At 35.0% G+C, this 72089-nt stretch overlaps 3 protein-coding genes across 3 annotated transcripts; 1 reads left to right on the plus strand and 2 right to left on the minus strand.

Moving 5' to 3' along the window:
* Positions 1 to 4836: 4836 nt before the first annotated feature.
* LOC120354573 lies at positions 4837 to 8639 on the minus strand. The gene is made up of 2 exons (XM_039441921.1): positions 8518 to 8639; positions 4837 to 5299 (listed from the first exon to the last, which is right to left on the minus strand). The coding sequence occupies exons 1-2, from the start codon at positions 8637 to 8639 to the stop codon at positions 4837 to 4839; spliced, it is 585 nt and encodes a 194-aa protein (XP_039297855.1).
* Positions 8640 to 23595: 14956 nt separating this feature from the next.
* Positions 23596 to 27368, minus strand: LOC120354574. Its single transcript, XM_039441922.1, has 2 exons — positions 25193 to 27368; positions 23596 to 23976 (listed from the first exon to the last, which is right to left on the minus strand). Exons 1-2 carry the CDS (start codon positions 25553 to 25555, stop codon positions 23596 to 23598), a joined length of 744 nt encoding a protein of 247 aa, XP_039297856.1. The 5' UTR covers positions 25556 to 27368.
* Positions 27369 to 54087: 26719 nt separating this feature from the next.
* On the plus strand, positions 54088 to 60597 carry LOC120354575. The gene is made up of 3 exons (XM_039441923.1): positions 54088 to 54724; positions 58999 to 59149; positions 60528 to 60597. The coding sequence occupies exons 1-3, from the start codon at positions 54445 to 54447 to the stop codon at positions 60595 to 60597; spliced, it is 501 nt and encodes a 166-aa protein (XP_039297857.1). The 5' UTR covers positions 54088 to 54444.
* The last annotated feature ends 11492 nt before the right edge of the window (positions 60598 to 72089 follow it).

A 72089-nucleotide genomic window follows, 5' to 3' on the forward strand; every position in this document is an offset into this window, starting at 1 on the left:
ACAGTCTCACTCTTTCTTATTATATAAGATATATATTGCTAAAATGAGAGGACTACACCGACAACTGAATAAATTTTAATATATCAATCCACAGTCATATATTATTGATATTAAGTACATTATAATAACATGAGTGTAGATTAGTTTGTGGTGACTTCAATTACTTAGGCTAGGCTAAATAAAAAGTTTTGTTACACATTTAAATTCATATGTACCAGCATATAACCCTGGAATGTGTCTGCCTAGAATAATAATCATCTTATTTCCAGCAATGATGAATTCAAGAGGCTTTCTTATTATTATTATTGAGTTATGCCTTAAATAATACAGTATTAAGCAAAGACCTTAAAGAGATATCTTTAATGTTCTTTCCTTGCATCTTTAAGGTCTTTGGTATTAAGTGTTGTGTAGTTATGAGGTTATGTTATGCGTGGCCTATAATAGTCTTTCGAAAAGATTATCATTTAAACATATAAGTATTCAGACCTATAATAAATTTATTCTTTCATTTTATGGTACATCAATAAGAAAAAATCACTCGACTTACCTATATTTCCTGGATAAAATCACAAAAATTACAAACTACAAAACTCACTACAAAGTACAAAAACCGTTGTTTCATTGCAAAATGCAATATGCATTGACCAAACACCAACACCACCGTGCATCGCATCATCGATAAACCCAAAATGTTGATATAATATTATCAATACATCGATAAATAATAATTATCGACTATTAATAATTACATATTCTCAAATGCTATCTACATCTTTGTTTGGAAATGCGTTATTCAAATTACATAGTTTAAATAAGTAAAACTAGAACACAATCCTGATTTCTACATTCTTGAATGCAATAAAATCAGTTTTCCCCGGGAAAAAAGTTAGAATTAGTTTGATATATCGATTGTTAAAACTTTGATATTTCCATTTCACAGTATCAATATTATTGATAATATATCAATATTTTCATTCGATACCATAGTAATGGTGGCAATTTCAAAATTATTGACAATGTTACTGTTATTAAAATATCTGATATTAATTTCAGGTGGAGATTATTGATTTTTTATGGGGGGACATTTGTGCTTGACACTGAAATAATGTTGGAAATGATAGAATAGTAGGTTGTTATTATTTGAATTGAAACCCCAAAACATCATTTGAAAGTCTGTGTGAGTAATTCCAGATACTGCATGATTTTCCTCATAAACTGTGATCTAATTTGAAAAAGTGTTATAACTTTTCCAATTTTGAATGGAATCATTTCAAATTCTAGGACAAGGTTGATAATATGAACAGAATTTTTACAGAATTTTCCATGATGAACCAATTTTTTTTTTTTTAATTTTAAACGTCAGTAGCACATTAACGGCACGTCTGACAGGATTTTCACATAGAACAAAAAGTGCTGGAAATTCACTTCTACACCAGAATCAGTCATCAAAAATACATTATTCCAGGAAAATTGAAAATCTGCAAAAAATATTCAAAGTTTTTAACTGCATTTAAAATTACCGCAAAAGGTCTATATATTGTTAACGGTGCCCTGTAGACGATTTTTGCAAGAGACAAATAGTGCTGGAAATTCATTTCTACACCCGAATCAGTCATCAAAATACATTGTTCCGGGAAAATTGAAAATCTGCCAAAATTATTCAGTTTTTAACTGCATTTAAAATTACTGCAAAAGGTCTATAAATCGTTAACGGTGCCCTGTAGACGATTTTTTCAAGAGACAAAAAGTGCTGGAAATTCATTTCTACACCCGAATCAGTCATCAAAAATACATTGCTTCGAGAAAATTGAAAATCTGCCAATATTATTCAGTTTTAAACTGCATTTAAAATTACCGCAATCCATGGACTCCTATTGATATCACTAAACTTGTAGTGATATCAATAGAAGTTCATTGACTGTATTTACCGTGATTTCTATTGGTATCCATGGATTTCTATTGATATCCATGAGCTTCTATTGATATCACTAAACTTGCATTGATATCAATATAAGTTCATTGACTGTATTTACTGTGATTTCTATTGGTATCCATGAACTTCTATTGATATCACTGAACTTGTAGTGATATCAATATAAGGTTATTGACTGTATTTACCGTGATTTCTATTGGTATCCATGGGTTTCTATTGATATCCATGAGCACGTATTGATATCCATGAGCATATATTAATATCAATAGAGTTTTTCTATCGATTTCTATGGATCTCTTCCACTAGGGTATGTACCTCACTTTTCGCGTTTCACCCATTTGTGGGTCTATTTGTCTACACAAAAATTGTATGTCTGCCATGTAATTCTGTATTGTTTCTGAACGAGACATTTTTCTGTTGCAAGTTGGATTTCGAGTTTTTCAATGTGTGCTACTGGTTCAAAATATTTTGTCATTTCCTATTGTACGTTTTCGTAATTCAAAGTATTTTGTGTTTGTAATCTGTCACTTATAGTGTCAAAGTAGTGAGCGGCACTACCTTCTAGATAGAATGGTAAGTAGAGTAAGGAATCTTCTGAATTTCATGAATTTGAGGTCCTTTGAGGTCCTATTGAAGCTACCGAAAAAGTCATGTATGTTTTCTTGTGGTGAGGCAGAATAGGTTGGTGGTGTGATAAAAGGCCTCTTTCTGACAGCCATGTCGGTTTCTGTATCTGAATTTTTTTCAAGTGTTTCGGTTGGTTTGCAAGAATTCGTATAGGCATTAATTGTTTCGGTTTGAGTGTAAGAATCTGTGATGAAACTTTCTGTTTGAGTACATGAATTTGTTTTAATTGGTTCAGGGGGAAAAAATACGTTAGTTTTGCTGGCAGAAGGTGTTAATAGTTTATTTGGTGTATTTTCAAGGCTTTGTTCTCCTGCGCTTGCTAGTCTGAAATTTCTTCAAGGTTTTCAAGGACATATAAATCGGGATAGCTATCTTTTAACGTATCTGAAAGTGGGACTCGATCTATAATGTATTGAATCGCTCTATCACGCTCTTTCTGATATTTTGGAATATCATTGAAACTTTCTTTAATAAAACGAAGATTTGAGCGGACAAACTCAAGATGCTGATCTAGCGGGAATGTAAAGGTTATATTCCTGCTATAATTTTTTTGCTGTTTCCAGATTAAGTTTGGAAGTTTGAACAGTACGCAAGTCAGTTAGAGTAGTTGAGGACATATTTCCCAGCACAATTCATAAAAACGAGATACATTTTATATATATATATATATATATATTATATATATATATATATATATATATATATATATATATATATGTATAACATGCAGTATAGCTGGATGATTGATCTAGGTCAGGCACGAAACAATAGAAAGCAATAAAATACAATAAGCAATAACTGTAGGATGACTCTTCTCACGCTCATTTGCGTTGACTGCTATTCAATGACAATATATATATATAATAAAAATTCAAATAAAAATTTATATAGCATTTGCACTCAATATTTCATCAATTAGTGGGCTCAGATTGTTGATAACCTTGGCATTGAAATAAAACATTCATTGAAAACACAACTTACTTCGAAATAACAATAGTTACACTTTCTTCCTGTGATAAAAATTCATTCAAAACGGTTTGCTATTTCATATTGGAGTTAATTCACTGATCAAACGCAAGTTTTTAGTTCTATTCAATTTAATTTGATTCGAAGAACTTTTGATTTGAGTTTTATGTATTCTATAATTTGAGGGACGGGGAAAGTCCAACAATTAGCGTTAGATTAATCTGCTCTAATGTTTTTGTTATTTTCTAATTAATTTATTTGTGTAATGCTGAAATAAGCTCGGCGTAACCTCCACCATTTGTAACATTTAATGATTGAACAGTGGTATCCATCATTTGTAATAAATGATTGGTGACCTGTTTGGTGAAAGTAATAAAAAGGGGCGATCCACCAGTTTCCCAGACGGGAACACTGTTAAATTGTTGTTGCGTAGCATTTGATGGTAGAGCAAAAGCAGTTGGTTTTTTTTATATTATCAACTAGATGTTTTTTTGGAATTTGAAAGAAAAACATTTTTTTTGGAGTCAGATTTATTTTATTCAAAAGAAGAAATTTCCTTGAGATTCAAATGTGAATTTTAACATTTTTTGGTTTTATAAAATTAGTAAAATATCCTACATCTATTTTAATACAAAACAATTAGGGAAGGTTATGGAATTTTGAGCATTTAATCAGTTTTAAAAATTAAAATAAAATTGTTGCCAATGTCTATGAAAGTTATATGGAAGTTTTAAAAACATGATTCAAGGCTTAATTAATTTGGAATTTCTAAAAATTAAAAACAATATGGAAAAATAAATTGAGATTGGAACGATTCCGTTATACAGTTGACGTCCATCCTAAGTTGCCATGGTCTGAATGGAAAACCAGGGGATGTCCATCCACGGGTCAGCTCGGTCTGTCTCTGGAGATAGGTGATGAAAAAGTGTGTAAAATTATTCAGAAGAAAAGTGGAAAGCTTTTTCCACTAGCTGGCTGGAGGGGAGACTAGAATGCTAGCCCCACTTCTACCTCTCCTCATCGTCTTTAATCTGTCAGCCAAAACTGTCTGATCAGCTTTTAGTTTTTAAAGTTGAAAAAATTATTTCTCTTCTTAAGGAAGAAACTGATGTTTGTCAAACCTTCTGGTTCATGACACCTACCTATTTCGTTTAGCCAAAGATCCACAATTTTTTTGTACACTACCAAAGATGCTGCATCAAATTCTCTGAGTTTGTTGGGAATATTCCTGAAAAGCATATGAACTATGTAATAAATGTTTGTGGATGAATATGTTTTGTTGATTCTAGGTGTTATTATTATTCCTGAAATTATAGCTGTTCGGGTGTTCGGTTGAGGTTTTCGTCGAACATTACGCCCAAGTACTTGTAGCACTTCACACGTTCCATCAACGGACAACCACAAGAGGAGATTTGCAAATCATTGCAAGAGTGTAACATTAAACTTTGAGTTGTGTCTTCAACAGTGTTTCTCAATGAAACTTCCATATATTTAGTTTTTTTCTCATTCAGAGTTAATGTATTATGATAAAGCCATTTTTTCAACTTTGCAAGGTCACTCACAGCAGTTTCATACATCTCTTTTCTTGTATCACCAGACACCAGCAGGGCTGTATCATCGGCAAACAGGTACAGGCTTCCGGTTACATTCAGTTTAGGTAGATTGTTGATGTAAATTAGGAACAAAAGCGGCCACAGAGTGCTTCCTTGTACCACACCATATTGGATGCTCTTCAAGTCGCTCTCTACTCCATTTATTTGCACCATCTGCTGTCTATTGGTCAAATATGATTCCAACCATTTATACGCTTTATCTTGTATTCCTATAAGATTAAGTTTTTTCAAAAGCCTGGGCCTATCCACCGTATCAAAGGCCTTTACTAGGTCAAGAAACACAAGTAGATTTTTTTTATTTTGATTTAGTGACACTTTCAGTTCCTGGTTCAACTGGAATAATGCCTCAGATATAGATCTGTTGGTCCTGAATCTAAACTGTCGCTCAGAGAGAATGTCATGCTGTTCCACATAGAAGGTAAGTTGATGCTTGATTATTTTCTTTTGGAGAAAACACTCAACATTGAAATAGGACGGAAGCTATTATGGTCCGACTTGATACCACCCTTGTAGAGTGGAAATACCTTTGCCACTTTGAAAACGTCTGGGAAAATACCAGTGCTTATACTTAAATTATAAATATGCTTTAAAGGAGACAGGTCGATATTTTCTATTAAAAAAAGATCAGATATGCCATCATAGCTCGGGGCTGACATACCTCGAAGTTGTTGAATATTTAACAGGATAACCTCATCTGGAATAGTTTGAAAATTCAAAAGTTCTCTATCAATTCTATAGTCCCTATCATCTGCTATTGGAGGTCCACTGATCTTGATTTGGTTGGCTAGTCTCTGGCCAATTGAAGAAAAATAGTTGTTAAAATCATTAGCAACCGTTTTATGAACATCAGTATCAACTTCAATATTAACAAACTGCTCTGTTGGGAATTGTTCTTTTTTTTATTCTCACCTGTTATTTCATTAACAGTACACCCAAATTGTTTTGGATCACCTTTGGAATTATTTATTTTTACTCTAAAATAGTTATTTTTTGTAATTTTGATCAGATTATTCAAATAATTCCTATACGATTTAGATTGATTTTGCAGTATTGGAATTAAGGGTTGTTTCTTGACAATCTTATGCCATCTCTCTCTCTCTCTCTCTCTCTTTCTCTCTATCTCTCTCTCTCTCTCTGATGGAACAAACTAAGCCCTTGGTTACCCATGGCTTAAGCTTTCTCAGTTTAGCATTTGTCTTAGCAAGAGGTTTTCTAGCTGAATTGTAACAATCCTTAATTATTTTTAAAAAATTGGTTGCAGCTTGATTGGTATCTGACTGACAAAGCACAGCGCCCCAGCCCCGGCGAGCTAACAGGTCCCGCAAACGATCACTCTCAATATGGAATTTAATATTATTATCTTCTCAAGTGAGTTGTTGTGACTGTAGTCAGTAATCTCCAATGCTACACCATAGTGATCGGTTACTGAAACCTGCAGCACACCAGCGTGAACCTCGCGGAAATTCCCCTGTCAAATAAAAATAATGTGGTCAAGGCAGGTTGAAGTACCAGTACGGCTGTCTACACGAGTAGGCTTATCAATGCAAGGAATAAATCCCGCCTCATACATAGCATTCAAATACATCTTAGTTCTCGGATTGCTACTTAATATATCTATATTGATATATCCGACTAAAATATACGTTTTATTAGAAGAAAGATTTTCATAGTGTAATTTAAGATTATCAATGAAGGTATAAACATTACTATCATGAGTTCTGTAGGCAGCCAGAATATTGTATTGCTTATTTTTATAATTAAAGTTCAGTTCCAATGCTGTTACTCCTCCCAACACCCAACTATCTCCTTTCCGATAGCTGATAACGATTCATTAGCAAAAATAATAACTCCGTCGTTACGATTCTGTTTTAAAGTTGTTTTGCTTGTATCTAACCATCGAGTGAATATTCGTCGTCCTCATTCATCCATGTCTCAGTGAGGATGATAATATCAAATCTACAATTCAATTCATTCAAACCCGATAGCAAACTATCAAAATTTAAGTTAAAACTACGTATGTCCAAGTGGAAAATTCTCACGCTCTCGACCTCACTTTTAAAGAAAGAATTGAAATTATAAAAACTATCATATTCAAAACAGTCTATCTCATTAAGAATATCTATCTCTCTCTCATGCCTGTTCATATTGTTTCAAAAAATGTTACTAATCTGCTCCCCGCCCATCTTACTCCCGGTGCGAGAAAACAGGCTATAATCATTTATGAGTACATACTAAATAATAAAGATCAAGTTGAAAAACAAAACAAAAAAATAGATATAGATGTATATAGATAAATACTTTATCAAGTTTACAAATATTATTGGAAGCCAAGGAACTAAACCTTTATGATTGATAAAACACATTCGAATAATAAATTTATTTTATATCATGCAATTATTGATGAGGTAATATTGTTTCTTTTAATGGTAATTTCTTATCTTTTCAAGTAACAAAAATAATTCAGTTCATTATCAACTTCCTAATTGAAATTTAACTGAATAAATAAATTATAATTATCAAGTTCATCTGCATTTGAACTAGAGTAATAATACTCCATTCTCCTAATAAAATACTCGATTAAAAACTTAAATGAGTACAACAGCTCAAATAAACTCCATTATCTCTTATAATAGAGTTTATTGATATATTATCATGGCTTGAGATATGTTTCTTTTTGACTGTAATTGTTTGATAAACTTGACTGAATTTCAATTCAATAATTTATCTAGCATTGAAATGAGCAAATGAACTACAGTATAAGGAAAAAGAGATGGCCAATTCAATACATTGTGAACTGAGAAAAAATGATAATAATGATTTGTGATCTTTGGGAAAATCATAAGTTCAATATTAATAATAAGTCATCTTCAGCTATTAATATTATTTTGAATTGAAATACTACTGTAATTATAGGTACATCACTTGAGTAATTTTTTATTTTTGGCACAAAATGAATGTTCAATATCTTCAATAAAGGAACTAGAAAAAAAAACTTAAACTGTGAAAGAACTTATTATTTTTTTAATAACTTATTCTATAGGACTTCTCATAGACCCATAGAGCATAAACAAAAAAAACAAAAACAAAGTAATTATTATTTTAAAATAACTTATTATATACTTCTCATAGAGCATAAACAAGAATAACTAGATATCATGATTCGTTCTACACATTGTGGACACACATTATCTGGAGTTCGATTTAAAAGAATTAATCACTCCTACATTGTTATGTGTTGTGTGAATTTATTGTTCTATAGAACTTGAATTACTGCTTACGGTCGTCTCCTACTCTTGCCTTGTGTGTAATAATATGATCAATGTCTTCAATAAACCAGACTCTTGCGGGTGGACTCTGCTCGCTAGTTTTGACCCAAACCTTGCCGTTGCGTGCGTTGGCTCTGTGCAGTTGCGTTCCTTCACCATCCTCTTGCCGTATGAGAGCACGAACTTATAGTGAGGCGTCAGGTGCTCGTTTATGTAGACGTTCACAGGAAGCATCGTCGGATGGAGGTCTTTCGCTAATAGTTGATGCTGTTTCCCTCTGTTACCAGCTGACAGCCAGCCATTCCGCTCGAATTGTTTTTGAAATAAAGCTAACTATTATGAGTGGATATTCCAATTTGCTAGACTTGGTAAGAGGTACTCGGTAGGCAACAGATATGTCCGCTCTCGAGTAACGTTGGTCAATACATGCGGCGACAGTTTTAAGAATTTCATTAACTTCCCCTTCAGTTTGAGGTATTCCTATGAACTCCAAATTGTTGCTACGCGTATACTGTTGTCTCTCAGTTCTAGCTTCACTCTCCATAGATCGCTAGATAGGTCAGAATTTTGCTTCTTTAAATAAGCACACTCGGTTTGCAGTTTGTTCACGTCGGATTTCAAATTTTCAAGCGATTTTTGAATACTTTCAAGGAAATATTTGTTTTTTATCACCAATGCTTCAATACTAGTGATTTTTGACTACTGCGTGGCCTGTGAATCCAATTTGGAGTTGAAATCTCCTTTGAGCAAACTAATTGCATCGAGGATTGAATTTTGCTCGTCCTCTGGAGTTCCTGGATTGGTGTTACATGTATCGCACTGCCAAGATTCTTTCCGAGCACCGAGATTGGACAATTTGGCAACTGTTCTTATGCGAGTACACGTAGCATGATAATATTGTTCGCACTTAATCACGTCCTGATTATTAACCGAAAATTTCAAATTACACTTAGCACAAAGCGACATGATTATCCGAAACAAACGTAAACTCGTAAAATATTACACCGGGTTGGCGAGAAGGCAGCAGATAATCGTTATCGCAACGTTTATCTCATCGACTTTTCTCAACGGCAGTCGCTGCCAGACTGATGTCTGGTCATGTCTGCCAAACTTTAAATTAAATATCACTATTCGGAATTATTGAATAATTATGCTCAGTTAATGTATTTAAATATCAGTATTATTGGCATAATAAGAACTATGGAAGCTCAAAGTTCACAAGATAAATTATTTATCCAACTTCCACTGACGGCCGAACCTATACCTTGAGATTTTATATTTAAATTATCAAATATTATTGGAATATTGAAGTATAAAATTCTAATTTGATAAGCAGAAGCAAGTCAAATAATTGAGCTATAGAAATCTGTAAAATGTATGCTGATACAAAAATCATGAAAGTTATTAATTGATGCTATTAAGCAGAACAAGAGTTATTGAGCAATCTGTGATATCTTTCTTGTGTATTTTCTCATATTGTATTTGCTTTTATTGTTTCATATATTATTTCTTGCTTGTTGATTTTATTGGAATTATATATTTATTGATTCAATGGTGTTCTTTTCATTTTTAATCCTGTCTTCATGCATGACCAATCTTGTACTAGTATTTTCATTTATCATTATTGACGCATTAATAGAAGTATCAACCAACTGTATTCTTCATCGAATGAGTTGGATAAATCAGCGAAATACAGTGTCGATCAATAAGTCTTCAGAAATAATACGTTCTCAAGATTTATTTAAATGGTTCAATCCATTCACTGAAATCAAACAGACTGAAATGCAGGGTCTTAGTATTGAGTCAAAGCAGTATTACAGTATCTTCAACATCTATAATATTGCGGAACCAGTCAATCCAGCGGTAAAGATTGCCGATTGATAAAGCAGCAGCAGCAGTTTGCAGCGATTGATAGCAGAATTTGGTATAAGTTCATCGAAGAGCAGCTGGTAAGAATTGTATGGTATTTTTATCTAAGCAGGTGTCAAGATATCAAAAAATATTCAAATATCTCATGATCTACCGACAGACTGCCAGCTGGGCATATGTAACCCCAAAAAGGACGTTACACAACATGCCACAACCAACGTGGGGCTTATATATTATATGTAGGTAAAATACGGCTTTACAATATATAAGTGAGTTTTGGACACTTATATATATGTTTATAGTTCTCAAGATCTCTAGAGCACGGTCTCATGTCAGTGCTAAGTTAGCGTCTACGTTGTCATTTCACCCACTTTCATGCAGTTTTCATTGAAATGGAAACAAGAGAGGAAAATTTGTAGAAATCGCACAACAAGCTAGCACAACTTGTTGTGTTGCTGTGATATTGCAAATTGTCATAATGGAACTACGCTTTCTTAAGTATAATAATGGAACCAGAGAGTATAGATTGTAATCCTATACTCTCTGCATACATCAGAAGTTTTCACGTTATCTGAGACGGCTTGTTGCGTGATTAACTCAGTGAGTATAGAATGTAATGTTACAGTCAGGAATAGAATGTAGTATTACATTCTATACTCTCTGGATGAACAACGAAGTTGGTTCAGTTCAAATCAATTAAAAGTCACTCGAATTCATTCAAATCCTACTACCATTAGAATCATATTACTTCCTCAGTAGAAAGGGTGGATTTCCTCCTCACTGGAGTATATTCATCGCTTTCTTAAAACCTTTCTTCGTAACTTTATGAAGATAGTAGGTATCTTTCAAGTCTCTAGACCAATATGAAAAATGTATTATCACCCTTTAATTTCTTAACTTTTCTTTTCAATATTCACAAAAATCAATTTCAATGTAATTGAAAAAAGAGGGCTGAATTTCAACAAATAATTAATGGCTTCAAACTCAAATGATTCAAATTCGTTTCAATTTCAAACTCCCAAACGGCCAAAGCTGACAATTTTCTAAAAGCAATGGATATTTGCTTCATCAAACTTGAGATAATGGTTGAACATCTTGAATATTGGTTGAAATAAAACTGGTAAAGTTTCCAAGTGCTAAGGAGCTGCTGGTCAGGCTACTTCACTGCCCACTCATATTGTTTAGCCCAGTTTGCAATGGTATTGATAGCAACTAACCATCCATAAGTCCATATGAATAAGAATATAGAATTAATCCATCATAAGAATATAGAATCCGAAATTAGAAACATAGAAGCCCGTCCATATTTCAAGACAACAAGATTCTTTCAGGTATCTTACAAGATTTGAGACAAGTTTCTCGGTTACACCGTGCTCTTGTTTTCATGTGCAGTGCTCGTATAGCCGACAAATTATTTACATCTTTTCCGATAGGGAGTGGCCTTTTCATAGGCCGAGTTTCCATTCTGGTAATTTGCAATATCACAACAACACGACGAGCTGTGCTAGCTTGTTTAGCGATTCTTACAACTTTAAGTCCATTGTTTCCATTTCGGCGCAAATTGCATGAAAGTGGGTGCAGATAATTTTCAATTTCAAACTTTATTTAATCGAGATAAATTCATGTTTTTAAAACATTATCCATGATTAAATAACAGATAATCAATTACATATAATATATTTTGTAAGACAGAACTTATTTTTTTCAACAATCTGAGTCTCTAAATATTTGATCTAATCTAATTATTCAGGGGTATTGAACGACTTCAAAACCAGTTGACCTTCTGAATCTTGTACTTCATAAAAAGTTCTACAGAAACCTCAAGATTTTTATAACTACTGTATTTTGGTTGACTCAAATTCAAATCAAATCCAATCTTCAAATAAAAAATTCCCTTTTCAAGTTAACTTCGGAAATAATGAATACTATTCAGATACGAGGGTCATTCAATAAGTAACAAGACAAATTACTTATTTTCAAAGACGGCTAAATTCATCCATATGAAACTTTCAGGACATGAAGTTGGCAAACTTGCAATGATATCTCATTAGTTGTCCCACCGTATTTCGTAAAAATAGTCGCAAATTGACTCACTTAACAATGGTGAGTTCGCTTGAGAATTGCTCTGTGGAAGAATAACGTCCTGTGATCAGATTTTCAATTGCAGAAAATGAGAAAGGTAGTGAAATCCACAAAAGAATGTAAAAAGTGTATGGAGACCATTGTTTAGATTGTTCAAACGTTTACAAATTGGTAGAACAGTTTCAAAGTGGCCATACAAAAGTTTGTGACAATCAACGCAGTGGACGACCAGTCAAAGTTGGGACTTCATCTCTCGAATCTCGAATTTATTCGTCAATTCAGGACAATAGGCGTATCACTGTTGAATTTATAAGTGAAAAAGTAAACGAGAGTGTTGGAACTGTCCATAACATTGTTCACAACAAGCTGCAGTACAATAAAACTTGTTCAAGATGGGTGCCTAGACAACTCATGGACACTCATAAAGAAACCCGGCTTCAAATCAGTCGACAGTTGAAAAATGAGTATGTGTCTGAAGGAGAATGTATTTTCAAAAGAATGTGTGATGAAACATGGATCCACGACTACAAGCCAGAGTCAAAATGGCAGACAGTCAAATCTGATCGCAGCAAGTTGTTATTCCACGTTGCAATTCTCAAGCAAACTCGCCATTGTTAACTGAGTCAATTTGTGATTATGTTTACGAAATACGGTGAGACAACTGAGCAGATGTCATCGCAAGGTTGCCAACTTTATGTCCTGAAAGTTCCATATGTATCAATTCAGCGTTTTTGAAAATTAGTAATTTGTCTCATTACTTATTGAATGACCCTCATAGAAATACAAATCCCAGTACCCTTTTCGAATTATTTTATATCATGTTTCGGACATTCAAGCCATTGTCATTCCATATGACATAATTCAAAAAGCGTACTGAGATTTGTATTTCTATTTATATTACAAGTAGCCCTAAACAGAAAAGAGACAATGCTATTCAACTCTCTGTTTAAGAGTACCAGATTTTTATTTTCCTAAAACATGAGAACCATGGCCCCCTTTCTGTCTTGTCTTCCATTCTGTCTTGTATGTTGAAACAGAAGACTATTCAATATATTTATGTGTGTTCAAGAATTAACAAATAACAGAAAAACCTATCCATTGAATATTTGCAAAGATAGGATATGAAACTGGTTCCTTTATAGCAATATTATTGCTATAATCTGGTTAGTAATTGGCTTGGTTCTTTAAGTTGAGGTCCTGAACCTTTGACTTGTATCATAGTGTCCAATAAACTTCAATATTTCCATTTTCAGATAAAATTCAATTACAATTCCTGTCAAATCCAATCGACATATGGATATTATTCCTGCTGATTTGGAGCCAACTTTGAAGAGAATGAGGTCCAATCCATCTCTTCAGAAATGTTCTATGAGAACAATGCACTGGTATGCTTTCAAGGTTCAATTGAAGAGTATAGTCCAGTCGATATAGACATAAAAAAGGGTGTGTGCTTGCAATAATTTATATTGTAATTCAGATTTTGACAAAATTTGACTTATGATGCATGATTTTGGACCGCCTTGAAAAGCCGAGAAGAATTAAGTGTAGTACGATGAAATCTGAGCATTGTGTCAAAAGTTATAAGTGTTTAAAATTTTGATCCTTGAGGTGTCCTTAAGCGCGCCTCTCCTCTAGGGAATACTGAAATGAAGTGAATCTAACGGTATATCCGTATATAACAGATAACAATGTGAGGACAATGTAGTTGATGATGATGGTTGAAGCTAAGAACATACCAAAAGTCCTCATCCCTAACTCATGTGCTAAGGGGATGAGGGTGATTTAAGAGTTGCATTTTTCAACGTTTTGCTCCCACGCTCATATCTTGGGAACAATGCATTCAACCGACATAATTAACTATTGAAAAATGAATCTTGAAAAATTCTGTACACTTTTTGTTCTGTGAAATTTTGTGATATTCCCAACAGTTTCCGATATATTCGCTCTTGAAAGTGCTTGATTGTTGGAATTACAGGTTTTTATCCAATGTTTTTCTCTTTCAGGGCTTATAACTCTCCAACAATGCATCGTAAAATCTGATGCTTATCGTAGGTTTGTAGAGCATTGAATTCTCTTTGAAATTATGTATTATTTCACTATTCCAAGTTTCCATCTCATTGTTATAGCAACTTCAATGTAGGGGGTGACATTTTCATTGCTGCAACAATAATTGATGGTTTGACAATGATATTTGAAGGGGGTGTCTGTGACACCATTTTTGACTTTGCAGTTTAATTTAGACTAGTTAGTAGGTGAAAAAAGCAAAAGTGCGCATCTTTATCCCCTCTGTTGCAAAAGGTGTGGGACTGCTGAGTTGACACTTGTTGCAAAGTTGAAAATTTCACCCCCTACATTGAAGCTGCTACAACAATGATAGTAAAACTTGGAATAGTGGAATAATACATCATTTCAAAGAGAATTCAATGTTCTACAAACCTACAATGAGCATCAATTTCTAAAATGCATTGTTGGAGAGTTATAAGCCCTGAAAGAGAAAAACATTGATTATGTCAGTTGAACGCATTGTTTCCAAGATATGAGCGTGGGAGCCAAATGCTGGAAAATGCAATTTTTAAATCAGCCTTATCCCCTTAGCACATGAGTTAGGAATGGGGACTTTTGATATGTTCTCCTCCTAACTAGTATCACCAAAGATGCATCCAAAGTCAAAAATTGTGTTTGAAACATTCCCTCCAAATTCCTTTGTCTATTGGTCTATTGTTACAAAACTGGAGATTTCACACTCAATACTAAAGCTGATGCTGCAACAGGTGCAGGGAAGTTCGTAAAAGTATCAAATCATACATAAAATTGAAGAGAATTTAATGCTCTATTAGCTTATAATCAGCATGGATTTTTCCCATCAATTTTCAACAAGTTATAAGAAGAAACATTGAAAAAAATTGTAGGCAAACGTGTTTTATTCAAAAATGTCATACGATCAAGAGCGGATATCTCGTAAACTAGAGGAGATAATTATAAAAAAGGTTTACAGATAAATATTGTAGGAAATTATGTGAGCTTTGATTTTGTATATTACAGTTTTGTCCGTAAGATAAATAGTTTTCGAGGTTGCGAGAAACCGAAAAATGGTACCTTTGAACCACCCTCACCCCCTTAGCACAGGGTGTAAGGGTGGGGACTTTTTATATGTTCACCTCCTTACTACCCTGAATAGAGCTGCGGGGTCAAAAATTGTCTTCCAAACATTCCCCTCTATACACTTTTTTGAGCATTCATTGCCTGGACTACTTTTATAAGTTACATCTTACAAATTTTGAAATTTCAATTTTTATAAATAGAGGCTCCTCGTAAATTTCTCCTCCCAAACTCGTTGATGACTATAAATGGACTATGTCAGTTGTTTGCTCATTCCAGTTGTGTTATGTGGAAGTATCTCTCAACCCCATATATTTTTCTTGGGCCACTCCCGTGTTTCGGATGAACACGTTAAGAGGTCGGTCCCGGCTACCTAAAGAGCAGTCGTTAGGTCATGTCAGAGGCCCTGAAGCTGATCAGTTGCAACCTGAATCTCCGACACCAGACCTGAGCCAGCCAGGTCACTCAATATTATTACTAGTATATTTGTCAACCACAGAACGAAACTTCGCTGAATTATCGATGAAGCTCTAAAGAATTAAACATTATAATTGGCTTTATCAAGGAAGAGTCACAGAAAGCACAAGGCTCAATAAATGTCTTACCTCCTTACATCTTTTATATGCAATCTCACAAGATCAGCACCCATTCTTTATTTTGGCTTCCTTCTTTATTTCAAAGGCGTTATTTGTACTCCTAGTTTTTTTTATTGACCACAGATTACGGCTTGACACAAGAACAATATTTCCAACACCATAATTGCTAAAATTTTTATTACTATGCTGCAATCAGAGAGTATATAATGTATACTAGGTAGAGTACATGGTGATTCATGTGCTGAAGAGATAAACTAGTTATTAATAATCAGTAATTCAGGGATCACTATGACTCGAAAAAGCTTAGCTTTTATTGTAATTATGAAGAAATAATAATATGATGTGATTTTTCATATTTTTTCTCTGTGCTGCTCTGTGTTATCTTTCGATTCTCAATCTGGCGTGTATTTATTGGCAAAATTGTTTACAGTTAAAACGAGTTCAATTTTCATTTTATTAATATGCCGGCGGTCTGTGGCATTTGTAATTAAAAAATTCTAGAAAAAGTTTCATCAGTGAAATGTAGAGGTGTATGTGATCGAAATTTTCATGTTAAGTGTATCAGCAGTGATCTCGATGCAAGATGTACAAGATCGGGAAAGGACTGGAAATGCAAAGAGTGTCAAAGTCAATCTTCCGACCTCGCGAACTTGAATTCCGATGCATCCAATAGTGAGTATATATCAAAAGACTTTATGGTGAAAATGTTTGACAAATTTAAGGAAGAGGTATTCAGTGAATTAAAATCATTCAAAGAGGAGCTATCTGAACTTAAAAAGTCTAATGAGTTCAGTAGTGTCAGTTTGTACTTACTGGGAAGCTTTTTTATGACTTTTCCCCCCCCCTCCCCCCTCCCCACGCACCCATCCTACCTCCCCCGCACCTCTCCCGCTCCTCTCCCGCCCCCGCCCCCTTAGAAGAACATCTCTCTCTCTCTCTCTCTCTCTCTCCTCTCTCTCTCTCTCTCTCTCTCTCTCTCTCTCTCTCTCTCTCTCTCTCTCTCTCTCTCTCTAGAAGAAGAGGAAGAAGAAGGAGAAGAAGAAGAGGAAGAAGAAGGAGAAGAAGAAGGAGAAGAAGAAGGAGAAGAAGAAGAAGGAGAAGAAGGAGAAGAAGAAGGAGAGGAAGATGATACTCTCTCTCTCTTGTCATGCTCTAGTTAGAAGGAGAGGAAGATGATACTCTCTCTCTCTCTCTTGTCATGCTCTAGTTAATATAGTCATGGCTAATTACATTCAGTCATGCTCAATTACATTTAGTCATGGTCTATTTGATGATTAATAGTAGAGAGAGAGATATGTGTGAGAGAGAGAGGCAATCTACTGACAGATTCAAGTGAAACGAACTTCTGTCAAATTTAACTGAAACATGTTCTTGACAATGGGTTGTACACACAACGAACGTTATATTTTTAATGTTTCCTCAATCATAACTAATGCATAGAATGAAGTTGTATATCCAAATACACATGTATCTTTAAACTCTCTAGAGAGCGAACTATGATCTTTTACATTTTTTATTGGCAATGTCATATAAGCATTCCCAGAGATCATTAGAATTATTAACAATAGCTAATGATTCATCATTATTTGAACAACCATAATGGAAATGACCGGTTTCTAATGCATCCAATAATTCAAAAATTTCAGATAGAATTGGAAAGTGAAGATTTTCTGTTTTTGTTAATGCAAGATCACTCACCTCATCACCCGTTGAAAATTTAATATTCTTTGCAATTAGATCAAATTCATTGAATGAAATTGTCATCAAGAGACGAGATAGTTTCTTGAACTTTGAAAAGCTATAACAATCAACCATATTTTTCAGTTGAGTGTATGTACAGGTGAAACGTGATAAGAAACTACTTGTATCTGCACACTTATAGCATTGAGCTTCAACGCATGTGAGATCTTTTCAGCTCAACTAACAAAGCAATACTGAAGGATTAAACTTAGACATTGTAGGTACAATGAAAACAATTGAGTATACACTAGAAATTTATTTACACAATTCACTACAATTGTTCATCACTTCCTCTTCAATTTTCATTAGTTTACTAACAGACAGTTTATTAGGTCTGTAATAGCATAGATAATCATTTATATCGTTCAAATTCACTGTGTTTAAGAAAATGTCTTTTAGTTGTTTCACCAAATGATGATTTTCATGAGTTGAATGTTCAATTGCAATTTCACAGGCATCATACCAATCAATACACTGTTCTAACCTCATTTCCAATTCACTATCAGCTTGCATCCACTTGCACGGGTCCATGATGAGCAAATGAAGAAACTATACATATGTCGGTACTAATATAGAGAAATTAAACGGTTCCTGTGCCTTCCCTCCAATGCAACATACACGAGCAGTATGATATTTCAATGCTTGCTTACAATAAACACATTGAATTTCTTCTCCATTATAGAAAAAGCCATATCTTGCAAAGTTTTTCTTTTCTGTATTTGAATAGAATTGACATTTTTCCATGCTAAGCATTCTATTGTTTTCACACATGAAATTTGGAGATGAGTCCATATTTTTCATTATCAAAGTATTGTAATGAACCGCTGCGAATAACGCACATCGACTGTGTGGATTGCGATGATGAATTTCACAGGCATTATAACACCAAGAACTTGTAAAGTAGTTAAAATTTGGTTTCTCAATTTCATCCGGTAAACAACATACGTTTTTGTGTAACCTTCTAAGAAACTTAGCTTTCTCTGTACCTTTTGTGTAGATTTTATCATATCCTTCAAGATAAGATATCAATAATTCGTCTGTATAAATAAAATTACCATCTTCCCAGCGTATTTTGTGATAATTGTTCTCAGCCCATGTTACTTGCTTACGCAATTTAGCATTCAATTCCGACTTTGCAAATGGCGACTTGAAATGTAACACAACAAAGCTATTTAGCTGATCTACGATTCCGATTTCTTTCACGATAATTTGATTAGAAGTTCCCTTGAACCAATGCATGTCGACTGTTGCAAATTTTTTACAGGAGGATTCCTCCTCTTGTGCTGTTTTGTCCTCCTCCTTTGTCCTCCTTTCTCCTCCTCCTTCTCCTCCTCCTCCTCCTCTCCTCCTCCTCCTCCTCCTCCTCCATTCTCCTCCTGTGGTTTAGGTGTACTACATCTTGAGTGATAGTAGAAGAAGTCTTGTTCGGTGTCAAGATCACACTGCGTGTCAAGATCACACTGCGTGTCAATAGATTGTGTTTTCTTCTCAGAATTATAACACATTATAGGCGTACTACATCTTGAGTCATAGTAGATGCTGTCTTCTTTATCAAGATCGCACTGTATCCCGATAGAGCGTGTTTTCTTCTCAGAATTAGAAGACATTCTAGATGTTAACCGATCAAAGCTAAAACCTCAAATGAGTAAAATTTGAAAAATGCAATACTTATATAGCTTGTGCTCTATCGAGAAATTACTGAACTTCCTTCACCATGGAAGTAAGGGGAGTGTACTCCATGATACGATCACTGATTAAAATGCAATAAGCGGAAGTATTTGGAGGTACAGCTTCCTTAAATTCCATATCTATTCTAATATCTGTGGAGGATTTCAAATGAGAAGATTGATGTGAACAGTCAATTACAATCAGGGGTGTTTTAGTACAAAATGTGTCAAAATCAATCTCTGTTCCAAGCTCAGTATTGATACTATGGTTATAGTACGCCGAGGGAAAATCCAAAAACATACGGTACATCAATTCTTGTTTACCAAGGAGGTTTTCATAAGGAAAATAGTCAGAGTTCAAGTAGACCTTTGCATTTTGAAGATTACAACTATCAAATTCCGAGATTGATTTATTAATTTTATTCTTACGATCTGTTTGAAACGCTAAAACAACATACTTTGGTGTGTCGAGATGGGATGCGGTTTTTACTGCCCAAGAATGAACAGTGCTATTTTGTAAATTTGGTAATTCTGAAATCTCCCAATGACGAAAGCTCAGCTTCAGCGGTGTATCAGCATCGAGCAATCTCAAAAATTTCAACCTCACATGATCTTCTAAAGTAATATAGGGAATTCTCCATTGAAGCTTCGTTATTTTTATATTAACGTTTGTTGCTTCTGTAGACTCGATGCAATTGAGATCTGTTGGCGATCTTAATAATACAAGTTCTTGTTTCAAGTTTAAAATTATTCTTTGAAAGTCTTCAAAAAATGGTAAAACTAATTTAAGAGGTACACAGAATGTAAACTTATTATCTTTCAGTGTATATCCTGCTCTGTCAAACCCGGCCAAGTGATATGTGTTCTTATCAAACATATTTTTCACTAGTATAGCTTTAATTGTTGATGTTAATCCAATTAGTCTTGATTTAGAAATTTGTTGTCCAGCCAATTCATATCGAATTTCATCAAAGAGATTTCCAATGAGGTTACTGGATAATATACTTAGCTTCTATCGGAGCATCCCCAGCCTTCGCAGCTGGTTTTGTACACTTCACCTCCCCCTCAATAAATATAAATGATTTGCATGGAAGGCTGTACTGATCCATAGAAGCCACATGGATGCGAGCTTCATCTGAGGGTTTAATTTCTTGTCCCGAATATACTGTATGAGTATGGAACTGAAATTTAGTAATATCATTATAGAACTCGAGTTGAGATTCAACATCGAGAATTTCACTAATTGCTGCGCCGTACATGACGCCAATCTACTATAAATCCCAACTTTTCCAATATTCTCGCGCTTTTCGCCGATATAGCACGTAGCTTTTTAGGTGTTGACTCTATCACGTTCGAGTCTCTAATGAGCTTCTGTGAGCAAATGCTAGTGCGAGGTTTGAAAACGAGGAATCCCATTTCAAGTTCTTTGTTTTTCACGAATGTGAAGTCTAATTGTAATTATATCTCCTCGGAAATCAATAAACGATCCTTCTTGATCGGTTACCTTTACATTAATGCTTTGAATTCTATGTGTGTTTAAAGGCATATAGATTATCGGATTAGGCGTTTCATTTATCAAATACCCGCTAGGTACTCTAGGTGAGAACTCGTATATAATATGTTTCTGTTTGCCATCGGAGTAACTCCCACAGGCTATATTGCACTCAACTACAATAGAGTTAATATTTGTTATGCTAACTAAATGCTGAGAATAATACCATTTATTCGGTTGTAATATAACATTATCAAAACCAAGCATTTTTCCTATTGAAGTAGATGATGTAAAGTCAATAGGCTTATCAGAACGAATTTCGAGCTTCATAGTATTCGTGTTAGCTCTTATATTAAGTTTCTTTTCGTCACTATTCAATTTACTCTTTAAAGCTAATATAATGTCATCAACTTCATATGCACCCGTATCAAGATCAATTAATTTATCACCATATTTGAAGCTAGAATTTTTACCTTTTATAACATTTGCAATGCTATTGTAAGTACAGAAATTAATCAATCCAATTTCCCATTCTTTATTTTTATCCAAATCGAGAATTTCTTGTAAATGTTCATAGAGATCACTTGATCTAGATCGTAATGTAATAACAACCATCTTATATGTTTTCGGTACAAATACTGGATTACAACTGGTTCGCAAAAAACAAGAGCATAAGGTGTCCACATATATTTGTATGTAATGGTTGCATGTGCTCAACATTGTAAAAAATATTTACACCTGTTTCTTTTTTCCAATATTTATTCAATTCATAAGGTGGTTGTAAATTACCAATTGGATCAAAATAGTAAACATTTGATCCTCGTTTCTTATAACCAACCCAGTGTGTACCATGTCCGGATTGAGTGTCTAAATTAACAATACAATTCTCATTTTTTAGAATTTTATTAGGTAATGTATCTATCATGTATACACCTCGTAGGGGAATTTGTAATAATTTACACCATTTTATTAGATCGTGATTGGACAATTCACCATCGATATTCATTTTTTCACCTTCTTTGTCGTTCTACGTTTTTTAACTCTTTTTTTCTTTGGGAATAAACTTACACCATATGGTGAGGAGGAGGATGTGGGGTTGGGCCCAATCAAAATACGACCACCACTCGAGATTGGAGGGTACGGTTTCAAATAGTAACCTCTACCTGCAATATGCTGTTTCAACTGAGCAATAGCTTTTTTCCTTATCGAGCTGCTATGAGTTTTCCCAACACTTGTGCTCTTCTTCTTCTTCTTCTTTCTCAATCCACCGCCAAACGCTGCTTTAGCTTTCATCACGTTTGTTACAAGATAACTAAGTGCTCTTTCACTTAGAGATGATTTTGGATTCTTGAATATTTCCCATGCTGTGTTTGCAAGAGCTCTGTCTGCAATCGCTCGCGACTTATTATCACTATTTTGAGTGTATGCTATATCATGTACCTTACAGGCCCTATCTAATGAATTTATACCTTCATCCCCCTCTTTAACCTTTCATTAACCTTGGTGCCAGGGCCACACCACTGGTAGCCCCCCGGAGGTGAATTTCAGGTGATGCGTTTATTAATTTATTTATAATAGTTGATGTAATGTCCCCCGCAGTACCCGCTATACCTTTGACAATTTTGCTAGCCGAACTCAAGATTCCTTTACCTCGTTTCCTAGAAGATAACTTTCTTCTACATACCATTTTTCATTACCTTTCAACTCAATAGTTGAACATCGACTGAGGTTAATTAATCAAACACTTAACCTCAATCGAGAGACAAAGAAATTGTCTCACTATGTGCTTTATATATTACTACAAAGTTGGTATGTTTTAATCAATAGGGAATACAATTTTCTATCATCATGATGTGTCTTATTAACACACTTGTTAAGTATGTTGTAAGTTTTGTAGAAATTGCAAAGAATTGAACGTTCATCAATCATAAATCTATACCAATGTCTTAGACTAACATCGAGAGAAGCATCTGATGAATTGACACATGATTTGATATAAGATAATGTATGATTTCTTACTAGCAGTAATTCCTGCATCAATTGAGGTGTTTCCAAATCCCTAATCTTATTTCGTACATTTTGTATAGATTCCAATATTCTCTTACCATCATTTTGCATTGAATCATATTTTTTCAAAGCAATATGGAAAAGTAATAGCATATTCACACAACATATTATAAAGAGAAGAACAAATAAAACTCTCCATACGATTATCTCCATTGCACAACTTCTCCATTCAAGTGTTGTAAGCATACTGATAAAAATAGATTGCTATATCTATAGTGAGTGTATAGCGCAAACAGATCGAGGAGAATCTCGCAACAAGGTCAAGACTGGCATGTGGTGCATGCGCATGCGCACGCGCAGCAGCAACTATAGAATAGCTTCTCTTGTAACTGAACACTCAATGACTATACAAGAGCATTACTATTCTTGCATGAACTATTCTACAGTCATTGAGTGTTCAGTTACAAGAGGATCTATTCTCGCGTGAACAGTGTACTATTCTACATCTTCTTTGACAGGTGAGAATTAAGAACAATTTTTTAAAAACAATACAACAATTTATTATCAAACACTACAATATTTACATTAAATACTACTTGTGAAGCATATAACCACTACATGCTATGAGAATAAGATTGTTAAATTTTAACAATCTTAATGTTGCTCCATGTAGCGGTTATATGCTTCACTACTATTCCTAAATTTTTACAGTTAGAATTAAATTTAACAACTTTACAAGGTGAAATTATTGAAGAAAATCTCTGAGGCAGGTATACCTCAGAGATTTTCTTCGTAGAAGCGATATTAATTTTCAAAATAATTCGTCTGCCATGATGGTTCGTTTCCTCCCGCACTGAGATGATAGTATGTGGAACATCCTCCGCCAGCTCGCGGAGAGGCACCCACGGTTTTGGTGATGGTTTATTGATGAGTGTGATGAAGTCCTCATCATCATCATCATCCCGCGCGGCTGCCTCCTCCAGTAGCGGAGCCATGGAGGTGTTCTCAGACATATGTTTCTGTTAAATGAAAATCTATGATTAGTAACTTTATTATAATTTGTTTCAGATTATCAACTACTTGTGATCAACAGATTATTGTCATAATCTCAACTTGATATCATCAGATTGACAAGACATTCTCTACACAAAGTGAGTAATATCAGTTATTGAAGTAATATTTCTTGCAGAATCCAATAGTGAATCAAATTAATAAGCAAACTCTTTCATTGCAACAAATAACTATCAACTGAATCAGTAATTTTCTTAACACATCACTTCAATATTATAGCAAATAATATGTAAGCATCATAATAATGAAATCAAAATATTCATCTTATTCAATTTTTGACTGAACTACTAGTAAGGTTGATCAGTTCAAAAAGTATTCATTATACACATCTTAACTGAACTCTAATCATTTAATATCACAATAAAACTATCAACTAAATCAGTAATTTTCTTAACACATCACTTCGATATTATAGCAAATAATATGTAAGCATCATAGTAATGAAATCAAAATATTCATCTTATTCAATTTTTGACTGAACTACTAGTAAGGTTGATCAGTTCAATTTCAAAAAGTGATCATTATACACATCTTAACTGAACACTAATCATTTAATATCACAATATAACTATCGAGTAAATCAGTAATTTCCTTAACACATCACTTCAATATTATAGCAAATAATATGTAAGCATCATAATAATGAAATCAAAATATTCATCTTATTCAATTTTTGACTGAACTACTAGTAAGCTTGATCAGTTCAAAAATAAAATTATACACATCTTAACTGAACTCTAATCATTTAATATCACATTGTGCATTGTACAAAGACATCTATTGGAAATTAGTTTTTTCTCACTTATTAGATAGTAGCATGCATTCAACCTAATCACTTCAAATAATTATATTTCTTGATTTCATAAAACAATTTATGCTCAATTTAAATGAATATATCAATGTAATCATCATATTCATGTAGTCGAATAAACATCTTGACTGAACTCTAAAGTTGAATTAAGTTCCTATATTCGTTATCAAGAAATTGTCTTTCAAATCAGATTCATCAATAACTCCAATGTGAGTACATGTAATGTGAACATTGGAAATTAGTTTTTCTCAGTAAGAAATTTATCAGATACTAGCAAGCTTTTGGATGACAACATATAAAGATTTAAAATCATCTGTTCACATTACATGTTAATAATATTTGAAATAACTAACCTTTGAGGGTACGAAGTTGGTTTCCTCCTCCTCCAGAAATTGCAGTTTTCTCTTCCCCTGCTGCCTGTTGGTGGTAATTGTTGTTAGCGGCACTCGCTTCGGTGCCCATCCTAGATGAGATGGTGGTGGTGTGTCTGGTATAATGAGCTCATCGCTGCTCATCCCTCTCTCCACGAAGACTCCACGTCTCTTCAGGGGCGACTCCTCGGGGTCGGATGCGACAGCGACAGCAGCAGGGGGAGCAGCACTGCTAGAAGGAATCTTCTTCTTCCGCGCAGCTTGCGCTGCCCAGTAAGATGAGAATGATGGTTCTTGTTGAGGAGGTGTATCCGGAAGGATGTACTGCTCACGTGTGGACTCCATGATGATGATAGCGAGGATATGTGTGAAACGTGACTAGTGGTCGAATGAAGCTGGCAAATCCAATGACCGCCTCTTATATACTCATTCGTTCCTCTCTCTCTGTTTTAGGGTGAGTGAGAGATAGTGCATTTTTCCACTTGTCACATCCTTGACATACAAATGCATTCTTACACGTACAGCAAGTTGCATTCAGAGAAAAAATATCAAATTCTCACAATGCACTCGAATTCTCACTTCCACATATCTCGAATAACAATATTTCGAATGTAATCTCCTCATTAATTTCCATAATTAACATCACATGTTGACTTGCTAAATTTCTTCTCAATATTATTGTGATTTTCATTATGTTCGTTGATTTCACAGAGTTCGAGAGTGCATAATCACTCCATTCTTTGAGGAGGAAAGACGTATGAAGAACTAGTGTAAGCAGAGAGAGAGAGACAGTACAGCACATCATTCATTGCATGTAAGTATGATACAATTCTTTATTTTTCTAATCATGATTTTTCAGGAGTTACTTCTTTCCTGATACTACGACAATGCACTTAGGAATCACTAATATCTCGATTACAACAGAGTGCATATTGTACTATATCCAGCTTGTTTTCCCACAGCATCTTCTTTTTCATCATTTGTCGTTTCTTTTCCATTATAGCTCATCTTTTTATATATACAAAATGGAACATGTATCACTTTTTCATAAGGATTTTCAATAATATATTTGCAATATACACATTGCAGATATGATTTCTCATGCAAAAAGTATCCATTTATTGCAAAATAGTCTGCTCTATTAATAAATACTGAGAGCTTGAATGGTTCTGGACGATGGAAAGTTAAAACTCGTTCTTCATATTGTCGTAGAATATTATTATCGAAATTCTCCTCTTCACATGAAATATTATCTTCTTTGCGCCATCCACAATTTGGACTACATCGTTCATGTTCCTTACTAGGATCGTCTGTTGGCAACCAATTTTCTAAATATACTGAACAAAACACGCATTGAACAACGTCAGGTGCTCGCACAAATTTAAAACCCTGTTTAGCCAAATTTTGAGGTGACAACAGACTCGATTCTAATTTCCAACGATTATCAAATGTTAATAACCTTAATCGTTCATGCATGAAAATCTGATCCTGTGATAGCATTTTTTGCACTGTACTCGCAGCTTGTTAAATCACAACTGATTTTTAGATTAATGTTTACTTGTTTTTATATCTAATTCTGTGCCATAGTAATATATTCTTTGTTTGTTTTCAGTAACCCGCTAGTAGCAGAGATGGAGCATAGCAGAGAACATAGAGTTGGAGGCGTGAGTTCGCGAGCAATTCGCCATCGCATTTCCTTCAAAAACGTAGCACCTGACATTGAAAATGTGCTTCAAAACTCAAAAGCTCGTGTTTTCGAGATAATAAGAGAACACGCTGCACGTTTCGAAGGAAATGTTAAATGGTTTTTAGTATTAAATGTATTATTGTATAAGATGGTAGTTTTAGAATCAGAGGAATCTGAAGCTGTTTCATCCATTGTGAATCTTCATAGCTACTCGGCCATAGGCATGAATGTCTTGGAGAGTTATGACGAATTGAATGAACAATTTATGTTAGCAGTTAGGAAAATTTTAAGTTCATTCGATAACTTTGTTCGATTTGGGAGTGGGTGGGTGTTGAAGAAGATCGACTCGCTTGATGTAAATGTGATTAGATATAATCCAATGTACACAAGCAGTTATATTCAAACACCCCAGTTCATTAAGAATAAGAAATGTGTTATCAATATCAAAAATCTTTCTGATAAAAAGTGTTTTCTGTGGAGTGTTCGAGCCTATTTTCACCAGAAACCGAATAACAGTCAATTAATGGTGAAATATTTGAGCAAATTTGCTCACAGGCTGAACACTCACGGAGTTAATTTCCCAACCACCGATTGCGACATAAAGAAATTTGAAATTCTCAATACAGACATCGCAGTTCATGTTATCGCGTATGACAACAAAAAGTTTTTCCCCTATCGAACAAGCATATTCCGTACGCGTAAATACCAAATTAATCTTTTAATGTTGAAAGGCGATGCAGGAAAAACTCATTTTTGTTTAATTAACACTGCGAACGGGAAAAACGGATTGTCATGTCTTCTTTTTCACCTTTCGAAAAATAATCGTCAAGTAGCTGTTTGTAATTTCTGTTTTCACAGATTTACAACAAACAAATCTAAAAATTGTGATGGGAAAGCAAATTTGATGAGACATCTAGAGAGCTTTGTTCAAAGTTCCAGTCTCAGAGAACTTCATACCCAAAACGTGGTGAGACAATCAAATTTAAAAAACTCGGTTCGACTTTGAAGAAAAAGTATACAATCTACGCGGATTTGGAAACATTTGTTGTGAATATGGATGGTAACGAATCTGAGGATGTACCTATTACCAGAAGTTACACCAAGAAAACGGCGCGTCATATTCCGTGCGGGTATTGTTTCGTTGTAATTGATGTGAATGGAGATATCGCGTATGGCCCAGTACTCTATAGATCGAGTAATATCAATGAAAAGATCATGGAGAAATTTCTCAAGGAAATAATCGAACTGGGTGATTTATTGAGTGCAGATATAAAATGTGAAATTCCGATGGAGCATTTAAGTGAACGTCAGCAACGCAAATTTCAAAACGCTGATAAGTGCGGCCTTTGCGATGAAGTTTTTACCGAAACAGACACAAAGGTACGCCATCATGCACATGAAAATGGAAAGTTTTTGTGTGCTGCTCATGTGTCGTGTAATTTAAATACTCGAACTGACAATACGATTAGCTGTTACTTCCATAATTTTAGCGGATTTGACAGTCATTTTATTCTAAAAGCTCTCGGAAAATGTAAAAAAGAAATTTCCTGTATCGCCAATACATCAGAAAGATTTTTGACATTGACAGTGGGAAAAATCAAGTTTTTAGATTCATATAAATTTATGAATGAATCTTTAGATGTATTAGTGCGCAGCTTGGTAGATAGTACAGATATGGAATTGAAGTTCAAACGACTGTTTTCAGTATTTAATGACCCCGATCTCGTACAAAGGCAACTATTGTTGAAAAAAGGAGTATATCCCTATTTGTACATATCTTGCCCTGAAAAATTCACTGAGACTTCTCTCCCTCTGATAGAATGTTTTTATAATGATCTTAACGATACACCCCTCTCCCCCAAAGAATATGAGCATGCACAAAGAGTGTTCTCAACATTCAAGTTGAAATCTCTTGGCGAGTATCATGATTTCTATCTGTGCCTAGACGTCATGCTATTAGTTGAGGTTTTCGAAGAAATGAGGTCAACGATTTTTAGGTCATATGGCCTCAATGTGAATCATTTTCTTTCGCTTGCTCATTACACTTGGAATTGTATGTTAAAGTTCACCCGGGTTGAACTCCAATTGATTAGCGATCCTGATATACATCTATTGTTTGAATCAGGAATGCGCGGTGGTGTTTCGTTTATTGGCAAGCGTTATTGCGAAGCCAATAACAAACACATCCCTGACACATGCGATCCCACAAAACCAAGTAACTATTTGCTTTATATAGATTGTAATTCTTTGTATGCCCACTCTATGAATCAATTCTTACCTTATGGAAATTTAAAGTTCCTCTCAGAGGAAGAAATCCATGCTCTTGACTTTACAAATTTGTAGAGTGAATCAGAAACTGGTTATGTAATTGAATGTGATCTCAAGTACCCACAGGAGTTACATGATATGCATGTCAATTTCCCTCTCGCTCCACTTCATCAAATTCCTCCTAGCGAATTGTTCTCTGAGTACCAAACCAATGAGAACGGTCAAACTCTGACTAAAAAACTCATGAACACACTTTTTGATCGAGAGAGGTACATTGTTCATTACATGAATTTGAAACTGTACCTTCAACTCGGATTGCAATTAACAAAGGTACATCGCGTCATTAGCTTTTCCCAATCGCCTTGGTTGAAGAACTACATTGAGTTCAATACCTGTAATAGGCAAGCCGCGAAAAATAAATTTGAAGTCTCCTTCTTTAAACAGATGAGTAACTTATGCTTCGGAAAATCGATTCAGGGAAATCGGCATCAATGTAATGTTCAAATTATCACAGACGCCAAGCGTCTAGATAAGTACATTTCAAATCCCCTATGTAAACGCTGGCAGATAATAAGTTCGGATGTGATTGCGGTTTTCTCGCGAAAGTTGGAACTAAAAATGAATAAGCCAATCTATTCAGGTTTCTGCATCCTGGATTTGAGTAAACTGCACATGTATGATTTTTTCTATTGTAAATTGCAAAAAATCATACCATGGCAACGCATCCAGCTCTGTATGACTGATACAGATAGCTTCCTCTTATCATTGGAGACACCCGACGTCTACCAACTGATAAGAGAAAATCTAGAATTGTTTGACACTTCAAATTACCCAGCTGAGCACGAATGCTTCTCCAATGAGAGGAATAAAGTTGTAGGGAAATTTAAGGATGAGGCAGCTTCATTTCCTTTAAAATCTTTTCTGGGATTACGGGCGAAATTATATTCATATCTTGTAAATAATGAGAAGGAGGAAACTGTAAATAAGTGTGTAGCAAAAGGTGTGAAGACACATGTGAAAAATAGAAAACTTAGTTTTGACTTGTATAAGAAATGTTTGATTGAACAATGCCAACATATGGAAAAATGTAATATGTTGAGATCCTTCAATCATAACATGCATCAAATTGAATGCGCAAAGGTTTGTTTAAGCCCGTTCGATGACAAGCGCTTTATTGCAGAGAACGGAATCGATACATTACCATTCGGGCACTACAAAATAGCAAACTGATGGCACAGATCAGTGTGTGTGTAACGAGCTAGTGACCAACACATCGAATTCTGTTTCAAGCGTGTCTTCACACAAAGAAGAAGAATGAGTAATATTAGAGCAAAATTAGCAGCAGAGCTTCACTCTGCTGCACGTGTAAATTACCCCACACGCAGATATGAGTTGAAGAATGAGAACGATTTATATCAATCAGATCTGATTGAGATGGGTAGCTTATCTAAATTCAATAAAGGATATCAATATATTTTAGTTGTTATTAATTGTTTTACTAAGTACGCTTATTGTATACCTTTAAAGAATAAGACTGCACAAAGTGTTTATAATGCACTCGAACCCATTATTTGTAAGAATAGACATATGCGTTTTTTCCAGACAGATGGAGGGGATGAGTATTCCAATAAGCATGTGAAAGATTTGTTTGATAAGTATAATATCAAGCATTATTCGGTTTTTACTGATAAGAAAGCTAGTATCGCTGAGAGATTTAATCATACAATAAAATCAAAAATATATCGATCTTTAACTGAACGTGGGAGTAAAAACTGGGTTAATAACTTACAAAATATTGTAGATGATTATAACAATACAGTACACAGTAGCATTGGAATGCGACCTAAAGATGTAACTAAAAAACATCGTAAACGTGTTTTAGAATCACTAAACTCTGCATTTAATAGACGATTCAAATTAAAAGTGTTGAAACCAAAATATAAGCTAGGTGATATTGTGAGAATTTCTAAAAAGAAACAGATATTTGATAAAAAATATCTAATGAATTGGTCATCCGAATATTTCCGAATTGTGAGCATACATCCCACAAGACCTATCACTTACTCATTAGAAGATCTTAGTGGTGAGATAATACAGGGTAGGTTTTATCAAGAAGAAATTAAAAAAACGCTTTTGAATGAATCTGAAAGAAATGTTTATTTGATAGAAAAAATATTGAGATGAGATAAGGATAAGTTGCTTGTGAAATGGGTTGGATTTCCACAACCATCTTTCATAAATCGAGAGAACTTATTAGAGTAAATAATAATAATTAGAGTAAGATCACATGGTATAATTTTATCGAATCACATTTGTTGTAAATAATTAGAGTAAGATCATATATGATGTAAATAATGTACATTATCTATCCACATTTGTTGTAAATAATTAGAGTAAGATCATATGATGTAAATAATGTACATTATCTATCCACATCTGTTGTAATATTCTTTACATTGTGTGTTTTTTAAATAAAAACAACTTGAATTGAATGTTCGCTCTTTCATTTCTCATTTTTGTCATAGAGAAGTGCTAGTAGCATGTGGCACAAGGTGACTAGATGTTGAATGGGTGAGTACATCTAGTCACCTAGAAACGCTTCATTACCGAGTGAACCAGACACATGAAACAGTTCTGTTTGTATATCTCACTTTCTCAACATGAACAAACTCGACATTGTAAATTTCGATAAGTTAATTGCACAAGAGGAAAAGCCTGTATGGTGTAAGAATGGTACATTGATACCGCATAACGCTAGAATTCTCATTGTAGGCCCGTCTGCATGCGGTAAAACGAATTTATTGTTCAACTTGATTTTTTCCAAAAATGGATTGAGATTTAAACATATTTATTTAAATACTAAAAGCCAATATCAAGATAAGTACTTGTTTTTGAGAAAAGTCTTTTCAAAATTGAAAGGTATTGAATTTCATGTCAATGATATTCCTGAGAGAATTCTCCACCCAAATAAAATTCAACAATTTTCTCTTGTTATATTTGACGATTTACAACTTAGTCACACACCTCAAATAAGAGATTATTTTACTATGGGTAGACATCGTAATATTGATACAGCATATTTAATTCAAAGTTATGGTGCAACACAAAAACATTTCACCAGAGATAATGCAAATATGATTGTTATATTCAAAATTGATCAATTATCACTCAAATTAATACATAGAGACTATGTGGGTGAAGATATTTGCTTCAGAGATTTCAGTAAATTGTGTTCAAATGTGTGGAATTCTAAGAAGCATAGTTTTCTTACTATTATGACTGAATGTACAGCTAATAGTGGAAAATATAGACAGGGTCTGGATAACTTTATTGACATTTAGTAGAGAGTGAGTAGCAGTGAAAGAATGAGGATGTCTCGTAGAAGACAAAACGCTAGTGTTGCTCTAATCGATAAGATTAAGAAATTGAGGAAAGTTATTAGAGATAAACATAGAAGCATTGTACATTTTGAAAAGCAATCTGACAATTACAGAGAAAAACTTTTTAAACCGATTATCACACCTTTAGTTGAAATGGGGAAAACTAAATCTTCTCACCACTCTGATCAGAGTTTTATACCAAAAAAGGAGGAACAAGAAGAAGGAGAAGAAGAAGAAGACGAAAGTATGGAATTGGGAGAAAAACATGATGATGAAACAATAGAAGTTGCATCACCATCAGCAGCTGAAAAAGATCTAAGCATGAACGAATCAAGTATATTTAATTCAACTAGGCTTGAGAGTGATACAAGCGGTAAAATAAAGAAGATAAAGAATCAAGTGCTTGCACAATATTTGTATACATTTCATAGTGAAAAATTGGATAACTCGATTCCTTATGGAATTTCCTACGATTCTGACCAAAAATTATATTTTATGGGTGAGATGGTTGTTAGCTTTGATAACTACTTCTTTTATATTGATAACGAAAAATTCCGAATTACACATGGACTATTAGAACTGTTATTTGCGCAAAGACCAAATTCATATCTCTTTGATGAAAAAGATCTAAATAAATACAAGAAGATTTTATCAATAACAAAAGTTCATTTGGATAGACGAGGATATGTGAAACGTAACAGTGGTGTAAAGTCTCGCTTAATTCAAATGCTGTTTCCTGTTAAAAAAACAAGTAAGAGAGGTTCTGGGTTATTGAAATTTGCAAAAAATACTTCTAGCAATAGAATTTACCAATATTATGACAACTATGACGAATTGGTTCAGAGACTTCATTTATTAAAATCATCAAAACTTGCTGGGCACTCAGCTCATGATGTTGAGATTGCATCAATTATAGAAGAATTGCGTGAAGGTAAAATTATTGTTTAGTTGCAGAATGAGCGTGCACAGATTCGGAGGTAAAAGCGAGAGAGTCGCTGCGAAGAAAGACATTGAATGGAATGGACCAGATCTTACCAGTTTTAGTGAGAGAATAATACAGGCAATTAATCAACAGGGTGTTAGTGAATCTCTGCATTCGTATTTAGATTCACAATTATCTAATATAGTTAAGAATATTGGATTGAACAAGATCGAAAAGGAACACATCTTCAGTACTTTACAACAGTTATCTGACAATATCGATAGGGGACTTAAAGAGAAATCTATCAATTTGGAGAATTCTCTTCATGATCTCAAATCAACAACAGAGATATTCAGATCACACTTGAATACGATCAACGATAATAAAGTTGACAAGAATTATTTGGATGAGAAATTGAAAGTTATCTCAGACAAGATTAAAAATTTGCAAGTATTAGATAGAAATTATCTAAATACCAGATTGAAACAGCTTAGCACAGAACTTTTTACTAGAGTAAATGAAACTCATTCATTATCGGTTGATAAGGAATATTTGGATAAAACTGTGCAGGCATTGAATAACATTGTTATAACAAAACAAGAGTTAGAAGATCGATTATCTGCAATGACTAATACGATAAAGACAAATCTTATGGAGGGGATTGAACAATTTGTTTCAAAAAACGATTTGAATACATTGCTAACTACGTTTAGCGAAACTTATGTATTGAAAAATGATCTGAGTAGTGAAATGCAAGCATTTATTAAGAAAGATGAATTACAAGCTACACTCAAATCAATTCGTGAGGAAATAGCAACTTCAATTAAAAATACAGAGAATGATGAAGTGACAAGATTACAATGTTCAGCTGCATTCACCGATTATCTCACTTTATTCATACACCAAATAGCATACCAAATAGTGTGAAATTATGCGAAAGTTAGTTTCCATATGAATTGGATTGAGGCGAAATCACATAATTTGACAGAAGATCAAGTAGGTGATTTAATAACCGATAAGATGGGTTTAAGTATCTACGCCGAAAATCCAATGGTGGGAAAAAGTCATAAAAAAGCTTCCCAGTAAGTACAAACTGACACTACTGAGTTCATTTCTGATGGTATTGACTCTACGAACGTTTCAATAAAGGGTATAGAAAACGAATTGTGTGAAATTAAAAAAACAAAATAAGGAGCTACATGAAAGAAATCTTCGACTTGAGGAAACTGTGAATGAACTACAAGAAAAAGTGAGATCCCTCGAACAGTACTCGCGACGAAATAATGTGGAAATTAGTCGTATTCCCATCACACCTAGTAAGGACATTCAATGTGTGGTAAAAGACGTGGGAGCTGCACTTGGAGTCGACGTCAGCAGCAGCTGCATCACTGCAGCCCACAGGATTCCATCGTTGAAAAGAGAGAGGGTACCGTCCATTGTAGTCCAATTCTCAAACAAATTCGAGAGAGATGTGTGGATCAACAAATTCAGGGAGCAGGGAGGAAAATTTACGGCTAAGAAGGTTAATCCCTTATTCTCAGAAAGCAGAGTGTTCATCAACGAACATCTATCACCGGACAATAAGCAATTTCTTTAAGGAAATTGGTTTCCAATATGCATGGTGTGAAGATGGTAAGTTTTTTGTAAGAAAGGCAAGCAGAGAAAAATGTATCAGAGTTGGTAGATTAAATGGATTGAATAAATTAAAAAATCAGTGATTCCGTTAACTCCAAATAGTAATCTCGCATTTAATGATTAGGTAATGTAAATTAATTAAAGAAAAAAAGAATCAGGTAATTTAAATATTATAATTATATGTCCATATGACTGAAAATACGAAATTATGGAAGAATTCATGAATTTGGATGAATCTTTTTTTAATTCTACCGAAAATAACAATATTGATTTTGCTTGCCTTTATGCAAATATTAGAAGCATTAGAAATAACTTCGATAGCTTTTTGTTAGAATTTTCACAAATAAAAAATAAAGTGCACTTTATTATATTTAGCGAAATATGGATAGGTGCAGACGAACTGAGTTTCTATAATATACCGGGATACAATAAATTTGCTTCATGTAATGAGAATTACAGATCTGGAGGAGTGTTGTGTTTTTTTCAGATGAAATAACAGCACAACAAAGTATAGTTAATAGTATGAGAACTGCCGATTCTTTATTGTTAAGTATAAGATTGAACAACTCATATTTTGAAATTTGCTGTTTGTACAGGCTACAGCAGTTCAGTGAGAATGAATTCATAGAGGAATTATCGGATTATACTCAGTTCTTGAATACGAATACAATTCTGATGGGTGATATGAACATAAATATATTAAATAGGAACTCACAAGCTTCTAAGTATGTAAATTTACTGAACGATAACGGGTTTCTATCATTAATTAATGCACCAACAAGAAAAACAGAATTTACCAGTACCTGCATAGATCAAATTTTTATTAAGGATAGAAGAATTGACAGATATGAAACAGCAATATTTGATGTTAATCTCACCGATCATTGTATGTTGGGTCTTGTTTATAGGAAGCTTAATAGAAAACAAAATGACTCCAAAAAAGTAATAAAAAATGTCTATATAGATTACGAACTAGTCAACAATAAAATTAAAGATGTAATATATGAAGACTTTGCAAGAATTAGTGACGTCAATCTTTGTTATCAAAAGCTAGAAGATATATTAAATAATGCAATTGAATCCAGTTCAAAAACTAGAATTGTAAATAAAAAAACTAGCTAAAGCGCAATTAATTAGTCCGTGGATAACTCTCAAGCTACTGAATAAATTAAAAAAGAGAAAACAACTGGATTATTTGTGGATTATAGAAAAGCTTTTGACCTAGTGGATCATAAGCTTTTATTGAAAAAAATGGAAAGTATAGGAATAAGAGGAGTAGCGCTAAATTGGTTTCATAGTTTTTTAATGGGTAGGAAGCAACAGGTGCGCATTGGTGACCATCTTAGTGAACCGGAAATGGTAAAAATGGGGGTACCCCAGGGGTCAATACTTTCGGCAACCTTGTTTTTGATATTTATCAATGATTTATTAGGCCAGAATTTCAATGGTAATGTTTCTGCATTTGCCGATGACATAGCAATCTTTTATACTGGTCAAAATCCTCAGACAATTTACAATAAGGTAGTTCAGGACCCTGGGCTGCTGAGTGGCTGGTGTTTTAAAAATAATATGGAAATAAAGTTGGAAAAACAAAGTATATAAATTTTAGTACCAGACCATTCGATTTCAACTGTAACTTAATTTATGATAACAAAGAAATAGAGAAAGTTCAGCAATTCAGGTATCTTGGGTTAATCTTTGACGGGAAAATGAGATGGAATTACCAAATTAATAAATTGCATAATAAGATGACAATGTCAATCAGGAAATTTTATTACTTGCGAAACTTTTGTGATGAAAAAGTGTTAAGAATGCTTTACTATGCATTGGTACACTCGAATTTGCAATATGGCATAACATGCTGGGGTGGAACCTTTAAAACGTTGATAAAACCAATTAGAACTACTCAAAATCACTTTATAAGAATAGTTCTGAAGAAACCAAGGCGTGAAAGCTCTTTTCCACTTTATAGAACAATTAATGTCTTGCCGGTTCAGTATCTTTTTGTATTCAGGGTTCTGCGATTATTCTATGAAAAAAGTGGAAATACGAGTACAGATAACTTGATTTATAATACTAGACGAGCAGTTTCAAATTTTTTTAGATCTAAAAAAGTTAGTACAATGATTTTCAAAAATTCTTTCAGTTACTTGGGTACACAATATTTTAATAGTTTGCCAATGGATATCAGGAAATGTAATAATAAGAATAATTTTTTAAAGAAAATTAAAGCATGGCTATGGATGCAAACGGATGTTGATGTTCTAAGAATTAACCCGGTTTGAAGTTTTTTGTATTACTGTTTATTCAGAGTTGATTATGTTGATTAGAAATTCATGAATCCAGTTGTTCTTCAGTTTTGGTATTGTTTTTGTTTGCTGCTTTGTTTTTTGTTAATTACTGTATGTTTGTATATCATTGTACTGTACAGAGATCTACTCATGTATGTTGTCTTGTTGTATTTGATTTTATTTTGGCTTGTTAGGAATAGTGATTAAAGTTTACAGGATGCTACAGACGTCGTGCGCTAAAATGTCTGTAAAGTGATGAGCTGAACTCCAAAAAAAAATTAATCTATGTCTTAACAATTTAGTAATTACAATTAAATACATTACTAACAATGACCACACAACTTGTCAAAGTGGTCATATAATTTCCAAAACTTAAAATGAATGTCAAGTGATTTTTATGATGGAAATAAAATTATTTATTTATTTATTTTTTTAGTTACCATTCATTGATAGTATTCCAGTTGTCTCCATTTAAATAATACACTTGCACAAGTGTATTTCATAATACACTTACATTCCGTACCTCTGGCTTCAATAGGTAAAGAAAAACTTAAATAATCGACTTAGCCAGAGCATGTTCGGTGGATTTACTCATTTTTCTAAAATCATATCCAAGACTGCAAAAAAATATAAATCTATTTTCATATTCATAGTGTTCTCAATTTGAAATACATTTCATTCAAAATGCCTTTTAGAAACGAAAGTTTCTCTGACACACACAGAAACTCAATTGTATCTCAATAATCACTTTCAATTATATGAATTTAACAATAATTATATGATACTGGGCAGCAAGTAGTCGGCTGTGATTTTTAGCCAGCTGTTCCATCTTAAAATTACCATTATTTCTGAAATGATTCTTTGAGGGTTATAATTTGTATTATTGAGCAGCAAGTTTGGTAAGGTAGATAGTGTTCATGTGGTGGCAGTTGGATGGTAATGAATAGGGGTTTAGTGGTTAGTGGTTGGTGGTTGGGGTGACTAGGTAATTTTTCATATCGCTGCTGGCTGGCGTCTGTCGGAAGCTCGCACCTACAGGTCAGACTGGCAAAGCTCATTTAACTAATGGACCCAGATCTCCCGGGGTTCAGGGGTCAGGGGAGTGGTGACCTCACAGGCAAACGTAGCCCTAACACGAACGGTCGAATGTAAACAACATAAACCCCTGATAAGTAACGTCCATCCAGGGCGCTCTTTAATAATTATTAATCAATTTAGCGGCGTTTCAGCCCCTTTCTCCACAACTCATCACCTGCGGAAAAAGGAAATGGCGGTAGAACAAGAGTAGTAAACGGGTCGGTCGGTCTTGTGCACTTAATTTTTTCTGTAGCTTTCGTGTTTGTTTTCTCATCAGCACACTGTCATTAATCATAACTGGAGCTGTTTTATCTTCATGTCCTATGTGTGTAAACTTGATAGAAGGTCTTCCTCACGTACAGTGAGCAATGAGTCTTTCCATACCCACTAAGTGTATTTTGCTGACGTTGATGCCCTGGTGACTCAAATGAATCTTACATCAAGAACAGTTCGTAGTCTTTCATTAATAATACAGTATTAGAAAATACCAGGTTTCGACATTCTCTGAAATGTTCCTACTTTTTCATACAGTAACACGATTGCCCTGAAATGAGCCTTGTTCGAAGTAGGAGAATGTGTTCTCCCAGATGAATAAATTTACAGCTGTCATATATCTGTTATTTGGAGCTCAAACATATTGGGCCCGTTCTGTGTACATGGAATGTGGTAAATTGTCCGATTCACAATTTACCAGGTAAAAAGTTCCGCGTTCCATGGGAACTTGACAGAATCTTGACCAGAAACCAGTTCCAGTTCCAAAATCCTGCCCCACAGTCGAAGCGTGGTAAATTGTCCGACCTGGTACAGTTCCAACTATCTAAGCTCTCATTGGTCGATTATTGTAGTCTGCTTGCTTCTCTGCGCATGCACTGATAGTTTGTTTACCATGGCATAGTCATAGAATACATAATCAACAATATGACGTTTGATAACCATTCATTAAATGAATTCTTCTCTATAGAAAATTTGAGAGTAATGGAATAAAAGAAATGCACACTTTTCTAGACGGTAAGCTTGTAAAACAGCCTTTCTTCATTCAGGCAGCTAGTAAACGACACATTTTAGTGTAAATCAACTTTATATGAGCGCGCCAAAAGCTTGTACCAACGATTTTGAAATGGCGTTCCATGGGAGCATTTTGCACTAGTCACGTGATGGAACAATTTACGATTGGAACTGGAACAATTTACTGTACACAGAACATATACATTGATTACTTGGAAAGTAACAGCAATGAATTGGTCAAAAATGACTCTGAAAACGGGGAAATCTTGTTTTTTCTTCTGATTTTTAATACTGTGGCCATGGGATTACCCAGTAAACATTTGAGATTCATGAATTCAGTTGCAATTTGCAACTCACCGAACTCTTTAGAATGAGAAATACTCTTCAAAATGGATGAGAAATAAACCGTTCGAAGAGGGAGTGAAAGTTTAGAAAAATAATAATGTTTTAGTCTTTGTCAATATCCTTCCACGTTGTTGGGACAGAATATGCTTAAAGGTCACTTGCTATTTGAATATAAACAGTACCTATGTTGATGTTAGTGGTGTGTATCTATTGTTTTGTCAGTATTAGAGTGAGGTACAGCCTTTGAGATACACTCCCCGGCGCTGTGGCCGGAACAGTTTAACCTATAGTTCAAGGTCCGTTGACAATAATATACACTCAGTAAGTCCCCCAATCTTATCAACAGATAACAACAATTTTTCAACCCGGAAATTAAAAATATATTCTAGCCCAATCACAATGAAGAGTGAAGAATGAATGAGTTATGAAGTTCAGTTCTCACTACGGATTAACCACCATCCTTTGAAAAATAATTTAATTATTAGTTGACATTCGCTTGGCTTTCATGGTAAAATGTAACTCGGGGTAAGTATACGTAATTTAACAGAAGTTTAGCGTTTCGTCACCTGTGATAGGAATAGGAGTAAGTTGGTTGTTTGATTTGAACCAAGAGGTTGATAAAGGTGGGTAAGTTCCATTTGGATAATGGAGGATGAATGGGAGAAGGGTGAATGGTAGTCGCGTGCTCTGACTGGCTTTTACTCGTCTTTAATGGCCCCTAATAACTAAGTCAAACATGTGCAGATGACCTAGCCATGTGCAGCCTTACCCTGTCACATTAAATGATAACTAAAATATTGTTGTTCGATACGTCTTTTATTTTTACTACTATTTTTATTACATGTGTCTGCCGATTTTCCCAGTCATGGCTTACATCATATAAGTTCATACGACAGAGACCTATTTGCATCAGTAGCATGAGAATTCCATTTTAAAATTTTACTCTAAAAAGTCTGATGAATTATATTAATATATTAATGAGCATATTAATATTGTAGAACTTATCCAATAGTTAGAGAAAACACTGATGTTATTTCAATCCCACTCTATTATCTAAAGTAAACTCGTATGGCTTTTTGTTGGTGAGGAGTCGCTTACAGGAAGGTTCTACATCGCCTGAATGAATTATTCAAGCCGTCAATGGGCCTTACGATTTCATACTTCAGCCGGGACCAACATTTATACATGCCCATCCGATAACTCTATTTACCATTTTACTTGATATATTAAATAAAGTAGAATCGACAATACAATCAGTGTTTATAAATATTTTTCTTCAGGTTATTGAGAGTCATTAGTAATAGAAAATTTGAGAGAGAAGTTCCCTCACTTTAAAAATTTCCAACTGTTAGTACCCTGGATACCAATAAATATACACTAAAAAATTATAATCTCATTATGAATTGATAATCATGATACAAGTACCATTCTGATCCACAGAATGTTATTTACTGTCAGATTGCCAATTCTTGGAGAGATGGCTCTCATTAATTTTGAAACCTACCACGCAAATGTGGTTGTGTAACGAATCTTCTCATTAAAATGACGAGGTTGACCTGACCACTTGTAATAGATTTTGAGGCGCTGGCTTGATTTAAAGTGCTTTGATACGAAATATATTTACAATATAAAAATCAAAATACAAAATTTAAGCTAATTCTAGTTTTTTAGGAGTCAGTTTCACGATAAAATGGAATAGTGATATCAAATAGGACTATATGACTATAGTGGTATAATCTCTATATCTATAAAAGACTAAGCCCCGACAGACTGAAATCACACCACAGCCCAAACTACTGAGCCTACAAACTTGAAATTTTGCACATTTGTTTATGATAGCCTCAAAACATCCACTGAGAATTGATTTTCAGAAATGTCCCCCCAAAAATTTTGTACTTGTTAACCGCTCATTGCACAGCAAAGTCATGAGGAACTTTTTTGTTCAGCTACGAAAAAAAATTAGATCTATGCAGAAAAATTCCGACCAGGAGCAGAGAGGGGTCCAGGAGAGGGCATTTTTTGGAAATTTTCATGTAAAATCACACTACAGCTCAAACTAATTGGCCTAAAGGCTTAAAACTCTGCACAAATATTCTTCAAACATGCTAGACGCGCACTAAGAACGGATTTTGAGATATTTTGCCTCTAAGGGTTTCAAAAGATGAAAAAGGATCCTATTAAGTAAGGTTATGAACATGGTAAGGTGAACGCCATATGAAACTGAGATAATTGACACATGATATTCTAACATATGTTGTAATCATTGGAAAGCTTGAAATAATCTTATCAATCAGCTGATCGAATTTAATTTTCTTTGGATCGAAAGCGCAAGCTTGCCACGTGTTTGTTCCTTCTATAAGCTGTATAATATTATTGAGTCTCATACATTCCGATTAGAACAGAGCACAGAGATTTTCTTTGGTTGGGAGTTTGTTGATAATTCTTTTTTCAAATTCAAATTTTATTGCAAACAAAAATCACATTAAAAATTTCTCAATAGACAACAAGATGTCAAAAATTAACCTACATTTATTTGTAGCACGGCCAGAAAAAGACAAACTTGAGTACTAGCCGTGAGTTCATTCAATATATCTTATATTTTTGTGTTAATATTAATTTGTGAACAAAAAGTACGAGTTGATGAGAGATATGAGTAATTTCTTATATTTGATCTAAATAGTTATTCATATTGTAGTTATTGTACTGTAGGTTATGCCTGACCAAGCTTGCAGAGAAGAAAAAATGTGATGTCAGATTATGCTACTGAAATGATAATGCACATTTACAAAAACGGCTTTGATTTTCAATTTTCACATGAAAATCAGAAGCCCTGACCACTTTATTCAACAATATTCCTTCCATTATATTCCGTTAATGAATTTTCCTCACAATTAATCAAGGTAATACAGAGTATTATAATAAGGGACTGGTAACATCCTTAATCTCTATATCTATAAAAGGCTAAGCCCCGACAAACTGAAATCACACCACAGCCCAAACTACTGAGCTACTACAGGGATTGTTTGAAAAAAGAAGAATATGTTACAAGAATGAATACTGTGTTCTCTTTCCTCAGTGCTGTTACATAGAGAGCGGTATTTCTAGACTGAGCTAGAGATGGCGGTTTTCCACCTCCAGAGGAGTTAGATTGTACTAGTGTTTAGAATGACCCCGTAGTCGGGGTCACTTCAATCGAAGTTTTTTATTTTGTAGCTAATAAATTTCATACATTTCAATCATTTTTCATTGATTGTCCATATTGTATCCAGTGTCCATAATGGAAGTGATTGATGGAATTATGATGGCATGATGGATTGAATTATGATAATTGAATTATGATGGATTGATGGAATTAATGGCTTACTGGTCCTTCAAAGAATTTCTAGTTTTCCTGGTGATAGAGCATGTCTTTTTCCAACGTTGACTATTAATAATGAAGCTTTATTTGCAACCAGCTTACCTGGCGAACTTCGTACCGCCAAAAAGTCAATGTATCTCATGTCACACTTCACTTTATTTGGTGAATCATGAAATTTATCTGACAATAAATATTTTCATTCACATCTGAATACGGACTTCCTAATAATTAATGCACTCCATTATTCCCAAAACATATTCTTCTCAATCAATTAGTAGTAATATCTAACAGTAAAGCGTTGGATTAAAAAAATAGATAGGATAAATCAGTGTTTCAAAGATTAATTCAATGTTTTCATAGTTGTTGATTGTCAATAGATGGTTCATGAAATATGCGATGTACGATGAATCACCAGGAATTACATATTCTTTCCATCTTCCATTTTAGGATGAATATAAGCTAAGCAAAATTGAAAAAAATGTAAATTATTCTGCCATTAATGAATGCAATATGAACAACTCTCTTCGATGAGGTGAATAATTTTTTTCCTACATTTTCCGGTTACTCAATGATAGGGGAGTGATAATTATTTGTATTGTCTTCTAATGAGCCATTACCTACAGCTGGTACCAATCAACTACACTTTAACTCAAAAATATCGTTATAATAACAGTAGCCTACACAATTTATCATAGGGTGACGTGCTTATTACAGCTGGTAACTTTAGATGCTAAATCATATTATCTCAATATGATCTTGAATCATGATCATCTTTCCGTTCCTCAGTAGCCGCTAGGCCGACAATTTCGGAAACATAGGTGTGTAAAATGGATTAATAAATAATTATTATTAGCCACCCTATTAAAATTTCTGGTCAGAAACCATCCCCAATATTCACACAACATATTCCCAAAGTTACATGCCGTTATGCCAAGTATTTTTCAAGTCGTAGGGAACAAACACTCAAACAGACATTCATTTTTTTTATACATGTAGTAGATAGAAGATTTCATTCGGCTCAAACAAAAGCCTTTCTAAATGGAGGTATAAAGATATGGTTGACAACTTCCAGTTATGTTGTTTTAACATTTTTTTTGCTCAAATCACTTTCATAAAGTTCATGTAGTACTTACTATTGAGACAGACACTTCTGGCGCTATCATAGTTTCACAACTATTCTGTTCCACACTCCTATCTATTGAAGTCGTTAACCATATATATAATTAAATAAAGAGTTGGCTTATACACGTACAGGATAGAAAACTTTTGTTTGACGCATCATCACGTCTGAACTACTTGACTAATTAACTTGAAATCGTGCATATAGGCTAGATTCTTAATTAACCAAGGATGGTTATAGGCCTATTTTCAATTCTTCAAAACTTCATTACAAGTTTTCAGATTATCAAGTTTGAAAATAGATCCTTGCTAAGCACGGGTTCCTGCTAGTTATGGCTATAAGCCTGTTTTCCATTTCCAATCATTTTATTATTATGTGTTTTGTCTTTTTTGAATAAGTTGTATGAGAGTGTATGTTTTGCATCGTATTTCTACGACTTTCCCCCCCTCCCACAACCCGCAACACCAATCTAAGTTCCCCCTCATCCCCACCGCTCACACCGCACCGCCCCTGCCCCCTCACACGCTCCTTAGAAGGAGAAGCTCACTCTTTCTCACACACTCTCTCTCTCTCTCTCTCTTTCTCTTTCTCTCTCTCTCTCTCTCTCTCTCCCTCTCTCTATTTTGAAGAAGAAGGAGAAGAAGAAGAAGAAGAAGAAGAAGAAGATGAAGAAGAAGAAGAAGAAGATGAATAAGAAGGAGAGGAGGAAGAAGAAGAAGAAGAAGAAGAAGAAGAAGAAGAAGAAGATGAAGAAGAAGAAGAAGAAGACGATAACAATGATGCTCTCTCTCACTCTCTCTCTCTCTCTCTCTCTCTCTCTCACACACACACACACACACACACACTTTCTCTAGTCATGCTCCATTTAATCTATAGATAGTCACGGTCTATTTCAATTAGTCTATTACTGACAGATTTAAGTGAAATGACCTTGGAAGTAGAAGATGGAGAGGAATGGAGAATGAGGAATTCAATGACTCTAGTGCTGACAGATTAAAGTGAATCCAGTTTGGATGTAGAAGAATGGAGAAGAAGGAGAATGAGAAATTCAATGACTCTCCTGCTGACAGATTAAAGTGAATCGAGTTTGGAAGGAGAATGAGAAAAAGGAGAGAAAGGTTACTATCAGCAAGTGAAACGAAAATCTCATCTTACCAACAGATTTAACTGAAACATCTTACTTCCAACTGTGAGATTTTTACTGTGAAGAAGAAAAACGGGAAATTCAATGACTCTCCTGCTGACAGATTAAAGTGAATCGAGTTTGGAAGGTGAAGAATGGAGAAGAAGAAGAATGAGAAATTCAATGACTCTCCTGCTAACAGATTATCGTGAATTGAGTTTGGAAGTAGAAGAAGGAGAGAAATGGAGAATGAGAAATTCAATGGCTCTGTGAAACGAAAATCTCATCATACACTCAGATTTAACCAAGTCATCTTTGTCTAACTGACAGATTTAAGTGAAACAATAATCACATTCGAAAAATTTATCATGCTATCTTAGAGGAGTATAAGAACAGAGAAGAAGAAGAAGAAGTAGTCACATTCAAAGAGAGGAAGGAGTAAAGGAAAGGAGAAGTGTGTCCAACTGCCAGATTTAAGTGAAACGATATAATAGCTCCCTTCTAAAGAGAGGAAGAAGTATGAGAACAGAGAAGAAGAAGAAAAAGTATTTGCTTTAAAAAAAAAAGGAGGAGTAGAGGAACAGAGAAGAAGAATAGGAAGAAGTAGAAATGAGAAGTGTGTCTAACTGCCAGATTTAAGTGAAACGATAATCACATTCCATCATGTACAATAGCTTTCAAAGAGAAGAAGAAGGAGAAGAAGTTATGCATGCAGTGCACTTCACACTAAGAAATTCTAGTAGTCAAGCTTGACAATGCTAATTGCTTCTCTAAATCACACACACACTATTTGCATGGAGAAATGAAACTTCCAGTGGCAGACTTTTTCTTAAGGAAATAACAGGCATGTATCTAACTGACAGATTTAACTGAATCGTTCTTCCTCTCTATGACTTGTCATTGCAGCAATGGTAAGTGGAAATCTTAAAACAACCCAAGTAACATTGACAGAAAAGAGTGATTCTAAAATTTCAGTCAGAGCTGTAGCAAGGCTCGAGACATTCTTATCAAGTCTACCCTCTCATTTTTCACTTCTTTCTCACTACACCATTTGCATGGAGAAATGAAACTTCCAGTGACAGGTTTTTTCTCAAGGAAATAACAGAACTGAGACATGTGTCTAACTGAAAGATTTAACTGAATCGTCCTTCCTCTCTATGACTTGTCATTGCAGCAATGGTAAGTGAAAATCTTAAAACAACCCAAGTAACACTGACAGAAAAGAATGATTCTGGAATCTCACTCTATGCAAACACTCAACCTTGGAAGCCTCGAGTCATTCTTATCAACTCTACCCTCTCATTCTAAGTCTCCTTCTCAGTCCTCCTAATGGAAGAAATTCAATTCATCTTGTTTTATTTAATATATCTTACTATATGTACATTATTTGTGATAGAGTTTTTAAAGGATCAGTCATGAGAAAAAACCATGAAGCTTCACAGCTACTAATTTATACAATTTTCTGCATCACCAAAATTGAGAAAATGGAGCATCAGAGTTAAAGCAAAATTAGATGCAGTAAAGTTTAACATACTACTTGATTGTAGAATGTAAACTTACCCATATTTGTAGATAGCAATATAGATGAAATTTTAATGATAGTACTTGAGCAAAGTGCAATTGATAAAGGTGAATGTGCATAATTACATTGAAGTGTAACAAAAAATAAGTGGTTCTGTAGATATGCATGATATTACACGTTGACTGAGATGCAGTAACGAGAAAGATTTTCATCTCAAGAGATGTTCAATCAAATAGAAGAAATGTAGCTTTGAAAGTCCAAATGAAATCTTTATATAGACAAAGAGATAATTGTTAAATGTAGACAAAATACAAATGATTGGAAATTACAGAGCAAGAAGCAAAGATGATGAATGAGAGAGCACAACAAGATCAATGTGCTTTCACCAACATAATCTGAATCATGATTCGACTTTCAATTCATTTGACTTGGAAGTAGGGTAAACTTCTTATGGATACATCAAGGTTGTCTTTACATGTTTCTTACACTTATCTAAATACCTACTTGCATAATTACTCAAATATAACTATAATTATAGTGAATCATAGAATTCTAGAGGGACTGAATTGACATCAAGAAATAGTATAAGATCACAATGTTAACATTCATGGAGAGTGAGCATGACGAGAAAAGAATAATATTATAATTTTTTTTTTATTTTGATATGATAGTGGATGACTACTTATTTAGAGATAAGAGTAGATAGAAAAGGGCGACTCTGGTGCACAAGTGCACCAGAGTCGCCCTTTACCTCAAGGTCATCCAGGTCAACCACCCCCAACCGCAAGGTCATCCAGGTCAACCACCCCAACCTCAAGGTCATCCAGGTCAACCACCCCCAACCTCGAGGTCATCTAGGTCAACCACACCCACCTAAAGGTCATCTAGGTCAACCACACCTACCTCAAGTTCATCCAGGTCAATCACACCCACCTCAAGGTCATCAAGGTCAACCACACCCACCTCAAGGTCATCCAGGTCAACCACACCCAACTCAAGGTCATCCAGGTCAACCACCCTAACCTCAAGGTCATCCAGGTCAACCACCCTAACCTCAAGGTCACCTAAAAAGAAAAAAAAATTAAAAGAAAAAAAAAATTAAAAAAAAAAAATTAAAAACACATAAAATCGGAAATAAATGGGAAAAAAGGGAAAAAAGGGGAAAAAAAATTACCTCCGGATCCTGAACTGGGGTATAAAAGGAGTTGTTCTGCAAGGAGTGGGACATTGTGTCTTGGGCAGTCATGCCGTCAGTACGTGTGTGTACCACCAGTATGTGTGTGTGTGATTTTAGTATATTGGTTTTGGATCACTTTCATCTTTATCAACATCAAGAGTAAGTACCAGTGCATTTTATAGTTCTATATATATATTTATATTATATTCATGATTTAACAATTAAGTTCAAAAGAGTAGAATTTTAAAGTAGATGGTTTGAGACTGACAATTAAATTCTAAAATGACTTAAATTCGAAAATGACAAGTTTAATTATGAATTAGGTTCCAATACATAGAGTAAATGACATAGTCAAAAATGACTAGTGTAATTATAAATTAGGTTCCAATACATACAAGTTATGAGTTTAATTATGAATCAGGTTCTTCGAGTTGGTGGTTGTAATCCATCCTAACCTAAAAACGTATAATTACAAAGTAGATCCTAGACCCCCATTCACATTCCCCCATACAGCTCCAGACCATCATCTCTAGAACATAAACACCTATGAACCTCCATCCCTGACCCATGATCCTAGATACTGATTCACCACCTTCATCCCCCATATCCGTTGATAGTGATATATATATATATATATATATATATATATATATATATATATATATATATATATATATATATATAAATAAATATATATATATAGAGTTGAATATTGCATACCATACTAATACAATATTGTTTTGCATTGTTCCAGTTCTCATCACTTTGCATTCAACATGCATGCTGCCAACATTCAAGTCGTGCTCTGCCTCATGCTGGCTCTTGGAGCCTATTTACTGGATCCAAAGTATAGGAGTGAAGACTTTCTAGCATCCAGGGAGCATGGACTGGATACATACAACATTTTCCACATCAGGCAATGTCTGATGTCATCCAGCAAGTTCAACCACGACCTTGCAACAATGTACAATGATGTCAGCAACTGGTACTTGAAAATCGCAGGAGAGCATGAAGTGGGGAAGGAACTGTGTCACAAAATCCACTGCGCATATGATCTGCCCAACTGTCTCCACCCATCATTCACATTGCTGGATTTCCTTGAAGCAGTTATTACAAAGTCAGTCGAGGTGTGCTCATCCTACTGTCAACATGGGCTGTCAACAACATCTACATCCAGTACTTCAATCAGCAATGGCGCCTGCAGACCCTGAATCATCATGTCCTTGCGGTGATTGCATTTTTGTCATGAGTGCAAGATGGAGTGTTGAGCCACTCACTATCGCCACCAGTCGTCCCACTATCGCCACCAGTCGCCCCACTATCGCCGCTAGTCGTCCCACTATCGTCACCAGTCGCCCCACTATCGTCACCAGTCGTCCCACTATCGTCACCAGTCGTCCCACTATCGCCACCAGTCGCCCCACTATCGCCACCAGTCGCCCCACTATTGCTGCCAGTCAACCCACCACCGCCACCAATCATCCCACAAGCTGAGGCCAAGACAGTTTCAATTTGGCAGTAGCCCTCATCATACCAATCAGTTAATACGAATGTATTACCATTTGTAATATGATAATGAAGGAATAAACCCTCATTGGCTGATCCACTGTCTAAAACTAACTCTCATGTATGGAATAAACCTCATTTTATGTGTTAACCATTGATTGAGAGTTTCATTAATTCAATGTTCAACACCTCATCCCATAGATAATAATAATAGTAGGTCAGAATCTTGCACATCAATATAGATGTTTCCTCTAGGTCAATACTGAAATAGCATATAGTTGAAGCTAGTTAATAGATATCCATTATGGTGTAGTGGTTAGCGGCGCCGCTTTCCATGCTGTAGGTCCTGGGTTCAAACCTTCAGGGGTAGAGATTGATGTAGGGTCCCAATTGATAAGGTAAGTATACAGGGTTGTATACCATTACACCATAATGGATATCTTTTGATATTTTGCATCTTGGTCAACCTATTGCAACATGTCAATAGATATTTTCATATAGGTAAAAAATCACCTTACTTTACTTTCGGCGATGCAATTTCAGTGACCCCCACTCCTCCCCCCCCATCATATGACCTTGGCTCCACCCATCACTGCTCTTAGCCTGGATGATGTCACATTGGATTACAACCTTCTCTGCTCACATTGCACAACATTATGCAACAATCTAGTATAGTTATGTTTGCACACTACCTACTGCACATAGTGCACACCTACTGCACCTAGTGCACACCCACTGCACTAGTGTCTTACATGGTGGCTCGGAGTCCACTTAAAATTGTAGGGTCCAGGCCCATGAATGTCTTCCATGGTGGCTCGGAGTCCACCTAAAATTATAGGGTCCATGTATCCAATGTCATGGCTCATATGGCAAGATGGATCTACCTGTAAGGGGCTCTCCACCAATAAAAGCTATATGCTTATTATTATTATTGCAGTTATTGCATTACATATTAGGTTAGGCTAGGTTAGGTTAGGTTAGGACCCCCCAAGAGCCCCAAACTTAGGTGTGGATAGGATTGTTGGGATATATAATCAAAGTCAAATAAGCTACAATAATTTCTTTATTAATATTATAATGTTAAATTTTCCACTATTTACAATACCTTAAATTAAATACAAAATACAACTCTTTCCTTATGTCTACTGGGATTATGCTTTAGAACATCTAGCTTAATTCTAATTTTATAATTCAAATCAATGTTAGAGCTCTCAAATTCCTCCTCTAACCAATAGTTAGTCACATACAATTCTTCTAGGCTCTCAAACTGTAAAATATACCGTATCTTGTTTCTATTGTACACCTCTTTTATTGCAATAATGACCAACTCTGTACCTTCTGGTAACTCTTCTAATCTTTTGCACTATCATATTTTTACTTTCCCTTTAATTTCCAGCATAGTAATGTTGTTGAATTGCTCCACTTCTGTCTGTGTGAATGGGGTGTCTTCCAAGTTTTTCCATACATCTGACAAAAATTTTAGATTTTGTATTTTTGGAAATGTGTTACCATTATAGCTTGTCATGCCATTGGGGGTAATTTCACAAATAGTTTCTCCCCTTGGTAGACAAATAATTTCTTTTTGATCATTGTATGGGATTACAAAATAACCCACTTTCTTAAAGTCTTCTATTGCTTTGTATGCATTTAGAAAAACATTTTTGTGATACCCTTTTACAATTTACACATGTTTCGAGCCTTCCTTTTCTCCTAAAACACCTACATATGAAAATTTTCCCTTATTATTTACAGAAAATGCAGTCATATTATAAATCCCACTAGGCTCAAAATTCCGCCAATGTGAATAAAAATATGGTTCAAGTTGCTCTCTTAAACTCTCAATCTCCTTCTCAAATTCTATAAGTTGTTTGTGCTGCTTCTTTATGCTCTCTGTAGCCTCTAAAAACTCTACCTTTCTACGTTTGAGATTATTCTCATCTAACTCTAGCTTACACTTCCTGGTAGATAGTATTGTGATTGGAGACAGAGGTTCTATCTCCTTAACAGGAAAAGGTGCAAGCTTAGAGTTAACATTTGTTCTTTTTCTCAAAACTTGTGGTGTTACATTACTCGTTTTTACAAGACCTAGCTCCTCTAGGTTAAACTCTTTGGATATTGTAGAGAAAACTGTGGTTGACTTGGAGAAATAAGTCTCACCACTCTTAATATAACACTTTTGTATAAAACTAATATTGTCCTTGTTGTCTGTATCCTCGAAAATTTTCACATAATTAATGGGTAGTAGATTAAAGCTAAATGCAGAGATTACATAGGATATTATTCTATTTCGTTGTTGTGGATTGGTAGGCAGATTTAATTGTACTCCAGTCAATTTCTTGGTATTGCTATTTCCCCAGTAGACATATTGTAAGAGATTGTTGAAAACCAAACAACAGCTATTCTTTAAATTGTTTGTCAGTTTAGTCCACATTTAAGCTAAGGATACAGAAAATATAGGAGCATTTTGGAAATAATTCTTACTGTCATTTAAGAGTGACAAGCAATCTTGAATAGGGTCAAATTGATTAGAGCTATAGTTATTTCGAATGCTGTAGTTATAAATTGTTGCTTCCAAATGAGTAATATCATGCATTTTAGCCAAGTCAGAGGTAAAGGTTTTCCGTAATCTTGTATCTGGACAGGCAATAAAGTCTTCAATATGGTTACCTAGCTGCTTATTTACACCAGGGCTTGTCATTTGACAAACAAACTTATTATAAATTTTTACTCTCACATTATTATTAACCCAAGTCAAGCAATCAATTCCAACAGTTCCATCATTATTCACAATTACATTATAGTCTTCTTTATATTCTCCTTGGAAACAAAAACAATGATTTGTAGTTAGAAAATCACACATTCCACTCTTGTTAAATATTCCAGCAAAGTCCTGTGTTATGTCCAATTCCAGAAGATAGGAATGTTCCTTCCTAAGCTGCTCCAATATTGTTGGTAACTCCGCCATTAATGTAGCAATGGGGACATCGGCAAGCTCTACTTTGTATGGTATCCCCACTGGATTGTAGTACTTCTGCTGCACTTCTCTATAGTTGTCCTCCCCAAGCAGATGTAGAATCTTCTTTGACATATCGCTTCCACTGTCCAATAAGTATGGCAACTTTGCTTTAACTCCATGCTTAGCTGACACCATTTTGGAGAATTTCCCTCTCAAGTACAAGTTGAATGATCCACACATCTCCTTCTTTAGAATAGAACGTCTTTTATCCAGTTCTTGGCAGTCCTCCAAACCACAAACCTTTACCAGCATAATATTGTCGCAAAAAGGTTCTGTTATAGGCACAAGATTTGATTCATCCTGCACCAACAATTCTTCTCCAGCAGTGTAATCAATTTTCCCAATGTCTGTAATAAGGTTGTCATTGCATAGATTTTCTGTCAGCAGCCACAAACCAAACCGCTTATTGGTAGGCTTTATTTTATTACCACAGAGCTGAGAAACACTAATCATTTTGGAAGGAGCCATGTTCACTCCTTCGCTTCTACTATCAAACTGAGCGAATGTCAATTATTCTGGAGTATTTATAGGGATACAGCTAAGGAGAAGGATACTGTGCATGTGCAAAGATAACTAGAAAATTGTTGCATAATGTTGTGCAATGTGAGCAGAGAAGGTTGTAATCCAATGTGATGTCATCCAGGCTAAGAGCAGTGATGGGTGGAGCCAAGGTCACATGATAGGGGGAGGAGTAGGGGTCGCTGAAATTGCATCGCCGAAAGTAAAGTAAGGTGATTTTTGACCTATATGAAGTGTAGCTGTTGGGAATGTTTAAGAAATCACATCAGCAAAATTCTCGAAAGTTCCAAAAGGATCATGATATCCTTCTCCAATGTTGAATAGTGGCTCAACACTCCACCTTGCACTCATGACAAACATGCAATCACCGCAAGGGCATGGTGATTCAGGGTCTGCTGGTGCCATTGCTGATTGAAGTACTGGATATAGATGTCACTTTTCAAGCAATTTTCTCAAAATGCTGTACTGGGATGCATCACCATCTATTTTATAGTCATTGGTCATATCAGCAAGCTCATCATTTGATAAGGGACGTGACCGTTTAGCAGGGATAGTACTGCTTCCTGACTCATTGACTTTATCAATGAGCTCATCATGTGATGAGGAATGTAACCGTTTAGCTGTTGTAGTACTGCTAGCTGCCTGAATCTTGGGAATTTCATGAGAGTCAATCATCTCTTCCTCCTCATCCTCCTCCTCCTCCTCCTCCTCCTCCTCATCCTCCTCATCAATGTGTGCTAGAGTGGGGATCTTGTAATGTCCATTTGCAAGAGTTGTAATTCCATCATCTAGAATATACCTCTTCTCATCATATAGGTAAAAAATCACCTTACTTTACTTTCGGCGATGCAATTTCAGCGACACCCACTCCTCCTCCTATCATTTGACCTTGGCTCCACCCATCATTGCTCTTAGCCTGGATGACGTCACATTGGATTACAACCTTCTCTGCTCACATTGCACAACATTATGCAACAATTTTCTAGTTATCTTTGCACATGCACAGTATCCTTCTCCTTAGCTGTATCCCTATAAATACTCCAGAATAATTGACATTCGCTCAGTTTGATAGTAGCAGCAAAGCAGTGAACATGGCTTCTTCCAAAGTGTTTAGTGTTTCACATTGGATTACAACCTTCTCTGCTCACATTGCACAACATTATGCAACAATTTTCTAGTTATCTTTGCACATGCACAGTATCCTTCTCCTTAGCTGTATCCCAGTAAATACTCCAGAATAATTGACATTCGCTCAGTTTGATAGTAGCAGCGAAGGAGTGAACATGGCTTCTTCCAAAATGTTTAGTGTTTTTCAGCTCTGTGGTAATAAAATAAAGCCTACCAATGAGCGGTTTGGTTTGTGGCTGCTGACAGAAAATCTATGCAATGACAAACTTATCACAGACATTGGGAAAATTGATTACACTGCTGGAGAAGAACTGTTGGTGCAGGATGAATCAAATCTTGTGCCTATAACAGAACCTTTCTGCGACAATATTATGCTGGTAAAGGTTTGTGGTTTGGAGGACTGCCAAGAACTGGATGAAAGACGTTTTGAAAAAGGTAAGGATGGATTAGGCTAGGCTAGGTTCGGGTGGGGTAGGAATTAGACACTAATGAGGAGATTGCCTGATGTTAAGCCAGTCATCGATCCATCTGCGGCAATACCTGCATTTTCTTGTACCTTGCATGCATATTTTGCATGCTAGGTGCATGCAGGGGAGGAGTAGACAGATGAAGTTATCCACTTCTCTGCATACAGAACATACACTCATGAGATGATGTCGATGATCTGGCTCATCATCATCAACATCATCATCATCATCAACTCGTATGTTCTGTATGTTGAGCTGACTCCGGATGTGGACATTGCTCCTTAAAAATGTCATTATCCTCCTCTCTTCAAAGCTGCTGTCTGGGGCTAGGGTTGAGGATTGTGGTCTGTTAATTTCGAATGTGGGGGATGAAGGCAGTGAATCAGTGCTATCATCATCAATATCATAGAGTGATGAGGAGGAGGGGGGATGGATGTTTGGGTGTGTCGGGGATGATGGTCGGGAGCTGTACGGTGGGGGTGGGGAATGTGGGGAATGTGAATAGGGAGGAAGGTAAGTTGGGGGCACCCGCTCCTCATTAGTATTACTGTTGCTGCTCATGTCTGAAAAAACGACATACACACCTTCATCACTATCAAAAAAAAGACAAAGGTTCTCTTATCAAAACAAAAGTGCAACACATAAAAAACTACTACCAGCAAAAAATCAATAAGTCTCTTTATTCTGTCAAGAGAGAGAGACTGGGTCAAAGAGACACTCACCAGCAAACAAAAAATCAATAAGTCTCTTTATTCTGTCAAGAGAGAGAGACTGGGTCAAAGAGACACTCACCAGCAAACAAAAAATCAATAAGATGACTCTTACTTACTCTGTCAGGAGAGAGAGAGAGAGACTGGTTGTTGTCTGTGTTTTACTGTAGAGAGGGGACTGGTCATCTGTGTTTACTGATTACTGTTCACCCAAAAAAACGTGTACTACTCACTCAAAGAAAAGACGATTGTGTGCACAAGTGACAAAGTATTATCCCATTTTATAGAATATTGCCTAAGCTTAGGGGTGCGTGGTGGTGGTGGTGACAGAGTTGGTTGCAGGGGCAGGGGGGTGGTGGCAGTGGGCAATGATTGTCGACAACAACCTACAATTATTTTTTTTTCTGTAGTCGTGTAAAAGGACAATACCCCTAATTTGTGTGTGTGTGTGTGTGCGGGTGTGTGTAATTATCGAGTGTCACAAAACACGCTGCCTGTTGCTTCATGTGAATCTCAACACATAATTACACACAACACACAGCAGCACTTCAATTTGGTGCACCCCACAACCCTAATTAACACTGTTATGGTGTGTTATTTGCATTCCTTCCACAGCACAAAATAAGTTGACTGTTGTCATCACTCCTCCTCGCTGCTGCTGTGTGTCTGGCAAAGGGGTGGAGTTCTTGCATCAGCAGAAAGAAAAAATATGCAAGACGCAAAAAACATTTTGAATAATTGAGATGATGACAAGAAGCAAAGTCTACTACTACCCTACCCTATTATTATCATTATCCCTCCTCCCTCCCCCCCTTCTGTTGAGACTTACCTCCACCCTGCACTTTCTTCTGTTTGTAAACATCATAAAACAGTTTCAATTTGACCAGAATGTTTATTGCTGCCTGAAAACTCGAACAGAACACTTCTCACTCTCTAAACAACTCCATTGAAAGCACTTACCAGCAGCAGCAGGCAGCCTTTGTGTGTGCACTCATTATTGATTGAGAATAACAATTGAAAGTGGTGACTTTGTCAGACACACACACGCAGAGAGAGATATTGTTGTAATATTCTATACACACATATTTGTTCTTCGTTAACAAAAATTCAAAGGTATGTTTCACAACTCTACTACTATATCATATTATTTTTGTATCCTCATCTTCTTCTTCTTCTTCTTCTTCTTCTTATTCTTCTTCTACATTAAAATGATTTCAAAGTAAAAAAATCTAAAAACAACCTCTTTTATATTAAGAGAGAGAGAGAGACACATACACATACAAACATATTTTGTTTTTTTCTATTTTGCAGATGTTCTCCTCTAAGAGAAGACACATGCCAAACATATTAAAAAAAGAAATGGGTTTAAATGAGCTAAAATCACCACTCTCCCTACTAACTTTATCCAAAGAGGCTAGCATAAATGCAATTTTCTATGGAGCAAATTTGTGCAGCATACCCAAATCAATGCAATCTCAGATTTTAGAATATGGTGAAAATCGTGAATTACAATGTACAACTAGCAGCAACAGCCTTGTTTCTAAATTGTATGCTATATGTAAAAGACTTGATATTAAAGACCTCATGAACATGATTGCAGCTGAACACTTGACGTGTGAAGATGTTACAGCATTGTATCTGCAAAATCTTGACTTCCAAGAAGAAGGAGAAAAAGATGCCGATTACATATTGTTGTATAAACAACAGCATATAGATTTAACAAAAGATTTTCATTTACCGTCATGTTTAGACCATCAGTGTTTATGCCCCATAAATACTATAGTAATGTACAAATGTTGTTGTAAGGAATTCTTTGACATTACATCGCATATGTTTGAATTTCAAAATAAGAGTAGATATATTGATCCATTCATTTTGAGAGAAATTAACCCAGAGAAATATCGTTCATTTGACAGAAACCCCGAAGAGTATACTTTTGATTATATTATGAGAAACCTAACGTATTTTCACTATAGGTAGTGGACACTAATAATGATAACAAGATAAAAAAAATGAGTATGAATGACTGTTCACACACACACACACACACACACACACACACACACACACACACACACACACACACACACACACACACACACACACACCACACACACACACACACACACACACACACACACACACACACTAACGTGAAAAATACTAGAGTGAATATTATCATAGCATTTTTTTTTCTAGTGTAAAAAATAATAATGACACCAAATGAACAATGGACCTGTGTTGAATTACAAAAAGATATGGAGTTTGTGTAATTTAGTTAGAAATATGAAAATAAACTATTCATCTCATAGTTCAGCATTGAATAATGCTAAAAGGATTGCTAATAGTGGTTGGTATCTCCCATTCAGATTGTTGCACATACCTCCATGTTCTTTCGAACATATTCTAGCCATGGATGGTGAAATCTGGTATTGCAATTGTATAAAATTAGCTTTCCGATTATACCACTTGGATTCATATATCACTCATGGATACACACTAAATTCACCGTCGTTTGTGAATTATAAATGATGGTCTTGTCTTTTTCCAACCTCAAGAAGCACACCCACATCTGAACGAATTTTAGGTGACTGCTATCAAAATTTACTCGCAGACATAGGAAAAATCTATTGTTTAAAGGAAGATCAAGTTCAAGATCGAACATTATCATTGTGTAATAAACTATTTTGTACCGAATAAATACCATGACTTTCAGATGTCAGCTGAAGAATTAGTCAAAGCAATTTCAGCGGAAACAGCTTCTTATAAATTTACGAGCTTACAAGAACTGATACCAGATCAAAACTATCCTATGATAAGTGCTGCACATTTGAAAACACAACATGGTGATAGAATTTTAGTGAAACTTGAAGTTGATGGCCTCAACAAGTTGTATGTTTTACCAGAACGCTACTTCAACGAGAAAATGTTCAATTTGACGAAAAAAAGAATAAAATCGACATGACTGATTATTTGATGTCTGTTCAACCATATGGTAGAACATTTAATATTAAAATATACCAAAGCGAGTGTACATCATCACAATAGAAAACAACAGTTAATAATCTTTTATTTTATTGTTACTTTACACACACACACACACACACACACACACACACACACACACACACACACACACACACACACACACACACACACACACACCACACACACACCACACACACACACACACACACCACACACACACACACACACACACACACACACACACACACACACACACACACACACACACACACACACACCACAACACACACACACACACACACACACACACACACACACACACACACACACACACACACACACACAACACACACACACACACACACACACACACACACACACCACACACACACACACACACACACCACACACACACACACACACACACACACACACCACACACACACCACACACACACACACCACACACACACCACACACACACACACACATACACTTATGTAAATATTGTTGCTGTATTATGTTTTTCTATTTTTCTACCGTAGGTAATTGTAGTAGTAACTACAAAATATGGCTCCTATTGAAAGGAAACAGGTTGGTGCAAACTGCAGAAGAAAAAAGACCACTGCTGCAGCCAGGTGTTAGTGGAGCGGGACATTTAAAGGACAAAACAGATAATTATAATCGGTTCAGTTTGTTAGAAGATGAATTTAGAGGTTGTCTAAAAACTTATTATTATAATAATTTTGCACATAGTAAATCCGGTCACAAACCATTTATAGACTATAACCCAATGTTTAATGGTTCAGACAATTATATTTCCAGTCTATTGGCTCACAGGTTTCAATGAAGTGGGGCTATAAAATTCAATATTGTTGTGGAATCTACATATCAGAAAATCAATAAGGACAGTGAAAAATTGTTGAGTTAGCAAATGTGGCTTTTAAAACAATCAATTTCATTGTAACATCACTAGACAATCTACCAAAACAGATTCGCGATTCATTTTTTAATTTACTCATAGAAGAGACAAATTATCAAGGTAAATCCAGTGGTTGGTCATTAAGAAATATTGATGGATTGATGCTAAGAATTAATAGATACAGACCATTGAAAGACCAAGAGGGGTCTTCATATATTAAGCTACCCAAGAGTATATTGTCTAAAAATGTATTATAAACCCACAGAATCAAACAGATTCTAAATGTTTCATGTATGTGATACTAGTGCAACACATTAGAGGTAGTTGTAAATATTGTGTTGATAATCGTTATTATCGTTTGTTAAACAAGAACAATCAACTATATAATTTCAATAACATTGATTTTCCAACACCAATTTGTGAACTAGATAGATTTGGAAAGGATAACCCGACAGTTTCTGTTAATGTATAAGGAATTGACGATAAAAATCTAATTTATCCGTGTCGAATTAGCAAAACAACTAGACAAGACCACTTTGATTTATTACTGCTTGTTGAAAAAGCGGATGACAAAGAGGAGGAAGGAGTGGGCGGGGGTGTGGGGGATGAGAAGGAGGAAAGGGCAACTGATGTTGTCGATGTAGCTACATTTAAAGTAGAAACCAAAACTCACTATTGTTTAATTGTTGATTTTGAAAAACTTATTAGGAAACAACTAACTAAACATGATGGAAAAATAATTATCTGTCGACGATGTTTTACTCATTATACCCTTATTCAAGACAGAGAAAAACAAATGAAAGAACACGAAGAATATTGTTCTCAACAAAAAGTTACGAGAGTTACTATGCCTAAAATGCAAGAGGATGGAACACCACCAGTTTTAGAATTTAAAAACCCATTGAGAAAATATAAACTACTCCTAAGTTGTTATGCTGATTTTGAATGTCTTCTCATTAAACCACCACCACCAAACTCAGAGTCTGATAATGATGATGATGATGATGATGATGATGGTGGTGATAATGGAGAAGCCGAGGCAACGGGTAAAATCGATAGCACTGCAAGGAGGAGGAGGTTGTAGAGAGGGAATCGAGCAACAAACACTAAACATAATCATGTTGTAATGTCCTACTGTTTGTATTTTGTTAGAGATGAAACACAGATACTGGACAGTTGCGCCACTATCACAGAAAATACCATCGCGTCCTATACTCTATAGAGGTGAAAATGCTGCCATACATTTTCTAACCACTTTAACTTAATATGCAATCCAGATCATAGAATCGATAGATGAACATTATATTGGAATGTTTCCATTAACTAGAGAACAAGAGCAAATGCATTCTGATGCAAAATTTTGCGATGCATGCAAAAAGCCTTTTGAAAACAATAAAGTTTATGATCATTGTCATCTCACTGGATACTATAGGACTGCTCTTTGCAATGCATGTAACTTACAAAGACAACGTCAAACATACATCACAGTATTTCTACACAATTCAGCATCTTATGATACCCACCTAATTGTCTCTGCACTCAGTTCCATTTGTAGTAATGATTTTCATAAATTACAAGTAATTCCTCAGACAAGTGAAAAGTATATATCATTTACTATACAATTGTCCAATCGACTCCATCTCAGATTTCTTGATTCATACAAATTTTCACCTGATAGTTTGGATTCGTTAACCTCCAATCTACTACAACCTGCTGGCCTTACACCAACTATTGAGCAAATAGCTTACATTCTCAAACACACATCAAAACATTTCGAACATCAAAGTTTACCTCTTGTATCACATAAAGGAACTTTCCCATACGAATATTGTGATTCTTGGGCTAAAATGGATGAAGAAAGTTTACCACCTATAGAAGAATTTCACAGTTCTCTTTGTGATAGTACAATAAGTGCAGACAATTATCAGCATGCACAAAAGGTTTGGAAACACTTCAATTGTCGCACACTTGGTCAATACAGTGACTTATATTTGAAAACAGACGTCCTACTCCTAGCTGACATACTGGAATCTTTTCGCAACATTAGTCTCGAAATTTTCAAACTTGACCCAGTTCACTATTTTACACTGCCTGGCTTTCCTTTGACGCTATGCTTAAATATACCAAAATTGAGTTGGAACTTTTGACAGATTACTCAATGTACACATTTTTCCAATCCTCTATCAGGGGCGGAATAGTTACGTGTGTTCACAGACATGCAGTTGCAAATAATCACTATACTGGAAGACCTTACAATACTGAAAAACCCAACAGTTTTCTAGCTGTTTTAGACCTTTATAATTGATACAGGTTTTCAATGCCAAAAAATTTGCCAAAAAAAAATTTTGCTTGGATGAGTCGACACGAAATAGACAATGCTGTTGCCAACATGGAAAATTGGAGCGAGGACCAAACAGTAGGCTATGTTTTGGAAGTCGACATTGAATATCCAGTAGAATTACATGACATGCATGATGATTTTTCTTTTCTGGCAAGAAATCAAAAAGTTTACCCATCCAATCAGACTCGACTCATAACCTCACTTACAAATCACACAAATGATGTATACCACTATTTACTGTTGAAACAAGCAATAGAACATGGATTGGAATTGACAAATATTCGTAGAGGCATTTCTTTTGAACAAAGCAAATTTCTAGAACCATACATAAGTTTTAACACACAGCTAAGACAACAGTCTAAGAATAAATTTCAAAAAGATTTCCACAAATTACTCAACAATGATTTTTTTGGTTGATCTTGTATGAATTTATGGAAACAAATGGATTTAAAGTTAATTAATAATGAGAAATCGCTATTGAAATATGTTGCTCACCCCTCGTTCAAAGATCGATTGAATTTTGGGAAGAACATATGCGGTATAACTCTACACAAAGAGAATATTTTGCTAAACAACCCTATTTACATTGGTTTTTCGGTTTTAGATTTGAGTAAAACAGTAATGTATTCATTCCATTATGATGTAATTAAAAAGATATATGGTCCCCGTGCCAAACTATTGTATCAGGACACAGATAGTCTTCTATACCTGATTAAAACGAAATTGAATTTTGGGAAGAACATATGCGGTATAACTCTACACAAAGAGAATATTTTGCTAAACAACCCTATTTACATTGGTTTTTCGGTTTTAGATTTGAGTAAAACAGTAATGTATTCATTCCATTATGATGTAATTAAAAAGATATATGGTCCCCGTGCCAAACTATTGTATCAGGACACAGATAGTCTTCTATACCTGATTAAAACGAAGGATCTGTATCGTGACATGTGCACAAATGAAGATTTAAAATATTGGCTAGACACATCAAATTATCCTGTAGATCATCCATGTTATTCCACACATAACCGTATGGTTGTTGGTGAGATGAAAGATAAATTTGCTTCTAAAGCTCCTTATCAGTTTCTGGGTCTACGGTCAAAACTATGGGCATGTAGATTGTATAATGAAATTATTAGTCAACAACAACAACATTTTGATGAAGAAACAGAAGATATATTAGAGATTGAATGTAAAGTAGGACTAATTAAAAAGGCTAAAGGGGTAAAACGATGTATATTTTCACATGAATAACAGCTCAACATCCAAAGTCTAATCAATACATTTCATTTCAAGACTATTTAAATTGTCTATTTGAAGGTAGAGAGGTGTACAGAAGACAGAATTTGATCAGATCAAAAAACCATAAAGTAATGACAATTTGCCAAAATAGAAAGGCACTTAGTTGTCAAGATGAAAAAAAGGTATATCTGTAGTGATAAAATTAGTACATTAGCTTTAGGACACTATAAAATTCCACTATTAACAGATGAGAATTTTCCTGTTGGATCTTCTTCTTCCTCTACCTCCACATCCTCCTCTCCTCCTCCTTGAAGAAACAAGTTATAGTAGCAATAATTTTATTGGTTGTGTTATTGTGTGTATTACAGATGATATCAAAGATTATTAGGTTGAATGTTGATACCATTGAAATAAGCTACAATATTGACCAACAATGCATGAGAATAAGACATGCAGATACTGCAATTATATCAGCTTATGTTCAACAAGAAAATTGTGGAACTTATTGTGTTAAATTCATATTCAAAATGCATATTAACAGACTATGGTTCGAAATAGAATTGACAGTACGAAAAAGTGATTTTACATGTGTTGAAACAATTGTAGAGTCAAACAGTGCGTCATTTTACTTCTCATCATTTCTTTTGAAAGGTACATAATTATTAATAGTGGATACTATGGTTCTTGTTCTCCTCAACATCATCATCATCATCATCAACCTTATATTGTGGCTTGTATGCCACCACTAACACTCTATACTGTGTGTGTTCATGTTTTATATATAAATCTTTCACATATTATTGTAATTATTATATGTTACTATCAACACTGACACTCTTTGTTTTGTTATTCAGAAGAAAATCATAGTGTTTTTAAGGTTGTGTATGTGTTTGTCAAATCAAATTTGTAACTTGTATGCCACTAACACACTCTATAGTGTTCATGTTCATAATTTAAATCTTTCACTTATCATTGTTTATATTATTATATGTTACTAAAACTCTTGTTTGTTATACAATACTGTCACTCTTGTTTGTTATTCAGAAGAAAATCAAAAGTTTTGTGTGTTCATTCCATAATGTGTTAATAAAAAAAGCATAACTAACTCACACTGTCTCTCTCTCTTTCTTCTCTATTCCTAACTCCAACTACACTAAACACAAACTGAAAACTGTATCAGTTGTTGTTCTAGAGGAAAATCAATATAGCAAGTTTGTCCTGTGGCAGTTTTACATACCTACCCCAATGGGGAAGGGGTAGAAAAAAAGTAGTTGTGTAGGCCACAAAAAACACTTCAATCAATAGTAACAATTACAGACTAAGCTAAGCAGCTGCAGCCCATCTCTCCCTTCATTCCCCCCAGCTTGTTAGTCAAAAGGAGAAAATCAATAGCTCATAGTGTCAAGCTAACCAAAGGTAAGAAACAAGGGGTTGTTTATGCAACCAGCTTTACATCAAATCAATACTTGGACTTGGGTGACACTAATAATGCTTCCTCACTGGGTAAGGAGGAAATCAAAAGTGTTGTTTGATTGCTGCTACTGCTTACTAATATTTAATTTCAATAGCCTATTAGATGCACAACAATTGTGTGTCTGTGGAATCAAATCAATACTTGGACACTGAGCGCATGCACCCACTTATGGCAGGAAAAGATTTTTTCAGTTATGTTGCCCGGGGAGGGAGAAAGATAATCTAGTTTGAGGTTGGAAAAAAAAGGAGGGAAATTTATGGCGGGAAATTTCGAGGTCAAGTGATGTCACTGATCAGCTGATGATGTCACTAACCAGCTGTCACGTGACGTCACAACTCAGCTAAGGGGCAGGGGAGTGGGGGGGCAACGCTGGGGGGTCAAAACAGCTGATTTTGGTCACCCTCTGTCCTTTTCACCCTACTATGACTACTTCTACTATCCCTTTAGGAAAACTTAATTTCGGAAAATATAAATCAGTTTCAGTTGTGAAAAAAGAGAAAAAAAATTAAAATATTTATTTATATAGAATAAAGAATAGTATCTGGTTGAAGATATATTATTAACTCATCCCACCAGCCGCTAGCCAAATAAAATTAATCATTCTAATGCCGTTCCGATCAATGCATCCGAAATTCATATAACAACATAAATATATGACAATCTCTGTATCTATATGACAATAATCTGTAAGAAACTAACTGAATTAATTAAAAATCCTGTGATCTAAATCAGTACTAACATCTTAATAGTTTAATAATTATAACATGATAACCAAAATGATTGTATAGTATATGAATATCATAATAGGCAATCATTATCCTCAATATTCTAAGTATCAAAATACGAGATATATGGAATACCAGTCTAATTATTAGCAATCAGTCAACACATCATCAGAATGCATCAGAAATTCACAAAGCAATATGAATATATATGACAATCTCTGTATCCATATGACAATAATCCGTATGAAACTAATTTAATTGATTCAAAAACATGTAATCTAAATCAGTACTAACATCTTAATAGTTTAATAATTATATATGATACCCAAGATGATTGTATAGTATATGAATATCATAATAGGCAATCACTATTTTTAATATGGTAAATATCAAAGTACGAGATATATGAAATGCTAGTCTAATTATCAGCAATCAATAATAATTGATCAATTATTGAGAATTACAACAAAAGCTCAGGTAAGCGATAAAGTGAAAGAAATTCAAGCTGATAACAAACAACTATGTGTTTAGCCAGTGCTCCTGAATTAGATACCGTGATTAATCAACAACAAAACAATCAGACAGAAGCATTCAAGAAAATCACAGTGTGGAAAATGATAAGATATGGAGTGGAACCAAGCCAAATTTATCAGAACCAATTATAGAAACGAGTCATACAATATAATCATTCCCATTCAGTTCCACAATAAGTGAAAGATTCACTTTTGATGTAATAGTAATAGATTTTCTCGGATAGTAATTTTAATTTTAAAGTATGGTACTGAAATAATTATGGTACTAAACTCGAAAAAGATTAAAGAAAGATAGAAAAAAGCATTGAAGAAAAAATGAATTGTAACAATGGTGGGGATTAGATTAATTTCAAAATGAAAAATCCCACAATCATAGTTTTTAGTACTGATAGTATTTAGACTTTGATATAATAGATTAAGAGAAGATGGAATAATTAATATGAAAAAATTAAAGTTATGACAGTATTGAGGATTCAATTGAATTTCCATAAGAAAAGCTGCACAAGATAAAAAAAAACTGGAAGAGAATGAAGCTGAAGGCTAATAATAGAGATTAAATAACATAATTAAAATTTCTAATATTACGCTAGTTCAAATATTCAAGTAGTATCAACAGTGTATTATGTCATTAAATGAGTCCCAGTTATGTTCACACAATCATTCATTCATTATGTCCTGGTAGATCATTTTCCGAGTGAATCTTAATAATTTTATCGCCCTCCTTGAACTTCATCCTCACATTACCCGTGATATCAGTCCAGATGAATTTGAACCCTTTTTCACGCTGCAACTTTTTCGCCTTGGCAAACAGCAACCTCCTTTCAGCTGTCAGCGACCTGTTGATATACACTGGTTGCCGAACCAAAATATTCTTATTACGAAATAGTCTAGAAGGCAGAAATAGAAATAGTAGTCATGCACACTGGTCGAAATAATCTTAGTATAATGTCATCGATGACGTCATTGCGCATGCGCTGTATAGTTCTACACTATCACAGCAACAAGTTAATGCTCACGCATGCGAGTCTGCGTGATCAGTGTTACCAACAATAGAAACTTTAAACTATAATTTCCCTATGGATTCCTACAGCAAGATTTCTTTCCTAGCAAAAGCTTGGCACAACATCAGATCATTACTGTAGTAACTCAAAAAAGCTGTTTTGTGGGAAAACAGCATTTATGTTTTTACTCTAGGGGAATTATCTATTAGAAGTGAACTATAACCAATCAATAATCATTTGATGAATTAATTAATAGATTACTATGGCATTTCTTCCCACCTTACCATTCATCAAATCGATTTTTAAGGCTAAATAATTATTTCTAAAGGAAAATATCAACTTAGTTCGAGTTGATACAGTAATGCATAGGAAGTTGAGTTCAATTTTTCGACTTGATATCATCTGGTGAGATTTAAACAATATAACATTTTAATTTGGAGATTGATTAATTAGTTTATTGATAATATTAGCAATTATTAGTTTTATATTTCATTAATTAGTTTATTGATCATATTAGCAATTATTAGTTCCATATTTCATTTCAAATTAAGGGTCAAGTTGAGGGTCTCAACCAACTTATTTTTTAATTCTTCACACTAACCTTTCACATCAATGTGAAGCGACTGTATTTAAATTCACACCATTCTTTTACAACAGATGATTATTATTTTCAAGGGTGCCCAGGGGATGCATATTACATGGGGGGAGAGTTTCTCAATTCAGTGGGGGGGGAGGATGCGTTCACCCATGTTATCATAACAATAATTTCAATCTTTTAATTTGTTCCTTTCAATAGCTTCAATGCTTCACAATGAGTTGTTTGCCTATTGTAAATACCAACTAATATGTGGTATGCGAATAGATACTATAGATATTATAGACTAACATGATAGAACATAATTTCGACTTAAATTACATCATCATCAGTATTTTCAATGTCCTTTTGAATGATATTCTATTGATTTGGAATGTTTACTCAAAATCAAGAGGAAGAAGACTTTCAATGATATAAAATTAAATACATGTTGCAATCTATTATTATGACAATAATCCAAGGTTATGCTCCATGAAGTTCCATGATGATTTTGCAATTAAATATTCGCAATTGCATTTCTTTTGTTATTCCAAATTCTCCAATAACTCTTCAGTTAATTATTAATTAGAATATAATTATATGAAAGATTTTGAATGTTAGCATTAATAATTGGAGCTTACACATAATATTAAAATTCATAATCATATTATGATGACTGCTGCAATAGATTAAAATATCAATATTCCGATATCTTTGTCTTTTCAAGTTTTCTTAAATTTTTAAATGAGTAAGTAAGACTTTCAAAGATACAGAGAAAATTTAAGACTTTCAAGATACAGAGTATTAAATACAGACTTTTGAATACTGATTTCTATTCAAGATGATTCACTGAAGTTTATACTTTTAACCAAGCTTATACTTGAAATCGTTCTGGATAGGGCCTATGAGATACTTAAGTTCCACTTCAATTGAAATTTCGTGGGGTTACTAACCCCCCTCCCCGTCTATGCGTTCTTGAAATTCTTGGGTTCTCTCTAAATCAATGAAATTCTTGTGTGGGGGTCCCAAAAAAGCTAGTGATGTAGTATGACTGACGAAAATTTGTATAGATGGGGGGGAGTGTGTGTAGAAGCTAATTTTTTTCTGAATCAATGGGGGGGAAGCCGAAGGGGTCAACCGAGTAAAGCAAGTTTGATAATGATGTTGATGTGTTGTGAAAATCATTACTTCAATACTTCAGTATCTTATCAATTAGAACACTTTATAAAACTTTAATAGCCTACACTTGATAATACTTTATACTTAGAAATACAAAAAATTATGGTGGAGAGGCTACTGATCCATCACAGACGGCAATCATAAGTGTGGTGATTTAAATTTCGACAATGTATAGGATGTATTGGGCCATCTATACATGGTCGAAGACTCAAGATAATACACTATAGCTCTCCAGAATCGACATCCACGAGAATAACATTCACAATTTAAAACTACCATAAACTAGAACATTGCTTTGCTCTTTGAGTAGGAAATAGAATTTGTGTGTGTGTGTGTGTGTGTGTGTGTGTGTGTGTGTGTGGTGTGTGTGTGTGGTGTGTGTGTGTGTGTGTGTGTGTGTGTGTGTGTGTGTGTGTGTGTGTGGTGTGTGTGTGTGTGTGTGGTGTGTGTGTGTGTGTGTGTGTGTGTGTGGTGTGTGTGGTGTGTGTGTGTGTGTGGTGTGTGTGTGTGTGTGTGTGTATGAATGTATGTGTGTCTGTGTTCACAATATCTCATCACCCAATTAACGGAATGACTTGAAATTTGGAACTTAAGGTCCTTCCCCTATAAGGATCTGACACGAACAATTTCGAACAAATCCAATTCAAGATGGCGGCTAAAATGGCGAAAATGTTGTCAAAAACAGGGTTTCTCGCGATTTTCTCGAAAACGGCTCCAACGATTTTGATTAAATTCTCACCTGGAATAGTCATTGATAAGCTCTATCAATTGCCACAAGTCCCATATCTGTAAAAATTTCAGGAGCTCCGCCCCATCTATGCAGAGTTGGATTTCAGATTCCCAATTATCAGGCTTCAGATACAATTTAAAACTGTTGATTGAATCATCAACCATGAAACTGTTGATTCTATTGAATCATTCACTATGAAGAGATAGCAGACTACGTGTGTCTCCAGCGTTATTGTCCTGTCACCAGCTGGCAGATCTTTGAATAGTAGACTTGGAATTCGCGTGTACACTTGCGTCAGGTGATAAATCTTTATAATGGCAAGGAAAGTAGTGTGAGTGCGCCACACCAGATTTTTCATTGAAGTTCCTGGCTCGTAGTTATTAGTTGCAAAAATAGGTGACAATTAAATATTGCTGGGAATCTGTGCATTTGGATGAAAGAATACACTGTGAGCTCCCAACAAATCACAGATTCAAATAGATGTTTAATAGTAATATAATGCCAGTAAATTTTACAGGAGAAGAGAAACTCTCCACCGTTTACATTGGTGCAAAACAGTGGGATAGACTTTGCAAGAGTGTCTTTCGAACCTCATGTCTAAGAAGTAAGATAAGAAAGAAATAAGGATAAGAAGTGAGAACTTTAGTTAGTTCTTAGTTCTTGAAGACCTAAACTTTATTTTAGTTCTTTGTAATTAATATTCCACGTTGTGCCATGAAGAAATTCTCGGCGACATGATTTAATATCCAGTGTGAGGTGAAGAGGTTTATAGAACACCTCCACCGGTTACAGATTGATATCCGGTGTGAGGTAAATTGGTTTATAAAACACCTCCACCAGTTCATTACAAAAGACCATTCTAGTATCCAATGTATTGATATCACTGCGACTTCGATGTTACCTGTTCTTTACAAATCATTACGGGACGATGAGAAACTGGGCTAACAACAAAGTGGGCTGACGACAAACTGGGCTGACGACAAAGTGGGCTACCAAAAAAGTTGCACGCCGTCAAACTGGGCTGCAATCCTTAGAGTGCCAGTTTGGCGGTGCATGTAACGACAAACGGGACCGGGTCAAACTGGGCTGGCGACAAAGTGGGCTGACGACAAACTGGGCTGGTTTTCCAGCCCAGTTTGTTGTTGCATGCACCGCCAAACTGGCACTCTAAGGAATGCAGCCCAGTTTGACGGCATGCAACTTTGTCGTCTGGTGACAAAATCTCAGGAGTACCAGTTTGTCATTGCATGCACCACCAAACTGGCACTCTAAGGAATGCAGCCCAGTTTGATGGCGCGCAACTTTGTCATTTAGTGACAAAACCTCAAGAGAGCCAGTTTGTCGTTGCATGCACCGCCAAACTGGCACTCTAAGGAATGCAGCCCAGTTTGACGGCATGCAACTTTGTCGTTTAGTGACAAAATCTCAGGAGTGACAGTTTGTCGTTGCATGCACTGCCAAACTGGCACTCTCAAGATTTTGTGTCTACTATCGATCAGAGAGATACTATTCTCCAAACTCTAGTTTGTGTCTACTAGTTAGAGAGATACCACTCTCCAAACTCAAAAACAAAACCTCAAGAGAGCCAGTTTGTCGTTGCATGCACCGCCAAACTGGCACTCTAAGGAATGCAGCCCAGTTTGACGGCATGCAACTTTGTCGTCTGGTGACAAAATCTCAGGAGTACCAGTTTGTCATTGCATGCACCACCAAACTGGCACTCTAAGGAATGCAGCCCAGTTTGATGGCGCGCAACTTTGTCATTTAGTGACAAAACCTCAAGAGAGCCAGTTTGTCGTTGCATGCACCGCCAAACTGGCACTCTAAGGAATGCAGCCCAGTTTGACGGCATGCAACTTTGTCGTTTAGTGACAAAATCTCAGGAGTGACAGTTTGTCGTTGCATGCACTGCCAAACTGGCACTCTCAAGATTTTGTGTCTACTATCGATCAGAGAGATACTATTCTCCAAACTCTAGTTTGTGTCTACTATCTCTTATCAGATTGGATTTCTTTATTTATGTATGTTACAATAATTACTGGCTTATACACTAATTTACATTAAATGATGGTGATGCTAATTATTCAACGAATTTGACAAAGTATAAAAAATTGATCAATAAAAATAAATATTGAATACAATTAGAATAACAACAATATAAAATTGTAATGTAACTCCATAAATCGGCGGTGTTTCAACAAATAATTGTCGATTCTCTAAGAAGGATATAAAGTAATATCCTTCCCATAAATACACGACCGGGTTGTGATGGAATAGAGCTGTTGGGAGTATTATAACATGTGAATATATGATTTGAATCTAGAATATTATGGGATTAATGAATAATGTGGATGATATTAGAATGAGTAATAGTGAATACAATATTGCTTCAATGACTCAGAATAGATGAATGAAACAAATGTTAAAGGGTAAGATTTAATTAAGATTTTAGAAATTAATCAAGTAATAATGACGATATACAATACTGAAGAACAGAAAATGTTGAGAACATAAACTTTCCACCCTGTATATGTATTCGCAGTGGACAATCACTAGTATTATTGGCACATTGTTGTAGAATATTTCCAAAGCTTCAGAATGACATCTGGTTGGAGGCTGTAAGTCCATATCTTACGCAGGGGACACGGAAAGCAAAAAAAAAAAAAATGTTGGTGATTTTTGAATTTTACCACCATTGGATAGTTCATGTCTTTCTGCATCCATTGATGTGTGATATTGTATGTTTTGATGTTAAATTATATTTGGAATAATGTTTTGAAAAATAGTCTACACGTCTCATTTCTCCAATTTTTGTGATGATGGTGGAGCCTGAATAAAATTTGTTGTAACTTTTGAACGAATTTACCGGTTCTTATCAATTTTGTGTTGTTCTTTAGCTCTTCAGGTTGGCTACA

This window comes from Nilaparvata lugens, chromosome X, assembly GCF_014356525.2.
Source record: "Nilaparvata lugens isolate BPH chromosome X, ASM1435652v1, whole genome shotgun sequence".
Taxonomy (NCBI): domain Eukaryota; kingdom Metazoa; phylum Arthropoda; class Insecta; order Hemiptera; family Delphacidae; genus Nilaparvata; species Nilaparvata lugens.

Bases quoted from the DNA above. Each gene is read 5' to 3' on its own strand.
- LOC120354574 (XM_039441922.1), bottom strand. From the start codon at position 25,555: ATGGAGTCCACACGTGAGCAGTACATCCTTCCGGATACACCTCCTCAA. The intron at 23,977-25,192 runs GTTAGTTATTTC...TTCATTTAACAG, and splicing joins CCAACTTCGTACCCTCAAAG to AAACATATGTCTGAGAACAC.
- LOC120354575 (XM_039441923.1), top strand. From the start codon at position 54,445: ATGGCTTCTTCCAAAATGTTTAGTGTTTTTCAGCTCTGTGGTAATAAA. The intron at 54,725-58,998 runs GTAAGGATGGAT...TTTCTACCGTAG, and splicing joins TGAAAGACGTTTTGAAAAAG to GTAATTGTAGTAGTAACTAC. The intron at 59,150-60,527 runs GTTAGAAGATGA...GTATTTTGTTAG, and splicing joins AATTATAATCGGTTCAGTTT to AGATGAAACACAGATACTGG.
- LOC120354573 (XM_039441921.1), bottom strand. From the start codon at position 8,639: ATGCTTCCTGTGAACGTCTACATAAACGAGCACCTGACGCCTCACTAT. The intron at 5,300-8,517 runs GTTTGGGTCAAA...TTTGACCAATAG, and splicing joins CCAACGCACGCAACGGCAAG to ACAGCAGATGGTGCAAATAA.